This window comes from Oncorhynchus mykiss, chromosome 27 (genome assembly GCF_057628025.1).
Source record: "Oncorhynchus mykiss isolate SJ-2025 chromosome 27, ASM5762802v1, whole genome shotgun sequence".
Classification (NCBI taxonomy): Eukaryota; Metazoa; Chordata; class Actinopteri; order Salmoniformes; family Salmonidae; genus Oncorhynchus; species Oncorhynchus mykiss.
In genome coordinates this window covers 43,547,498-43,617,901 of record NC_143048.1, presented here as the reverse complement: position 1 = coordinate 43,617,901, position 70,404 = coordinate 43,547,498, and the positions used below count along the sequence as shown (strand labels likewise).

Below are 70,404 nucleotides of genomic sequence, written 5' to 3'. Positions count from 1 at the left end.
AGTAGTGGTAGTAGTTGTGATAGTAGTAGTGGTAGTAGTAGTGATAGCAGTGGTGATAGTAGTAGTGGTAGTAGTAGTGGTAGTAGAGGTTATAGTAGTGGTAACAGTAGTAGTGATAGTAGTAGTGATAGTAGTGGTGACAGTTGTAGTGGTAGTAGTAGTGGTGACAGTAGTGGTGATAGTAGTGGTGACAGTAGTAGTGATAGTAGTAGTGATAGTAGTGGTGACAGTTGTAGTGGTAGTAGTAGTGATAGTAGTAGTGATAGTAGTGGTGACAGTTGTAGTGGTAGTAGTAGTGGTGACAGTAGTGGTGATAGTAGTGGTGACAGTAGTAGTGATAGTAGTAGTGATAGTAGTAGTGTTAGTAGAGGTTATAGAAAAGGTAGTAGAGGTGATAGTAGTAGTGACAGTAGTAGTGGTGATAGTAGTAGTGGTGACAGTAGTAGTGGTAGTAGTGGTGACAGTAGTAGTGGTGATAGTAGTAGTGGTGACAGTAGTAGTGGTAGTAGTAGTGACAGTAGTGGTGACAGTAGTAGTGACAGTAGTAGTGATAGTAGTGGTGACAGTAGTAGTGATAGTAGTAGTGATAGTAGTGGTGACAGTAGTGGTGACAGTAGTAGTGATAGTAGTGGTGCTAGTAGTGGTGACAGTAGTGGTGATAGTAGTGGTGACAGTAGTGGTGATAGTAGTGGTGACAGTAGTGGTGACAGTAGTAGTGATAGTAGTGGTGACAGTAGTAGTGGTAGTAGTAGTGACAGTAGTGGTGACAGTAGTGGTGATAGTAGTGGTGATAGTAGTGGTGACAGTAGTAATGGTTGTAGTAGTGGTAGTAGAAGTGACAGTAGTGGTGACAGTAGTGGTGACAGTAGTGGTGATAGTAGTGGTGATAGTAGTGGTGACAGTAGTAGTGGTAGTAGAAGTGACAGTAGTGGTGACAGTAGTGGTGACAGTAGTGGTGATAGTAGTGGTGATAGTAGTGGTGACAGTAGTGGTGATAGTAGTGGTGACAGTAGTGGTGACAGTAGTGGTGACAGTAGTGGTGACAGTAGTGGTGATAGTAGTGGTGATAGTAGTGGTGACAGTAGTAGTGATATTAGTAGTGACAGTAGTAGTTACAGTAGTGGTGACAGTAGTGGTGACAGTAGTGGTGATAGTAGTGGTGATAGTAGTGTAACAGTAGTAGTGATAGTAGTAGTGACAGTAGTAGTTACAGTAGTGGTGATAGTAGTGGTGATAGTAGTGGTGATAGTAGTGGTTATAGTAGTGGTGATAGTAGTGGTGATAGTAGTGGTGATAGTAGTGGTGATAGTAGTGGTGATAGTAGTGGTGGTAGTAGTAGTTAAGGTAGTAGTGGTAGTAGAGGTTATAGTAGTGGTGGTAGTAGTGGTGAAGGTAGTGGTGGTAGTAGTGGTGGTAGTAGTGGTGGTAGTAGTGGTGGTAGTAGTGGTGGTGGTAGTAGTGGTGGTAGTAGTGGTGGTAGTAGTGGTGGTAGTAGTGGTGATAGTAGTGAAGGTAGTAGTGGTAGTAGAGGTTGTAGTAGTGGTGGTAGTAGTGGTGATAGTAGTGGTGATAGTAGTGGTGGTAGTAGTGGTGGTAGTAGTGGTGGTAGTAGTGGTGATAGTAGTGGTGGTAGTAGTGGTGATACTAGTGGTGATAGTAGTGGTGATACTAGTGGTGATAGTAGTAGTGAAGGTAGTAGTGGTAGTAGTGGTGGTAGTAGTGGTGGTAGTAGTGGTGGTAGTAGTGGTGGTAGTAGTGGTGGTAGTAGTGGTGATAGTAGTGAAGGTAGTAGTGGTAGTAGTGGTGGTAGTAGTGGTGGTAGTAGTGGTGATAGTAGTGGTGATAGTTTGGTGGTAGTAGTGGTGGTAGTAGTGGTGATAGTAGTGGTGGTAGTAGTGGTGATACTAGTGGTGATAGTAGTGGTGATACTAGTGGTGATAGTAGTAGTGAAGGTAGTAGTGGTAGTAGTGGTGGTAGTAGTAGTGGTTGTAGAGGTTATAGTAGTGGTGATAGTAGTGGTGATACTAGTGGTGGTAGTAGTGGTGATAGTAGTGGTGTAGTAGTGGTGGTAGTAGTGGTGATAGTAGTGGTGGTAGTAGTGGTGATACTAGTGGTGATAGTAGTGGTGATAGTAGTGTTGATAGTAGTAGTGAAGGTAGTAGTGGTAGTAGTGGTGGTAGTAGTGGTGGTAGTAGTGGTGATAGTAGTGGTGGTAGTAGTAGTAGTGGTAGTAGTGGTGGTAGTAGTGGTGGTAGTAGTAGTAGTAGTAGTGGTGGTAGTAGTAGTAGTAGTAGTAGTAGTGGTAGTAGTAGTGGTGGTAGTAGTGGTGATAGTAGTAGTAGTAGTAGTAGTAGTGGTAGTAGTAGTAGTAGTGGTGGTAGTAGTAGTGGTGGTAGTAGTGGTGGTAGTAGTGGTGGTAGTAGTGGTGGTAGTAGTGGTGATAGTAGTGGTGGTAGTTGTAGTAGTGGTAGTAGTAGTAGTAGTGGTGGTAGTGGTAGTAGTAGTGGTAGTAGTAGTAGTAGTAGTAGTGGTGGTAGTGGAGTAGTGGTGGTAGTAGTGGTGGTAGTAGTAGTGGTGGTGGTAGTAGTGGTGATACTAGTGGTGATAGTAGTGGTGATACTGTGGTGATAGTAGTAGTGAAGGTAGTAGTGGTAGTAGTGGTGGTAGTAGTAGTGGTTGTAGAGGTTATAGTAGTGGTGATAGTAGTGGTGATACTAGTGGTGGTAGTAGTGGTGATAGTAGTGGTGGTAGTAGTGGTGGTAGTAGTGGTGATAGTAGTGGTGGTAGTAGTGGTGATAGTAGTGGTGATACTAGTGGTGATAGTAGTAGTGAAGGTAGTAGTGGTAGTAGTGGTGGTAGTAGTAGTGGTTGTAGAGGTTATGTAGTGTGTAGTAGTGGTGGTAGTAGTGGTGATAGTAGTGGGGTAGTAGTGGTGGTAGTAGTGGTGATAGTAGTGGTGGTAGTAGTGTGATATAGTGGTGATAGTAGTGGTGATAGTAGTGTGATGTAGTAGTGAGGTAGTAGTGGTAGTAGTGGTGGTAGTAGTGGTGGTAGTAGTGGTAGTAGTAGTGTGGTGGTAGTGTGGTGGTGGTAGTAGTAGTGGTAGTAGTGTGTGGTGTGTGGTAGTGTGTAGTGTGTGTGGTGGTGGTAGTGTGTGTGTAGTAGTAGTAGTAGTAGTTAGTGGTAGTAGTAGTAGTAGTGGTGGTAGTAGTAGTGGTGGTAGTAGTGGTGGTAGTAGTGGTGGTAGTAGTGGTGATAGTGGTGGTAGTTGTAGTGTGGTAGTGTAGTGTAGTGGTGGTAGTGGTAGTAGTAGTGGTAGTAGTAGTAGTAGTAGTAGTGGTGGTAGTGTGTGGTGGTAGTAGTGGGGTGTGTGGTGGTAGTAGTATTGGTGGTAGTAGTAGTGGTGGTAGTAGTGGTGGTGGTAGTAGTAGTGATAGTAGTGGTGGTAGTAGTGGTGGTAGTAGTAGGGGTGATATTAGTGGTAGTAGTAGTGGTGGTAGTAGTGGTAGTAGTGGTGATAGTAGTAGTGATAGTAGTGGTGGTAGTAGTAGTGGTGGTAGTAGTGTTAGTAGTGGTGATAGTAGTAGTGATAGTAGTGGTGGTAGTAGTAGTGGTGGTAGTAGTAGTGTGTAGTAGTGATAGTAGTGGTGGTAGTAGTGGTCGTAGTGGTAGTAGTGGTAGTAGTAGTAGTGGTAGTAGTAGTGGTGGTAGTAGTGAAGGTAGTAGTGGTAGTAGTGGTAGTAGTGGTAGTAGTAGTAGTGGTAGTAGTAGTGGTGATAGTAGTAGTGAAGGTAGTAGTGGTAGTAGTGGTAGTAGTGGTAGTAGTAGTAGTGGTAGTAGTAGTGGTGGTAGTAGTGAAGGTAGTAGTGGTAGTAGTGGTAGTAGTGGTAGTAGTAGTAGTGGTAGTAGTAGTGGTGATAGTAGTAGTGAAGGTAGTAGTGGTAGTAGTGGTAGTAGTGGTAGTAGTGGTAGTAGTAGTAGTGGTGATAGTAGTGGTGAAGGTAGTAGTGGTAGTAGTGGTAGTAGTGGTAGTAGTAGTGGTGGTAGTAGTGGTAGTAGTAATAGTGGTAGTAGTAGTGGTGGTAGTAGTGAAGGTAGTAGTGGTAGTAGTGGTAGTAGTGGTAGTAGTGGTAGTAGTAGTAGTGGTGATAGTAGTGGTGAAGGTAGTAGTGGTAGTAGTGGTAGTAGTGGTGGTAGTAGTGGTGGTAGTAGTGGTGATAGTAGTAGTGGTAGTAGTAGTGGTGGTAGTAGTGAAGGTAGTAGTGGTAGTAGTGGTAGTAGTGGTAGTAGTAGTAGTGGTAGTAGTAGTGGTGATAGTAGTGGTGGTAGTGGTAGTAGTAGTGATAGTATAGGTTATGGTAGTGGTAGTAGTAGTAGTGGTGATAGTAGTGGTGAAGGTAGTAGTGGTGATATAGTGGTGATAGTAGTGGTGATAGTAGTGTTGATAGTAGTAGTGAAGGTAGTAGTGGTAGTAGTGGTGGTAGTAGTGGTGGTAGTAGTGGTGATAGTAGTGGTGGTAGTAGTAGTAGTGGTAGTAGTGGTGGTAGTAGTGGTGGTAGTAGTAGTAGTAGTAGTGGTGGTAGTAGTAGTAGTAGTAGTGGTAGTAGTAGTGGTGGTAGTAGTGGTGATAGTAGTAGTAGTAGTAGTAGTAGTAGTAGGGTAGTAGTAGTGGTGGTGGTAGTAGTAGTGGTGGTAGTAGTGGTGGTAGTAGTGGTGGTAGTAGTGGTGGTAGTAGTGGTGATGTAGTGGTGGTAGTTGTAGTGTGGTAGTAGTAGTAGTAGTGGTGGTAGTGTAGTAGTGGTAGTAGTAGTAGTAGTAGTAGTGGTGGTAGTAGTGTGGTGGTAGTAGTGGTGGTAGTAGTGGTGGTAGTAGTAGTGGTGGTAGTAGTAGTGGTGGTAGTAGTGGTGATACTAGTGGTGATAGTAGTGGTGATACTAGTGGTGATAGTAGTAGTGAAGGTAGTAGTGGTAGTAGTGGTGGTAGTAGTAGTGGTTGTAGAGGTTATGTAGTGGTGATAGTAGTGGTGATACTAGTGGTGGTAGTAGTGGTGATAGTAGTGGTGGTAGTAGTGGTGGTGTAGTGGTGATAGTAGTGGTGGTAGTAGTGGTGATGTAGTGGTGATACTAGTGTGATAGTAGTAGTGAAGGTAGTAGTGGTAGTAGTGGTGGTAGTAGTAGTGGTTGTAGAGGTTATAGTAGTGGTGATAGTGTGGTGATACTAGTGGTGGTAGTAGTGGTGATAGTAGTGGTGGTAGTAGTGGTGGTAGTAGTGGTGATAGTAGTGGTGGTAGTAGTGGTGATACTAGTGTGATAGTAGTGGTGATAGTAGTGTTGATAGTAGTAGTGAAGGTAGTAGTGGTAGTAGTGGTGGTAGTAGTGGTGGTAGTAGTGGTGATAGTAGTGGTGGTAGTAGTAGTAGTGGTAGTAGTGGTGGTAGTAGTGGTGGTAGTAGTAGTAGTAGTAGTGGTGGTAGTAGTAGTAGTAGTAGTAGTAGTGGTAGTAGTAGTGGTGGTAGTAGTGGTGATAGTAGTAGTAGTAGTAGTAGTAGTGGTAGTAGTAGTAGTAGTGGTGGTAGTAGTAGTGGTGGTAGTAGTGGTGGTAGTAGTGGTGGTAGTAGTGGTGATAGTGGTGGTAGTTGTAGTAGTGGTAGTAGTAGTAGTAGTGGTGGTAGTGGTAGTAGTAGTGGTAGTAGTAGTAGTAGTAGTAGTGGTGGTAGTAGTAGTGGTGGTAGTAGTGGTGGTAGTAGTAGTGGTGGTAGTAGTAGTGGTGGTAGTAGTGGTGGTGGTAGTAGTAGTGATAGTAGTGGTGGTAGTAGTGGTGGTAGTAGTAGGGTGATAGTAGTGGTAGTAGTAGTGGTGGTAGTAGTGGTAGTAGTGGTGATAGTAGTAGTGATAGTAGTGGTGGTAGTAGTAGTGGTGGTAGTAGTGGTAGTAGTGGTGATAGTAGTAGTGATAGTAGTGGTGGTAGTAGTAGTGGTGGTAGTAGTAGTGATAGTAGTAGTGATAGTAGTGGTGGTAGTAGTGGTCGTAGTGGTAGTAGTGGTAGTAGTAGTAGTGGTAGTAGTAGTGGTGGTAGTAGTGAAGGTAGTAGTGGTAGTAGTGGTAGTAGTGGTAGTAGTAGTAGTGGTAGTAGTAGTGGTGATAGTAGTAGTGAAGGTAGTAGTGGTAGTAGTGGTAGTAGTGGTAGTAGTAGTAGTGGTAGTAGTAGTGGTGGTAGTAGTGAAGGTAGTAGTGGTAGTAGTGGTAGTAGTGGTAGTAGTAGTAGTGGTAGTAGTAGTGGTGATAGTAGTAGTGAAGGTAGTAGTGGTAGTAGTGGTAGTAGTGGTAGTAGTGGTAGTAGTAGTAGTGGTGATAGTAGTGGTGAAGGTAGTAGTGGTAGTAGTGGTAGTAGTGGTAGTAGTAGTGGTGGTAGTAGTGGTAGTAGTAATAGTGGTAGTAGTAGTGGTGGTAGTAGTGAAGGTAGTAGTGGTAGTAGTGGTAGTAGTGGTAGTAGTGGTAGTAGTAGTAGTGGTGATAGTAGTGGTGAAGGTAGTAGTGGTAGTAGTGGTAGTAGTGGTGGTAGTAGTGGTGGTAGTAGTGGTGATAGTAGTAGTGGTAGTAGTAGTGGTGGTAGTAGTGAAGGTAGTAGTGGTAGTAGTGGTAGTAGTGGTAGTAGTAGTAGTGGTAGTAGTAGTGGTGATAGTAGTGGTGGTAGTGGTAGTAGTAGTGATAGTATAGGTTATGGTAGTGGTAGTAGTAGTAGTGGTGATAGTAGTGGTGAAGGTAGTAGTGGTAGTAGTGGTAGTAGTGGTGGTAGTAGTGGTGATAGTAGTGGTGATAGTAGTGGTGGTAGTAGTGGTGATAGTAGTGGTAGTAGTAGTAGTGGTGGTAGTAGTGGTAGTAGTAGTAGTGAAGGTAGTAGTGGTAGTAGTAGTAGTGGTGGTAGTAGTGGTAGTAGTAGTAGTGAAGGTAGTAGTGGTAGTAGTGGTAGTAGTGGTAGTAGTAGTAGTGGTAGTAGTAGTGGTGATAGTAGTGGTGGTAGTGGTAGTAGTAGTGATAGTATAGGTTATAGTAGTGGTAGTAGTTGTAGTAGAGGTTATAGTAGTGGTAGTAGTGGTAGTAGTAGTAGTGGTGATAGTAGTAGTGAAGGTAGTAGTGGTAGTAGTGGTAGTAGTGGTGGTAGTAGTGGTGGTAGTAGTGGTGATAGTAGTAGTGGTAGTAGTAGTGGTGGTAGTAGTGAAGGTAGTAGTGGTAGTAGTGGTAGTAGTGGTAGTATTAGTAGTGGTAGTAGTAGTGGTGATAGTAGTGGTGGTAGTGGTAGTAGTAGTGATAGTATAGGTTATAGTAGTGGTAGTAGTAGTAGTGGTGATAGTAGTGGTGAAGGTAGTAGTGGTAGTAGTGGTAGTAGTGGTGGTAGTAGTGGTGATAGTAGTGGTGATAGTAGTGGTGGTAGTAGTGGTGATAGTAGTGGTAGTAGTAGTAGTGGTGGTAGTAGTGGTAGTAGTAGTAGTGAAGGTAGTAGTGGTAGTAGTAGTAGTGGTGGTAGTAGTGGTAGTAGTAGTAGTGAAGGTAGTAGTGGTAGTAGTGGTAGTAGTGGTAGTAGTAGTAGTGGTAGTAGTAGTGGTGATAGTAGTGGTGGTAGTGTTAGTAGTAGTGATAGTATAGGTTATAGTAGTGGTAGTAGTTGTAGTAGAGGTTATAGTAGTGGTAGTAGTGGTAGTAGTAGTAGTGGTGATAGTAGTAGTGAAGGTAGTAGTGGTAGTAGTGGTAGTAGTGGTGGTAGTAGTGGTGATAGTAGTGGTGATAGTAGTGGTGGTAGTAGTGGTGATAGTAGTGGTAGTAGTAGTAGTGGTGGTAGTAGTTGTAGTAGTAGTAGTGAAGGTAGTAGTGGTAGTAGAGGTTATAGTAGTGGTGGTAGTAGTAGTAGTAGTGGTAGTAGTGGTAGTAGTGGTAGTAGTGGTAGTAATGGTAGTAGTAGTGGTAGTAGTAGTGAAGGTAGTAGTGGTAGTAGTTGTAGTAGTAGTGAAGGTAGTAGTAGTGAAGGTAGTAGTAGTAGTAGTAGAGGTTATAGTAGTGGTGACAGTAGTAGTGGTGGTAGTAGTAGTGAAGGTAGTAGTGGTAGTAGAGGTTATAGTAGTGGTGGTAGTAGTGACATTAGTAGTGGTAGTAGTGGTGATAGTAGTGGTGGTAGTAGTAGTGGTAGTAGTGGTGGTAGTAGTGACAGTAGTAGTGGTAGTAGTGGTGATAGTAGTGGTGGTAGTAGTAGTGGTAGTAGTGGTGGTAGTAGTGACAGTAGTAGTGGTAGTAGTGGTGATAGTAGTGGTGGTAGTAGTAGTGGTAGTAGTGGTGGTAGTAGTGGTGATAGTAGTGGTGGTAGTAGTAGTGAAGGTAGTAGTGGTAGTAGAGGTTATAGTAGTGGTGGTAGTAGAGGTAGTAGTAATAGTGGTAGTAGTAGTGGTGGTAGTAGTGAAGGTAGTAGTGGTAGTAGTGGTAGTAGTGGTAGTAGTGGTAGTAGTAGTAGTGGTGATAGTTGTGGTGAAGGTAGTAGTGGTAGTAGTGGTAGTAGTGGTGGTAGTAGTGGTGGTAGTAGTGGTGATAGTAGTAGTGGTAGTAGTAGTGGTGGTAGTAGTGAAGGTAGTAGTGGTAGTAGTGGTAGTAGTGGTAGTAGTAGTAGTGGTAGTAGTAGTGGTGATAGTAGTGGTGTTAGTGGTAGTAGTAGTGATAGTATAGGTTATAGTAGTGGTAGTAGTAGTAGTGGTGATAGTAGTGGTGAAGGTAGTAGTGGTAGTAGTGGTAGTAGTGGTGGTAGTAGTGGTGATAGTAGTGGTGATAGTAGTGGTGGTAGTAGTGGTGATAGTAGTGGTAGTAGTAGTAGTGGTGGTAGTAGTGGTAGTAGTAGTAGTGAAGGTAGTAGTGGTAGTAGTAGTAGTGGTGGTAGTAGTGGTAGTAGTAGTAGTGAAGGTAGTAGTGGTAGTAGTGGTAGTAGTGGTAGTAGTAGTAGTGGTAGTAGTAGTGGTGATAGTAGTGGTGGTAGTGGTAGTAGTAGTGATAGTATAGGTTATAGTAGTGGTAGTAGTTGTAGTAGAGGTTATAGTAGTGGTAGTAGTGGTAGTAGTAGTAGTGGTGATAGTAGTAGTGAAGGTAGTAGTGGTAGTAGTGGTAGTAGTGGTGGTAGTAGTGGTGGTAGTAGTGGTGATAGTAGTAGTGGTAGTAGTAGTGGTGGTAGTAGTGAAGGTAGTAGTGGTAGTAGTGGTAGTAGTGGTAGTAGTAGTAGTGGTAGTAGTAGTGGTGATAGTAGTGGTGGTAGTGGTAGTAGTAGTGATAGTATAGGTTATAGTAGTGGTAGTAGTAGTAGTGGTGATAGTAGTGGTGAAGGTAGTAGTGGTAGTAGTGGTAGTAGTGGTGGTAGTAGTGGTGATAGTAGTGGTGGTAGTAGTGGTGATAGTAGTGGTAGTAGTAGTAGTGGTGGTAGTAGTGGTAGTAGTAGTAGTGAAGGTAGTAGTGGTAGTAGTAGTAGTGGTGGTAGTAGTGGTAGTAGTAGTAGTGAAGGTAGTAGTGGTAGTAGTGGTAGTAGTGGTAGTAGTAGTAGTGGTAGTAGTAGTGGTGATAGTAGTGGTGGTAGTGTTAGTAGTAGTGATAGTATAGGTTATAGTAGTGGTAGTAGTTGTAGTAGAGGTTATAGTAGTGGTAGTAGTGGTAGTAGTAGTAGTGGTGATAGTAGTAGTGAAGGTAGTAGTGGTAGTAGTGGTAGTAGTGGTGGTAGTAGTGGTGATAGTAGTGGTGATAGTAGTGGTGGTAGTAGTGGTGATAGTAGTGGTAGTAGTAGTAGTGGTGGTAGTAGTTGTAGTAGTAGTAGTGAAGGTAGTAGTGGTAGTAGAGGTTATAGTAGTGGTGGTAGTAGTAGTAGTAGTGGTAGTAGTGGTAGTAGTGGTAGTAGTGGTAGTAATGGTAGTAGTAGTGGTAGTAGTAGTGAAGGTAGTAGTGGTAGTAGTGGTAGTAGTAGTGAAGGTAGTAGTAGTGAAGGTAGTAGTAGTAGTGGTAGTAGAGGTTATAGTAGTGGTGACAGTAGTAGTGGTGGTAGTAGTAGTGAAGGTAGTAGTGGTAGTAGAGGTTATAGTAGTGGTGGTAGTAGTGACATTAGTAGTGGCAGTAGTGGTGATAGTAGTGGTGGTAGTAGTAGTGGTAGTAGTGGTGGTAGTAGTGACAGTAGTAGTGGTAGTAGTGGTGATAGTAGTGGTGGTAGTAGTAGTGGTAGTAGTGGTGGTAGTAGTGACAGTAGTAGTGGTAGTAGTGGTGATAGTAGTGGTGGTAGTAGTAGTGGTAGTAGTGGTGGTAGTAGTGGTGATAGTAGTGGTGATAGTAGTGGTGATAGTAGTGGTGGTAGTAGTAGTGAAGGTAGTAGTGGTAGTAGAGGTTATAGTAGTGGTGGTAGTAGAGGTTATAGTAGTGGTGGTAGTAGTGGTAGTAGAGGTTATAGTAGTGGTGGTAGTAGTGGTAGTAGAGGTTATAGTAGTGAAGGTAGTAGTGGTGAAGGTAGTAGTAGTGAAGGTAGTAGTGGTAGTAGAGGTTGTAGTAGCAGTAGCAGCCATACATGTCCAATTCTAAATTGGTGCAGCATGCTGTCTTGCTTCCATTGGATAATATAATTTTAGAAAGGATGGACTATCAATGGATCGCAGGATTTTTTCATTCCCTGCTAAAGTGATTACTCTGTTACACAATCTGGGACTGGGCAGCTCTTTATGAATGAACCACAAAATACTTTCTGCTGGCCGTTTGAAGGACAACTCTTTCTCTCTGCATATCGGATCAATTTCTCTAAATTCAACTGTGTCACTCTCTCTGGGGTGGACTTCTCTGGGACCGCACACACGCACGCACGCACGCACGCACGCACGCACGCACGCACGCACACGCACACACACACACACACACACACACACACACACACACACACACACACACACACACACACACACACAGGACATGAGTTCATCGCCGTATTTCCCAGCGCGATCCGCGCTGTTCCGTAAGGAGGCCAATGGAGTGACGTACCGTGTCCCTGCCCTGCTCTACCTGTCCCTGTCCAACTCCTTCCTGGCCTTTTGTGAGGAGAGACTCAGCCCCTCAGACGCCCAGGCTCACCTGCTGGTCATGCGCAAGGGCACATTCTACAGGAACTATGTAGAGGTCAGTACAGGTCACAGATTTAGGTTAGGACACAAGGGCACATTCTACAGGAACTATGTAGAGGTCAGTACAGGTCACAGATTTAGGTTAGGACACAAGGGCACATTCTACAGGAACTATGTAGAGGTCAGTACAGGTCACAGATTTAGAATAGGTCAAAGTCATTACAGGTGTCCTAATACTTAATATTAACATCTACCCTCCCTCCCTGTCTCTACCCTCCCTCCCTGTCTCTACCCTCCTACCCTCCCTCCCTGTCTCTACCCTCCCTCCCTGTCTCTACCCTCCCTCCCTGTCTCTACCCTCCTACCCTCCCTCCCTGTCTCTACCCTCCCTCCCTGTCTCTACCCTCCCTCCCTGTCTCTACCCTCCTACCCTCCCTCCCTGTCTCTACCCTCCCTCCCTATCTCTACCCTCCTACCCTCCCTCCCTGTCTCTACCCTCCCTCCCTGTCTCTACCCTTCCTCCCTGTCTGTACCCTCCTACCCTCCCTCCCTGTCTCTACCCTCCCTCCCTGTCTGTACCCTCCTACCCTCCCTCCCTGTCTCTACCCTCCTACCCTCCCTGTCTCTACCCTCCCTCCCTATCTCTACCCTCCCTCCCTGTCTCTACCCTCCCTCCCTGTCTGTACCCTCCTACCCTCCCTCCCTGTCTCTACCCTCCCTCCCTGTCTCTACCCTCCCTCCCTGTCTGTACCCTCCTACCCTCCCTCCCTGTCTCTATCCTCCCTCCCTGTCTCTACCCTCCCTCCCTCCCTCCCTGCTCCCTCCCTGTCTCTACCCTCCCTCCCTGTCTGTACCCTCCTACCCTCCCTCCCTGTCTCTACCCTCCCTCCCTGTCTCTACCCTCCCTCCCTGTCTGTACCCTCCTACCCTCCCTCCCTGTCTTTATCCTCCCTCCCTGTCTCTACCCTCCCTCCCTCCCTCCCTCCCTCCCTCCCTCCCTCCCTCCCTCCCTCCCTCCCTCCCTCCCTCCCTCCCTCCCTTCCTCCCTGTCTGTACACTCCTACCCTCCCTCCCTGCTCCCTCCCTGTCTCTATCCTCACTCCCTGTCTCTACCCTCCCTCCCTGTCTCGACTCTCCCTGTCTGTACCCTCCTACCCTCCCTCCCTGTCTCTACCCTCCTTGTCTGTACCCTCCCACCCTCCCTCCCTGTCTCTACCCTCCCTCCTTGTCTGTACCCTCCTACCCTCCCTCCCTCCCTGTCTCTACCCTCCCTCCCTGTCTCTACCCTCCCTCCCTGTCTGTACCCTCCTACCCTCCCTCCCTGTCTGTACCCTCCTACCCTCCCTCCCTGTCTCTACCCTCCTACCCTCCCTGTCTCTACCCTCCCTCCCTATCTCTACCCTCCCTCCCTGTCTCTACCCTCCCTCCCTGTCTGTACCCTCCTACCCTCCCTCCCTGTCTCTACCCTCCCTCCCTGTCTCTACCCTCCCTCCCTGTCTGTACCCTCCTACCCTCCCTCCCTGTCTCTATCCTCCCTCCCTGTCTCTACCCTCCCTGTCTCTATCCTCCCTCCCTCCCTCCCTGCTCCCTCCCTGTCTCTACCCTCCCTCCCTGTCTGTACCCTCCTACCCTCCCTCCCTGTCTCTACCCTCCCTCCCTGTCTCTACCCTCCCTCCCTGTCTGTACCCTCCTACCCTCCCTCCCTGTCTTTATCCTCCCTCCCTGTCTCTACCCTCCCTCCCTCCCTCCCTCCCTCCCTCCCTCCCTCCCTCCCTCCCTCCCTCCCTGTCTGTACACTCCTACCCTCCCTCCCTGCTCCCTCCCTGTCTCAATCCTCACTCCCTGTCTCTACCCTCCCTCCCTGTCTCGACTCTCCCTGTCTGTACCCTCCTACCCTCCCTCCCTGTCTGTACCCTCCCTCCCCGTCTCTACCCTCCTTGTCTGTACCCTCCCACCCTCCCTCCCTGTCTCTACCCTCCCTCCTTGTCTGTACCCTCCTACCCTCCCTCCCTCCCTGTCTCTACCCTCCCTCCCTGTCTCTACCCTCCCTCCCTGTCTGTACCCTCCTACCCTCCCTCCCTCCCTGTCTCTACCCTCCCTCCCTGTCTCTACCCTCCCTCCCTGTCTCTACCCTCCCCGCCTCTACCCTCCCTCCCTGTCTGTACCCTCCTAACCTCCCTCCCTGTCTCTACCCTCCCTCCCTGTCTCTACCCTCCCTCCCTGTCTCTACCCTCCATTACTGTCTCTACCCTCCTACCCTCCCTCCCTGTCTCTACCCTCCCTCCCTGTCTCTACCCTTCCTCCCTGTCTCTACCCTCCTACCCTCCCTCCCTGTCTCTACCCTCCCTCCCTGTCTGTACCCTCCTACCCTCCCTCCCTGTCTCTACCCTCCTACCCTCCCTGTCTCTACCCTCCCTCCCTGTCTCTATTCTCCCTCCCTGTCTCTACCCTCCTTACCTGTTTCTACCCTCCCTAACTGTCTCTACCCTCCATCCCTGTCTCTACCCTCCCTCCCTGTCTCTATCCTCCCTCCCTGTCTCTACCCTCCTTACCTGTTCCTACCCTCATACTCGGTCTCTACCCTCCCTCCCTGTCTCTACCCTCCTACCCTCCCTCCCTGTTCCCTCCCTGTTTCTACCCTCCCTAACTGTTTCTACCCTCCATCCCTGTCTCTACCCTCCCTCCCTGTCTCTATCCTCCCTCCCTGTCTCTATCCTCCCTCCCTGTCTCTACCCTCCTACTCTGTCTCTACCCTCATACTCGGTCTCTACCCTCCTACTCTGTCTCTACCCTTCCTCCCTGTCTCTACCCTCTATCGCTGTCTGTACCCTCCTACCCTCTATCGCTGTCTCTACCCTCCTTCCCTCCATCCCTGTCTCTACCCTCCTACCCTCCATCCCTGTCTCTACCCTCCTACCCTCCATCCCTGTCTCTACCCTCCTACCCTCCCTCCCTGTCTCCACCCCCCCAACTCCCTCCCGGTCTCTACCCCCCCCAACTCCCTCCCGGTCTCTACCCCCCCCCCCCCCCCCCAACTCGCTCCCTGTCTCTACCCTTCCTTCCTCAGTGGGAGGACATGAGTGTTCTGGGTACGGCTCAGTTGGCGGGCCACCGGTCGATGAACCCGTGTCCTCTGTATGACGAGTTCACAGGCACCCTCTTCCTGTTCTTCATCGCTGTGCTGGGCCACACCTCCGAGTCCTACCAGCTGGTGACGGGTAAGAATGTAACGCGCCTCTGCTTCATCTCCAGTAACGACCAGGGCAACACCTGGAGCCCTGCCACTGACCTCACCAAGAGGGTCATAGGAGACACCATCAAAGGTGAGACACGGTCACAGCAGGTAGGTTGATCTCACGAGGTTATGAAGTTCTATGTTTTATGGTGAAGTACGTGTTTATTTCACATGGTGTCATATCTCTCTGTTTGTGGTTTGTGGTTCTGGTTGTGTTTCCCCTCCTCAGACTGGGCAACCTTCGCCCTGGGCCCGGGACACGGCATCCAGCTCAAGTCAGGCCGTCTGCTGGTGCCAGCGTACGCCTACCACATCGACTGCAAGGAGTGCTTTGGCCAGTTGTGCCTGACCACACCCCACGCTTTCTGTTTCCATAGCGACACCCACGGGCGGACGTGGCGTTTTGGGGAGGCGGTGCCAGGGCCAGAGAGCGTGGAGTGCCAGATGGTGTCTGTGGATCAGGAGGATGGCACCAACGTGCTGTACTGTAACGCCCGGAGCCCTCTGGGCTGCAGGGTCCAGGCCCTCAGTCTGGATGATGGAGCTGTCTTCCAGGATGGACAGCTGGTGCAGCGGCTCACAGAGCCACGTAATGGCTGCCACGGTAGCGTAGTGGGGTTCCCTGCCCCCCTACACCTCAACCTCCGCCCTCGGCCACCCACCCACGCCAGACACTGGACATCCTTCGAGGCTAAGACTGGTGACTCCTCCCCACCCACCGGCCCTCCCCCTCCCAGCTCCCCACAGAATTTCCTTACACCCACCTGGGTGGTGTACTCCCACCCGACGTGGACCAACGTGAGGAAGGACCTGGGGGTGTACCTCAGCCTGTTCCCCCGTGACCCGGACAGCTGGTCTGGCCCGTGGGTGATCTACGAGGGCCCCAGTGCCTACTCTGACCTGGCCTACCTGGAGCTGCCGTCAGCTGGGGCCCCGTCGGCCGTGGCCTTCGCCTGTCTGTTTGAGTGCGGCACCAGCACAGCTTATGATGAGATCTCCTTCAGCATCTTCACCCTCTACGAGCTCATTGACAACCTGCCACGCAACACAAAGTCAGGCAGCGACACACAGCTACTCAGCAACACACAGCCACCCAGCAACACACAGTCACCCAGCAACACACAGCCACCCAGCAACACACAGCCACCCAGCAACACACAGCCACCCAGCAACACACAGTCACCCAGCAACACACAGCCACCCAGCAACACACAGAGCTTCCACAACACAACACAACGCAAGCAAGAGAGACCAGAGGCGAGGAAGAGGAGGACGAGGAATATATGTGGTCTTTGCAATGTTTCCTAACTGCTAATTAACCGTTAATCCTAGTGTTTTCTGCTCGTTTCCTTCTGAAGCTCATGAAAAAAGTGTACAACAGAGTCATATTTAAATGCGGTCCACAGAGTTCTGACGTTTTACGTCTGCTGATGAATTTGTTTTGTCTGATATCTAGTCCATCCACGCCTAGTAACCCTCGACTTAATGCACATACTGTGTGTTTACATGTAGTGGTTGTGTCACGATAATGCAGAAACATTGCTGTAGTAGCCACGATTTATTGAATATTAGCCAGGGGCAGCCTACAGATGTAGGATCTTAATTTGAGCCAGTTTGCTCCTGCTGCAAAAGGAAATGTGAATTATTACGTGTATTATAATGAATGGACATTTTTGTAAGGGTTGATACATTTTTCATATAGGGAAAATCAAGTCTGAAATTACTAAGTGGGAATGACAAACTAAATAATCATTTTTAAACCTAAAATGCACTGCACGTTTTAAATGTCGTGCATTGCAGGAAAGTTATCCTGCAGAAGGGTGATCAAATGAAGAGCCTACATCTGTATAACTTGAAATGCATTTTCTGCTGGATTGTTGTAATCGACCAAGAACACCACTAGATGCTCACAAACATAACTTTGAATCATCCTTTATTAAACCAACCATCCTTTATTAAACCAACCATTCTTTATTAAACCAACCATCCTTTATTAAACCAACCATTCTTTATTAAACCAACCATTCTTTATTAAACCAACCATCCTTTATTAAACAAACCATCCTTTATTAAACCAACCATTCTTTATTAAACCAACCATTCTTTATTAAACCAACCATTCTTTATTAAACCAACCATATTTTATTAAACAAACCATCCTTTATTAAACCAACCATTCTTTATTAAACCAACCATTCTTTATTAAACCAACCATTCTTTATTAAACAAACCATCCTTTATTAAACCAACCATTCTTTATTAAACCAACCATTCTTTATTAATCCAACCATTCTTTATTAAACCAACCATTCTTTATTAAACCAACCATTCTTTATTAAACCAACCATCCTTTATTAAACAAACCATCCTTTATTAAACCAACCATTCTTTATTAAACCAACCATTCTTTATTAAACCAACCATTCTTTATTAAACAAACCATCCTTTATTAAACCAACCATTCTTTATTAAACCAACCATTCTTTATTAATCCAACCATTCTTTATTAAACCAACCATTCTTTATTAAACCAACCATCCTTTATTAAACCAACAATCCTTTATTAAACCAACCATTCTTTATTAAACCAACCATTCTTTATTAAACCAACCATATTTTATTACACCAACCATCCTTTATTAAACCAACCATTCTTTTTTAAACCAACCATCCTTTATTAAACCAACCATTCTTTATTAAACCAACCATTCTTTATTAAACCAACCATCCTTTATTAAACAAACCATCCTTTATTAAACCAACCATATTTTATTACACCAACCATCCTTTATTAAACCAACCATTCTTTTTTAAACCAACCATCCTTTATTAAACCAACCATTCTTTATTAAACCAACCATTCTTTATTAAACCAACCATATTTTATTACACCAACCATCCTTTATTAAACCAACCATTCTTTTTTAAACCAACCATTCTTTATTAAACCAACCATTCTTTATTAAACCAACCATTCTTTATTAAACAAACCATCCTTTATTAAACCAACCATTCTTTATTAAACCAACCATTCTTTATTAGACCAACCATTCTTTATTAAACCAACCATTCTTCCTCTGCAGTATTTGTGTACTGATTGGTACACTACATGAGCAAAAGTATGTGGACACCTGCTTGTTGAACATCTCATTCCAAAATCATGGCCATTAAAATGGAGTTGGTCTCCCCTTTGCTGTCATAACAGCCTCCACTCTTCTGGGAAGGCTTTCCACTAGATGTTGTAACATTGCTGCGGTGCCTTGCTTCCATACAGCCACAAGAGCATTAGTGAGGTTGGGCACTGATGTTGGGCGATTAGGCCTGGCTCGCAGTCAACGTTCCAATTCATCCCAAAGGTGTTCGATGGGGTTGAGGTCAGGGTTCCGTGCAGGCCAAGTTCTTCCACACCGATCTCGACAAACCATTTCTATATGGACCTCCCTTTGTGCACGGGGACATTGTCATGCTGAAACAGAAAATAGCTTTCCCAAAATTGTTGCCACAAAGTTGGAAGCACAGAATCGTCTAGAATGTCATTGTATGCTGTAGCATTAAGCTTTCCCTTCACTGGAACTAAGGGGCCTAGCCCGAACCATGAAAAACAGCCCCAGATCATTATTCCTTCTCCACCAAACTTTACAGTTGGCACTATGTATTTGGGCAGGTTGCCTTCTGCTGGCATCCGCCAAACCCAGGTTCGTCCGTCGGACTGCCAGATGGTGAAGCGTGATTCATCACACCAGAGAAGGAATTTCCACTGCTTTAAGAGTCCAACTGTGGCGAGCTTCACATCACTCCAGCCGACACTAGGCAATGCGCATGGTGATCTTAGGCTTTTGTGCGGCTGCTCGGCCATGGAAACCCATTTCATGAAGCTCCTGAAGAACAGTTATTGTGCTGACGTTGCTTCCAGGGCCAGTTTGGAACTCGGTAGTGGGTGTTGCAACCGAGGACAGATGATTTTTATGTGCTTCAGCACTCTGCGGTCACGTTCTGTGAGCTTGTGTGGCCTACCATTTCGCAGCTGAGCCGTTGTTGCTCCTAGACGTTTCCACTTCACAATAACAGCATTTACAGTAGACCGGGGCAGCTCTAGCAGGGCAGAAACTTGACGAACTGATTTGTTGGAAAGGTGGCGTCCTATGACGGTGCCACGTTGAAAATCACCGAGCTCTTCAGTAAGGCCATCCCACTGCCAATGTTTGTCTATGGAGAATGCATGGCTGTCAGCAACGGGTGTGGCTGAAATAGCTTAATCTATTAATTTGAAGGGCTGTCCACATATTTTTGTACATGTAGTGTATTTGCATGAGATGTCTGAGAAACTGTGCTTTTGTCTTGCTTTCCAACAACATGTAAAGACTGCATCACCCTATACTACACACACAAACAACATACCATTTCGTAAGCGTGTATGTTACATCGTCACACTCACATTATCTAAAAGCACTCAGTCAAGTTGTTTTCCTTTCTGGTGAAATTAAGAAGAAGGAAAGTAATTTTTGGAGAAGATTAGGAAAAGGGAAGTGAGAGCTGACAGTAAATTACGCTGAGAAAAAAAAGACAGGATGACTTTGCGATCATTAGAGACCGACACATTAGCCTGGGTTGACTCTTGTGTCTGGTGATGATATTTAGAAAGCCCTGGTGCAGTTATCTGATGTCACACCAGCCATTTTGTTTCTAAATACTCGTCACACACAATGGGCTATCACAGAGGTCATGTGGGAACACTGCTGTTTATATAGCCTATTAGACCTGCAACACTGTCTTAGTAACAGAGCCACTTATCCAGAAATGATTTGATGGCTTTACTCTGGTCACAACCTGTCCAGGGGTTAACATCTTGCCGAAATATATTTACAATTTAATAGAGCTGGGAAAAAAAAACATGTCCGTTGTGCTTCTAGGCCGAACTGACATCCAACATTCTGTTATGTACTATCTGAGACATCTCCAGCTGAGTGGAGGTTGCCGTGGGCGACTCCAAACCGCCCTGGGGGAGGGGCTTGCGTTTGAGTGTGGCAGTCAATCTTTTCCGGAACACCCTGCACAGGAACACATAGATCAGCGGGTCCAGACACACGTTTGTGGCAGACAGCCAGAGAGTGGTCTCCTTGGCAACGTAGAGTGCGTTTTGCGCCCGACAGTGGTTGTCTATGTTTCGGGTCTGGGTGAGAGTGTAGGGCACCCTGGCGAAATGAAAAGGGGCGAAACAAACGAAAAACACCCCCACCACCACAAAGACTTTGGCCTTGGTCCTGCGGCTGGCCGCTTTGGAACCACTACGCGAGGCTTTGTAAGACTCGTAGACTTTCCGACTGATGAAGGTGTAACACAGCAGCATCAGAGCCAGTGTTCCCCAAAACACCACCTGGGAAGAGGAGGAGAAAACCCCGTAAGGCATCAAACGTCATCATCAGAAAAGCTAAAGCAACATTTTTCATCACAAATAGGTGCTAAGTCCAGGCACTCGTGTGCTTTTGAAAGTTAAAAAGCTTTTAATGTGTTTGGCTAAGTCATTATTCAAATACATTATTATCGCTTACCGGCCAACGCCTTCATCAGGGTGTCAACATGTAATCAGTATAAATGCAACAATTTCAATGATTTTACTGATATCATGTAAGGAAATCAGTCAATTGAAATAAGTAAATTTTCCCTAATCTATGGATTTCACATGACTGGGCAGGGGCACAACCTGGGAGGGCATAGGCCCACCCACTTGGGAGCCAGGCCGACCTATTGAGAAGCCAGGCCTAGCCAACCAGAATGAGTTTTTCCCCACAAAAGGGCTTTATTACAGACATAAATACTCCTCAGTTTCTTCAGCTGTCCGGTTGGCTGGTCTCAGATAATCCCGTAGGTGAAGACGCCAGATGTGGAGGTCCTGGGCTGAGCTTTAGCCTGAGAATTAAATGTTAATTTCTCTACCATAAGCCGCCTCCACCATCCAACTGGCCTCACTACCCCAGACCAGATGTAACCATGCCAGCCCAAGACTTCCACATCCGTCTTCTTCACCTGCGGGATCGTCTGAGACAAGCCACTAGCTGATGAAACTGTGGGTTTGTACAACCCGAAGAATTTCTGCACAAACTGTAAGATAACGGTCTCAGGGAAGCTCATCTGTATTCTCGTCGTCCTCACCAGGGACTTGACTTGACTGCAGTTTAGGGTAGTAACTGACTTCAGTGGGAAAATGCTCCCCGTTGATGTCCACTGACACGCTGGAGAAGTGTGCTCTTCATGGAGGAATCCCGGTTTCAACTGTACCGGGCAGATGGCAGACAGCGTGTATGGCGTTGTGTGGGCGAGCGGTTTGCTGATGTCAACATTGTGAAGAGAGTGCCTAATGGTGGCGGTGTGGATATGGTATGGGCAGGCGTAAGCTACGGACAATGAACACAAATGCAATTTATTGATGGCAATTTGAATGCACAGAAATACGGTGACGAGATCCTGAGGCCCATTGTTGTGCCATTCATCCGTCGCCATCACCTCATGTTTCAGCATGATAATGCAAGGCCCCATGTGACAAGGATCTGTACACAATTCCTGGAAGCTGAAAAGGTCTGTTCTTCCATGGCCTGCATACTCACCAGACATGTCACCCATTGAGCATGTTTGGGATGCTCTGGATCGACATGTACAACAGCGTGTTCCAATTCCCTGCAATATCCAGCAACTTCGCACAGCCTTTGCAGAAGAGTGGAACAACATTCCACAGGCCACAATCAACAAACAGCCTGATCAACTCTCTGCGAAGGAGATGTGTCACACTGCATGAGGCAAGTGGTGGTCACATCAGATACTGATGCCCCTACTGTATTTTTTTAAGGTATCTGTGACCAACTGATGCATATCTGTATTCTCAGTCATGTGAAATCCATAGATTAGAGCCTAATGAATTTATATAAATTGACTGATTTCTTATATGAACTGGAACTCAGTACAATCTTAGAAATGGTTGCATGTTGTGTACAAGAATATTGCCCATACTTGGCAGAAGTAGTTGAAGCCCTCGTGCCACAGCATGCCGGCCTGACCCTTTAGAGAGGTACACTTCAGCCGGCCACCAGAGAACAGCGGTGTGCGGTCACTCAGAATGGCATTGGGCAGAGCCAGAGAAACCATCACAGCCCAGACGGCCGCACTCAAGGCCTGTCCCACCCCGACCCTCTGGAGGGCGCACTTCCCAAAGGGCCTGACTATCTTGAGGTAGCGGTCCAGGCTGATGAGCCCCAGGAGCAGGATGCTGATGTACATGGTGGTGTAGAAGAGGACGGCGGAGTAGCGGCAGTAGAACGCACGCAGACGCCAGGAGCCCACGTCGGCGTCCGCGAGGACCTTCAACGGAATGGACAGGGTCATCAGCAGGTCTGCCACCACCTGTTGACGGACAGGCCATCACGTCAGTCATGTTGTTAAACTATTATTGACAGTCAGACAACTAAATTGATTTATCACAGAAAATAAATGCTGGTTCCCTTACTACGTTCTTCAGGTAGACCACGAAGGTGGTGGTGCTACGGATGTTGAAGAAGATCCATGCAGCCAGGCAGTTGAGTACCAGCGCAAACAGGAAGAGGGCGCTGTAGAGACAGGGGAAGACCACCGCCGTCACGCTGGTGTCACGCACACACTTCAGGGACAGGTTTGATTGGCTGCCGTTCATCCTCACGCCCAGAAGTACTTTAGAGAGAGAGAGAGAGAGAGAGAGAGAGAGAGAGAGAGAGAGAGAGAGAGAGAGAGAGAGAGATTCAGTGTAATATGCAGCACAATTAGAATGCACTTTTTCATAAGACCCTTCACAATGTATGTTTAAAAATGTATTTAATATTTATTTGGACATAATAAATAAATCAAGTAGGTTAGTGCTCTGTACAGAGCGGTTCAATTTATGCCGTTGATAGACAGTACATTTACTGTGTCAGTCGTTTCTTACAATCTCCTGTCTGTCTGTCTGTCCGTCCGTCCGTCCGTCCGTCTGTCTCTGTATCCGCTTGGCCTTCCGCTTTACATAAGAAGTCTAAACAGCTTAGAATCACATTCAGTGCAGTAACAGGTGCTATGGCAACCGAGGCACATTTTCAAAGTTGGATCCATTCAGGGGTCTATAGGCTGATACTCAGAAGACATGTATCCCTTTAAAAATATGTTTCTACAACTTGATGAGAGATTTGAGCCAAATTCCTGAAAATACACTTGATGTCCCTTCATGAATCTGTATTCATTCAGTTTGATTTGGACAGCTCACGAAGAATGTGCTGTGAAGTAGGCCATTAAACGAAAAACTACATTGAAATGCTTGAATGTATACTCTTCCCTGTGACATAAAAAAATATTCAATTGTTATGCAGAATGGTTATACACTGTCAAACATAATCATAAATTACATTAAATGCATAAATTAAAATGTCCTTACCCTCCTTTGATTGAAGTTTCAATGTTGAAGATGTGAAATTCACAGGGAACACTCAATATGAAGAGAAAAACTCAGCAAACGTCACTCAATATGGACAAGTGAAATATCCAATTCAGCTGTTTTTTTCCTTACAATCTTTCCAAGACTTAACAATTTCTCTTTATTTTCAAGGGTCACATTGGCTTTCACACCGACCAACAAACCGGTCCATTTCAGCGTACTGTATGCACGTGTAATGGTATTTTCTGTAGGAGGTCTCTGGGTCTCTACGTAGAGCTTGTGTGTGGCTGTCTCGTCACAATCCCAATGACTTTGCCAATGAGTGACTTTGCCTGTGTGAATGAGCCTGTACCTCCTCTCTTCCTGTTTAATTGTCCACTGAGAGGTTAGTATGGCATGGTGCCAGTCTCCCAGTGCCAGTGTGCGTCAGTTTCACTAGTTGGTGAACGAGCGGCGAACGCAGCAGGCAGGACACACTTCCTGACTGTGATCTTAAAGAGGCCCCCCAGGGCCACACCCCATTCACTCTCCCTGGCCTAGTCCTCCCACCCATTTCTCTTTCCTATGTTCAAAGCCCTGTCTTAATGATGCCAAACCAGAGCAAAGCGGCAGTGTAGTGACAAGCATGCAGAAATCATTCATCTCTGCTGATTGATTACTGTCTTCAACTGTGTATCTGTGGGGCCTTCTTATCTCCTGACAGGTTTTGATTGAATAGGGCCCAGAGTCCTCAGCACCCTGTCTACTACGCTGCATTGTATTGTGCATGGTAGTGTGCATGGTAGTGGTGTGCATGGTAGTGTGCAGCGTAGTGTGCATGGTAGTGTGCATGGTAGTGTGCATGGTAGTGGTGTGCATGGTAGTGGTGTGCATGGTAGTGGTGTACATGGTAGTGTGCATGAAAGTGTGCATGGTAGTGGTGTGCATGGTAGTGGTGTGCATGGTAGTGGTGTACATGGTAGTGTGCATGAAAGTGTGCATGGTAGTGGTGTGCATGGTAGTGGTGTGCATGGTAGTGGTGTACATGGTAGTGTGCATGAAAGTGTGCATGGTAGTGGTGTGCATGGTAGTGGTGTGCATGGTAGTGGTGTACATGGTAGTGTGCATGAAAGTGTGCATGGTAGTGGTGTGCATGGTAGTGGTGTACATGGTAGTGTGCAGGAAAGTGTGCATGGTAGTGGTGTGCATGGTAGTGGTGTGCATGGTAGTGGTGTACATGGTAGTGTGCATGGAAGTGTGCATGGTAGTGGTGTGCATGGTAGTGGTGTGCATGGTAGTGGTGTGCATGGTAGTGGTGTACATGGTAGTGTGCATGGAAGTGTGCATGGTAGTGGTGTGCATGGTAGTGGTGTGCATGGTAGTGGTGTGCATGGTAGTGTGCATGGTGGTATTGTGCATGGTAGTGTGCATGGTAGTGTGCATGGTGGTATTGTGCATGGTAGTGTGCATGGTGGTGTGCATGGTGGTATTGTGCATGGTAGTGGTGTGCATGGTAGTCTGTGCATGGTGGTGGTAGTGGTGTGCATGGTAGTGTGCATGGTAGTTGTGTGCATGGTAGTGTGCATGGTAGTGGTGTGCATGGTAGTGTGCAGGGTAGTGTGCATGGTAGTGTACATGGTAGTGTGCATGGTGGTATTGTGCATGGTATTGTGCATGGTAGTGTGCATGGTAGTGGTATGCATGGCAGTGTGCATGGTAGTGTGCATGGTTATGTGCTTGGTGGTATTGTGCATGGTATTGTGCATGGTAGTGTGCATGGTGGTATTGTGCATGGTAGTGTGCATGGTAGTGTGCATGGTGGTGTGCATGGTGGTATTGTGCATGATAGTGTGCATGGTAGTCTGTGCATGGTCGTGGTAGTGGTGTGCATGGTAGTGTGCATGGTAGTGGTGTGCATGGTGGTATTGTGCATGGTAGTGTGCATGGTAGTGGTGTGCATGGTAGTGTGCAGCGTAGTGTGCATGGTAGTGTGCATGGTAGTGTGCATGGTGGTATTGTGCATGGTATTGTGCATGGTAGTGTGCATGGTAGTGGTGTGCATGGCAGTGTGCATGGTAGTGTGCATGGTTATGTGCATGGTGGTATTGTGCATGGTAGTGTGCATGGTAGTCGTGTGCATGGTGGTGATGTGCATGGTAGTGTGCATGGTGGTGATGTGCATGGTAGTGTGCATGGCAGTGTGCATGGTAGTGGTGTGCATGGTGGTGATGTGCATGGTAGTGTGCATGGTAGTGGTGTGCATGGTGGTGATGTGCATGGTAGTGGTGTGCATGGTAGTGGTGTGCATGGTGGTGATGTGCATGGTAGTGTGCATGGTGGTGTGCATGGTGGTGATGTGCATGGTAGTGTGCATGGCAGTGTGCATGGTAGTGGTGTGCATGGTGGTGATGTGCATGGTAGTGTGCATGGTAATGGTGTGCATGGCGGTGATGTGCATGGTAGTGTGCATGGTAGTGGTGTGCATGGTAGTGTGAGTTGTAGCGTGCATGGCAACATGCACGCAATGCAGAGTCGGAGTAAGCATGCAGCAGGCAGGATATCTCAATGCCCTTGTTGTCCTCTATTATAATTTGTTTGTTGTTTGTGTGTTATAGTGCTTCTGTGTTTCTTTGACTTGGAGGGTTTGTTCTGTTGTGTAATCTCTAAAACCCACCATAACTCTGTGTAACATGCAACTGAAACATGAGGCTGAGAGTTTAAGGGCTGATATCTTTAGTGGAAAAAGTACCCAATTGTCATACTTTAGTAAAAGTAAAGATACCTTAATAGAAAATTACTCAAGAATGCGTGAAAGTCACCCAGTAAAATATTACTTGAGTAAAAGTCTAAAAGTATTTTTAAATATACTTAAGTATCAAAAGTAAAAAGTATAAATCATTTCAAATTCCTTATATTAAGCAAACCAGACGGCACAAGTTTTTATGTTTTTTAAATTCACGAATAGCCACTGGTAAACTTAGACATCATTTACAAACAAAGTATTTGTGTTTAAGTGACTACGCCAGATCAGAGGCAGTAGGGATGACCAGGGATGTTCTTTTGATAAGTGCGTGAACTGGACCATTTTCCTGTCTTGCTAAGCATTCAAAATGTAATGAGTACTTTTGGTTGTCAGGGAAAATGTAAGGAGTAAAAAGTACATTATTTTCTTTTGGAGTAAAAGTTGTAAAATATATAAATAGTAAAGTAAAGTGCCCAAAAACTACTTAACTAGTACTTTAAAGTTTTACATTTTTATTTTTTTTACTTAAGGACTTCATACCACTGCTATGAGAAATGGGAAATGTGCTTGCAGAAGCTTGCGTTTTTTCCACCACTGTCACTTTATTTTGCTACACAGTTTAGTTATCAAATATCTGACTTCCTGTGTAATAGTTTTTTTAATTTTAAAGAAGGCCAGAATGTGTAATGGAACCAGCAGTGAGTGACACACTTCTTCCCTTCGAAATATCCAACAACTGTTACAAACCACGCAAAACCATAATGAGAATAGTTTCTCTACCACTGAGGAACCTGTATGAAATTAAAGTCCAACTGACACACTTCTATTATGGTCTTTCATTGAAGTTTAAAGGTTATTTACAGAAGTGCTTGAAAAGGTCAGTTGTGTGTGTTGTATATGAAATACCATTTACTATCACTACTATTATCATTGTTTTGATGGACTCATTCTTAGGTTGGTCACGCCCTGATCTGTTTCACCTGTCTTTGTGATTGTCTCCTCCCACCCCCAGGTGTCTCCTTTTTTCCCCATTAGTCCCCGGTGTATTTATCCCTGTGTTTCCTGTCTCTGTGCCAGTTTGTCTTGTTCTCCTAGCTCCTATTTTTTTTTCCCAAGTCTCTGTTTTTTCCAAACCCTCCTGGTTTTGACCCTTGCCTGCCCTAACACCATCTCCACCTGCCTGTCTTGACCTCGAGCCTGCCTATCCCCTGGTACTGTTTGGACTCTGACCTGGTTTATGAACTCTCGCCTGTCCCCGACCTGTCTTTTGCCTCCCCCCTTTTGGTTTAAATATCGGAGCTCAACCATCTGCCTCCTGTGTCTGCATTTGAGTCTCGCCTTGTGCCCTTATAATAATCACCCACTCAAAAACACAGTCAAAAGTTTGTTGAATTTTCAACGTGTTACTACTATGCTTTCAACTATCTAAAAGCACAACAAAGTTCAAATGGGAATACAATGTCAGATATTTTGTATTTATACATCAACTCAATGTGTTATCACTGTGTTTCATCTAATAGCATAACCCAATAACCTGGATTGCAGTTGAGAATGAGATGACATTAAAGTACATGGTGTGATGTGATCAACGCTGTTCAATATTCTACACAGATTATTACAGCGATTGGGAAGATCTTCACAGACCTGCGACCTTTGCACACTATCTTGAAACATGCATTCCCCCGAGGGTAATGACTCCGAAAGCTAATTGGAGTCAGGAGTCAGCTAACCTGGAGTCCAATCAATGAGACGAGATTGGAGATGTTGGTTAGAGCTGCCCTGCCCTATAAAAAACACTCTCAAAATTTGAGTTCGCTATTCACAAGAAGCATTGCCTGATGTGAACCATGCCTCGAACAAAAGAGATCTCAGAAGACCTAATTGTTGACTTGCATAAAGCTGGAAAGGGTTACAAAAGTATCTCTAAAAGCCTTGATGTTCATTAGTCCACGGTAAGACAAATTGTCAATCAATGGAGACAGTTCAGCACTGTTGCTACTCTCCCTAGGAGTGGCCGTCCTGCAAAGATGACTGCCAGAGCACAGCACAGAATACTCAATGAGGTTAAGAAGAGTGTCAGCTAAAGACTTACCGAACATGCTAACATCTCTGTTGACGAGCCTACAATACGTGAAACACTAAACAAGAATGATGTTCATGGGAGGACACTACGGAAGAAGCCACTGCTGTCCAAAAGTGCTGTTGGCAAAACAATTTAACTACAATTGAGTTGTTTGGAAGGAACACACAACACTATGTGTGGAGAAAAAAAGGCACAGCACACCAACATCAAAACCTCTTCCCAACTGTAAAGTATGGTGGAGGGAGCATTGTGGTTTGGGGCTGCTTTGCTGCCTCAAGTCCTGGACAGCTTGCTATCATCGACGGGGAAATGAATTCCCAAGTCTATAAATACATTTTTCAGGAGAATGTAAGGCTATCTGTCCGCCAATTGAAGCTCAAAAGAAGTTGGGTGATGCAACAGGACAACGAACAAAAACAGAAGTAAAGCAGCAGTAGTATTTGGAGAGGGCATGGCGTGCCATGCCAAATTTCTTCAGCCGCCTCAGGAAGTAGAGATGCTGTTGCTCCCTCTTTACAAGAGTGGTGTTGTTAGTCCATGACGGGTCCTCGGTGATGTGGACGCTGAGGAACTTAAAACTTGAGACTCTCTACTGTAGTCCCGTTGATGTGGATCAGGGCATGTTCCTTCCTCTGCTTCCTGAAGTCATCAATCAACTACTTTGTTTTGCTGACGTTGAGGGTAAGGTTGTTGTCATGACACCACAATGCCAGTTCACTTACCCCCTCCCTATAGGCTGACTTGTTATCGTCGGTTATCAGGCCTACAACTGTAGTGTCGTCAGCAAACTGGTGGAGTTGGTGTCGTGCAAAGCAACATTGTCATGGGTGAACAGGGAGTACAGCAGAGGACAGAGGACACACCCCTGGGGGGACCCTACGGGAGTACAGCAGAGGGCTGAGGACACACCCCTGGGGGAACCCCGTGTTAAGAGTCAGTGGGGAGGAGGTGTTTTTGCCAATCCTCACAGCCTGTGATGGTCTGCCCGTCAGGAAGTCCAGGATCCATTTGCAGAGGGTGGTGTCCAGACCCATGGCTCTGAGCTTGGTGTCGAGCTTGGAGGGAACAATTGTGTTGAATGCTGAACAATAGTCAATGAACATCATTCTCACATAGGTGTTCCTCTTGTCCAGAGGTTTTACGGCTGTGTGAATAGCGATGGAAATGACGTTTTCCATGGATCTTTTAGACAGTAGAAAAATTATGTGCCCAGTATGCTGGCCTTGATGTGGGCCATGATCAGCCTCTCTAAGCACTTCATGACCGCCCTGCGCCAGCAGCATACCACCCTGCATCCCACTGCTTGCTTGCTTCTGAAGCTAACTTGGTTTGGTCCTGGTTGGTCCCTAGATGGGAGACCAGATGCTGTTGAAAGTGGTGTTGGAGGACCAGTTGGAGGCAACCATTCCTCTGGTCCCTCAAATAAATATCCCAATACCCCAGGGCAATGATTGAGGACGTTGCCCTGTGTAGGGTGCCATCTTTCAGATGGGATGTTAAACAGGTGTCCTGCCACTCTGTGGTCACTAAAGATCCCATGGCACTTATTGTAAGAGTAGGGGTGTTAACCCCGGTATCCTGGCTAAATTCCGAATCTGGCCCTCATATTGTCATGGTCAACTAATCATCCAGAAGGCAAGGTCAGTACAGGTGCATCAAAGCTGGGACCGAGAGACTGAAAAACAGCTTCTATCTCAAGGCCATCAGACTGTTAAACAGCCACCACTAACATTGAGTGGCTGCTGCCAACACACTGACTCAACTCCAGCCACTTTAATAATGGGAATTGATGTAAAATATATCACTAGCCACTTTAAACAATGCTACTTAATATAATGTTTACATACCCTACATTATTCATCTCATATGTCTACGTATATACTGTACTCTATATCATCTACTGCATCTTTATGTAAGACATGCCACTTTAAACTATGCCACTTTGTTTACATACTCATCTCATATGTATTTACTGTACTCGATACCATCTACTGCATCTTGCCTATGCCGCTCTGTACCATCACTCATTCATATATATTTATGTACATATTTTTTATCCCTTTACACTTATGTGTATAAGGTAGTAGTTTTGGAATTGTTAGCTAGATTACTCGTTGGTTATTACTGCATTGTCGGAACTAGAAGCACGAGCATTTCGCTACACTCGCATTAACATCTGCTAACCATGTGCATGTGACAAATAACATTTGATTTGATTTGATCCCCAGCTTCCAATTGGCTCATTCACCCGCCCTCCTTTCCCCTGTAACTCTTCCCCAGGTCATTGCTGTAAATTAAAATGTGTTCTCAGTCAACTTACCTGGTAAAATAAGTGTTAAGTACATTTAAAAAAGGACTGAGGTGAGGGCAACAGCACCATATTCATTTGGGCATGTCACCTTGTTTGTCTTGGGCACTGGGACAATGGTGATCTATTTAAAGCAGATTGGGACTACAACCTGGGACAGGGACAGGTTGAATATATCTGAGAAGACATCTGCCAGTTGGTCAGCACACACACTGAGGACGTGGCCCGGGGGACGTCATCTGGGATGGCGACTTTGTGATTATTCACTCTTTTGAGAGTTTTCCTCAAGTCAGCCTCAGCGAGGGAAAGCACCTGGTCGTCAAATCCAATGTAAAAATGTTCACGTAGATTCCACATCACAATACGTTGACACATTACGTTAAAACAACATTGATTCAACCAGTTTATACCCAATGGGTGGTTTTACATGCTCTGTGATAACAAGCTAAAGTAACGGTGAAATAACAGCTTGTGTGACCTAATTCATTTTACATTTAGATTTTAGTCATTAATCAGATTGACTTACAGTTAGTGCATCCATCTTAAGGTAGCTAGGTGAGACAACCACACATCACAGTAATCCAACTTGCTCTCCAACAATTATGGGTAGAAACATTTTAACAAGTATAGAACAAAAGAAAACCAATCTAAGACAAAGTTATTTAGTTTTCCTCAGGACATTTTATTCAAATCCCCTATTTAGCCTACAATGTGTTTTTGTCTCAATTAGAGAAATGTCTAATTGGATGATACTCCTCCCTGTCTATGTTGAGCGGTTCTATGTGGTGCCTGATGTCATTTGTGAAGGTGTCCCTTTTCTCTTCAGCATCCCCATAAGTTTCTCTTTGAACTCCCTGCACAGGAAGAAGTAGAGGAGTGGGTCCAGGCAGATGTTGACGGTGGACAGCCACAGGGTCACCTTTTGAGCGATGTTGATGGAGACTTGAGAACAGCCGTTGACATTGTTGGTCTGCTGAATGGTCCGTGGGATCCGCATGATGTGGAATGGAATGAAGCACACAGAGAACACGACCAGAACCAGGAAGACACGGACCTTTGTCTTTTGCTTGCCCTGACTGTTTTCGCTGCCGGAATTTCTGAAGGACTGGAGGACCTTGTTGGTGATGCACATGTAGCAAACTACAACCAGTATGCTTACGGCCCAGAACAAGACATCCATGAACACAACCACCACTGTGTGAAGTCTGACCCCGGCTGGGCTCTTCATGGACATACAGGAGGCATCCGTCTTGTTGCTGGCACCCTGATTGGTCAGGATAATGGTAGGGAGAGCAGTGGCTCCAAACAGCGCCACCCACACAGAGACAGACAGTACCTTACCGAAGACCAGGTTCTGACCCAACAACCTGCCACAGGGCCTGACGATCTTGAAGAAGCGGTCCAGACTGATGAGGCCCAGTAGAGTGATGCTTGTGTACATGCATGTGTAGAAGATGACACCTGAGTAGCGACAGGAGAACAGTCGTAACCCCACAGATGACGTAGGAAGTTTACTGGCCGCCACAATAGGCATGGTCAGGGTCATGAGAAGGTCAGCGGCCAAAAGGTTCTTCAGATACACCATGAAGGTGGAGGTTGAGCTCAGGTGCAGGGAGACCCAGGACGCGACCCCATTCAACATCAAGGCAAGTGGGAACATTGCAAAGTACAGACATGGGATAACCACATCTAGGTCGTGATAATTGAAAGAGCCACAGTCCAGAAGAAACAGGGGGGATGTCAGGTTAGATGTCATTGTAGCATCTGAAAAAAGGGAGAAGAAAAGTTATGGAAATATCTCAGTCTAATCCATTGTTTGCCAAATGAGGAACTTATTCAAGGACTTTCCTAAGTCAATACGAAAACATGCAAAATGAAGACACTGAGGAAAACCTTTGAATCACCTTGCATCATTTAACATGATTTGCATTGCTTTTGTTAGCAATAACAAGCTAGCTAGCTGCCACAGAGTGACCCAGCCCCAAAGCTAGCCCTGAGCCAGGCCCACCTCCTGGCCTACTCTGTGATCACTCGGCTACACAGCCGATGCCTCCCGGACTCTACCCCAACACTGATAGAATCCACTACTCCACCAGATCCTTGTCATAAGCTCTAGACCTTTGCATCGGATCATCGCTGCTAGCTAGCTGCTACAGAGTGGCTATGCTGGCTAACGTCCCTGCCCCAACGCTAGCACCAATTAGCCGCGAGCCAGGCGCATCTCCCGGCTAGAAAACAAAATTACTACAACTACAATACCTCTTTCGCCATCCGGCCTGTACCACCACGACTGGTCCACCGATGTAACTCCATCTGCTGTGCCCTCAACCGGCCAATTCCGGACGTCGGAACAGATGCTCCTACTTACCCCGGCCTGCAAACTTTAAACGCTGTGTCTCCCGCGTGCTAGCGTAGTAACGCTTCCCTGTTCTACCTGTTGCTGTTCACTGGATCCTATGATCACTTGGCTACATAGCTGATACCTGCTGGACTGTTCATTAGTCACAATACTCCATTTTGTTTATTTTTTTGTTTATCTTTCAGCCCCAGCCTAGAACTCAGGCTCTATGTGTAGTTAACTGACCATCTCCGCCCATTCATCACCATTTTACCTGTTGTTGTTGCCTAAGATAATTAGTGGTCGTTGTCTTACCCGTTGTTGTCTTAGCTGGCTCTCCCCATCAACACCTGTGATTGCTTTATGCCTCGCTTTATGTCTCTCTCAAATGTCAATATGCCTTGTACACTGTTGTTTAGAATAGTTATCATTGTTTTAGTTTACTGCGGAGCCCCTAGTCCCACTCAACATGCCTCAGACACCTCCTTTGTCCCACCTCCCACACATGCGGGGACCTCCCCCAGCATAACTAGCACGTCCAGAGATGCAACCTTTCTTATCTGGGACACTGTAAAGTCCATGGAGAATAAGAACACCTCCTCCCAGCTGCCCACTGCACTGAAGATAGGAAACACTGTCACCACTGATAAATCCACCATAATTGAAAATTTCAATAAGCATTTTTCTACTGCTGGCCATGCTTTCCACCTGGCTACTCCTACCCCTGTCAACAGCACTGCACCCCCAACAGCAACTCGCCCAAGCCTTCCCCATTTCTCCTTCTCCCAAATCCATTCAGCTGATGTTCTGAAAGAGCTGCAAAATCTGGACCCCTACAAATCAGCCGGGCTAGACAATCTGGACCCTTTCTTTCTATTACTAGCCTGTTCAACCTCTCTTTCGTGTCGTCTGAGATTCCCAAAGATTGGAAAGCAGCTGCGGTCATCCCCCTCTTCAAAGGGGGGGACACTCTTGACCCAAACTGCTACAGACCTATATCTATCCTACCATGCCTTTCTAAGGTCTTCGAAAGCCAAGTCAACAAACAGATTACCGACCATTTTGAATCTCACCATACCTTCTCTGCTATGCAATCTGGTTTCAGAGCTGGTCATGGGTGCACCTCAGCCACGCTCAAGGTCCTAAACGATATCTTAACCGCCATCGATAAGAAACATTACTGTGCAGCCGTATTCATTGATCTGGCCAAGGCTTTCGACTCTGTCAATCACCACATCCTCATCGGCAGACTCAACAGCCTTGGTTTCTCAAATGATTGCCTCGCCTGGTTCACCAACTACTTCTCTGATAGAGTTCAGTGTGTCAAATCGGAGGGTCTGTTGTCCGGACCTCTGGCAGTCTCTATGGGGGTGCCACAGGGTTCCATTCTTGGACCGACTCTCTTCTCTGTATACATCAATGAGGTCGCTCTTGCTGCTGGTGAGTCTCTGACCCACCTCTACGCAGACGACACCATTCTGTATACTTCCGGCCTTTCTTTGGACACTGTGTTAACAACCCTCCAGGCAAGCTTCAATGCCATACAACTCTCCTTCCGTGGCCTTCAATTGCTCTTAAATACAAGTAAAACTAAATGCATGCTCTTCAACCGATCGCTACCTGCACCTACCCGCCTGTCCAACATCACTACTCTGGACGGCTCTGACTTAGAATACGTGGACAACTACAAATACTTAGGTGTCTGGTTAGACTGTAAACTCTCCTTCCAGACCCATATCAAACATCTCCAATTCAAAGTTAAATCTAGAATTGGCTTCCTATTTCGCAACAAAGCATCCTTCACTCATGCTGCCAAACATACCCTTATAAAACTGACCATCCTACCAATCCTCGACTTTGGCGATGTAATTTACAAAATAGCCTCCAATACCCTACTCAACAAATTGGATGCAGTCTATCACAGTGCAATCCGTTTTGTCACCAAAGCCCCATATACTACCCACCATTGCGACCTGTACGCTCTCGTTGGCTGGCCCTCGCTTCATACTCGTCGCCAAACCCACTGGCTCCATGTCATCTACAAGACCCTGCTAGGTAAAGTCCCCCCTTATCTCAGCTCGCTGGTCACCATAGAATCTCCCACCTGTAGCACACGCTCCAGCAGGTATATCTCTCTAGTCACCCCCAAAACCAATTCTTTCTTTGGCCGCCTCTCTTTCCAGTTCTCTGCTGCCAATGACTGGAACGAACTACAAAAATCTCTGAAACTCGAAACACTTATCTCCCTCACTAGCTTTAAGCACCAACTGTCAGAGCAGCTCACAGATTACTGCACCTGTACATAGCCCACCTATAATTTAGCCCTATCAACTACCTCTTTCCCAACTGTATTTAATTAATTTATTTATTTTGCTCCTCTGCACCCCATTATTTTTATTTCTACTTTGCACATTCTTCCATTGCAAAACTACCATTCCAGTGTTTTACTTGCTATATTGTATTTACCTTGCCACCAAGGCCTTTTTTGCCTTTACCTCCCTTCTCACCTCATTTGCTCACATTGTATATAGACTTGTTTATACTTTATTATTGACTGTATGTTTGTTTTACTCCATGTGTAACTCTGTGTTGTTGTATCTGTCGAACTGCTTTGCTTTATCTTGGCCAGGTCGCAATTGTAAATGAGAACTTGTTCTCAACTTGCCTACCTGGTTAAATAAAGGTAAAATAAAAATAAATAAATAAAATCATCAGCCTGTTCATTATGCCCTGAATCTATTCTACCACGCCCAGAAATCTGCTCCTTTTTTCTCTGTCCCCAACGCACTAGACGACCAGTCTTGATAGCCTTTAGCCGTACCCTCATCCTACTCCTCCTCTGTTCCTCGGGTGACGTGTAGGTTAACCCAGGCCCTGCGTGTCCCCAGGAACTCTCATTTGTTGACTTCCATAACTGAAAAAGCCTTGGTTTCATGCACGTTAACATCAGAAGCCTCCTCCCTAAGTTTGTTTTACTCACTGCTTTAGCACACTCCGCCATCCCTGATGTCCTTGCCGTGTCTGAATCCTGGCTTAGGAAGCCCACCAAGAATTCTGAGATTTCCATACCCAACAGCAACATTTTCCATCAAAAAGGTGGAGGACTTGCAATCTACTCCAGAGATAGCCTGCAAAGTTCTATCATACTTTCCAGGTCTATGCCCAAACAGTTTGAGCTTCTAATTAAAAAATGTATCTCTCCAGAAATAAGTCTCTCACTGTTGCCGCCTGTTATAGACCCCCGTAAGCTCCCAGCAGTGCCCTGGACACCATATGTGAATTGATTGTCCCCCATCTATCTTCAGAGTTCATTCTGTTAGGTGAGCTAAAGTGGGATATGCTTAACACCGTGGCAGTCCTACAATCTAAGATAGATGGCCTCAATCTCACACAAATTATCAAGGAACCCACCAGGTACAACCCTAAATCCGTAAACATGGGCACCCTCATAGATATTATCCTGACCAACTTGCCCTCCAAATACACCTCTTCTGTTTTCAATCAGTATCTCAGTGAGCATCCGCTATGGGTCCGCGGTCAAACGACCACCCCTCATCACTGTCACTAGTCCCTGGGATATGCAACTTTTCATGGAAGTCAGGAACCAATACCGCAGGCACTCAGGAAATCAAAGACTAGCTTTTTTAAACAGAAATTTGCATCCTGTAGCTCTAGCTCCAAAACGTTTTGGGACACTGTAAAGTCCACGGAGAATAAGAGCACCTCCTCCCAGCTGCCCACTGCACTGAGGCTAGGAAACACTGTCACCACCGATAAATCCACGATACTCGAGAATTTCAATAAGTATTTCTCTACGGCTGGCCATGCTTTCCTCCTGGCTACCCCAACCCCGGCCAACAACTCCGCACCCCCCGCAGCTACTTGCCCAAGCCTCCCCAGCTTCTCCTTCACCCAAATCCAGATAGCAGATGTTCTGAAAGAGCTGCAAAACCTGGATCTGTACAAATCAGCTGGGCTAGACAATCTGGACCCTCTCTTTCTAAAATTATCCGCTGCCATTGTTGCAACCCCTATTACCAGTCTGTTCAACCTCTTTCGTATCGTCCGAGATCCCTAAAGATTGGAAAGCTGCCGCGGTGTCACCCCCTCTTAAAAGGGGGTGACACTCTAGACCCAAACTGTTATAGATCTATATCCATCCTGCCCTAACTTTCTAAAGTCTTCGAAAGCAAAGTTAACAAACAGATCACTGACCATTTCGAATCCCTCCTTACCTTCTTCGCTGTGCAATCCGGTTTCCGAGCTGGTCACGGTTGCAGGTACTAAACAATATCATAACCGCCATAGAAAAGACAGTAATGTGCTGCCGTCTTCATCGACCTGGCCAAGGCTTTCGACTCTGTCAATCACCGTATTCTTATCGGCAGACTCAACAGCCTTAGTTTCTCAAATGACTGCCCTGCCTGGTTCACTGACCTCTGGCAGACTCTATGGGGGTACCACAGGGTTCAATTCTCAGGCCGACTCTTTTCTCTGTATATATCAACGTTGTTGCTCTTGCTGCGGGTGATTCCCTGATCCACCTCCACGCAGGCAACACCATTCATTTACATCTGGCCCTTCTTTGGACACTGTTTCAACTCATCTCCAAACAAGCTTCAATGCCATACAACACTCCTTCAGTGGCCTCCAAATGCTCTTAAACGCTAGTAAAACCAAATGCATGCTTTTCAACCGTTCGCTGCCCGCACCCGCCTGCCAGACTAGCATCACTACTCTGGATGGTTCTGACTTAGAATATGTGGACAACTACAATTACCTAGGTGTCTGGCTAGACTGTAAACTCTCCTTCCAGACTTATATTAAACATCTCCAAATCCAAAATTAAATCTAGAATCGGCTTCCTATTTCGCAACAAAGCCTTCCTTACTCACGCCGCCAAACATACCCTACCAATCCTCGACTTTGGTGATGCCACTTACAAAATAGCTTCCAATAGCTTCCAATACTACTCAGCAAACTGGATGCAGTCTATCACAGTGCCATCCATTTTGTCACCAAAGCCCCTTATACCACCCACCACTGCGACCTGTATGTTCTAGTCAGCTGGCCCTCGCTACATATTAGTCGCCAGACCCACTGGCTCCCGATCATCTATAAGTCTATGCTAGATAAAGCTCCGCCTTATCTCAGCTCACTGGTCACGATAACAACACCCACCCATAGCACGCGCTCCAGCATGTACGTATATCTCACTGGTCATCCCCAAAGCCAACACCTCATTTGGCCGCCTTTCCTTCCAGTTCTCTGCTGCCAATGACTGGAACGAATTGCAGAAATCGCTTAAGCTGGAGACTTAAATTTCCCATACTAACTTTAAGCATCAGCTTTCTGAGCAGCTAACCGATCGCTGCAGCTGTACATAGCCCATCTGTAAATAGCCCGCCCAATCTAACTACCTCATCCCTATACTGTTTTTATTTACTTTTCTGCTCTTTTGCACACCAGTATTTCTACTTGCACATCATCATCTGCTCATGATTGCTAAATTGTAATTACTTCGCTAGTATGGTCTATTTATTGCCTTACCTCCTCATGCCATTTGCACACACTGTATATAGACTTTCTTTTTTTTCTATTGTGTTATTGACTGTACGCTTGTTTATTCCATGTGTAACTCTGTGTTGTTGTTTGTGCACTGCTTTGCTTTATTTTGGCCAGGTCACAGTTGTAAATGAGGACTTGTTCTGAACTAGCCTATCTGGTTAAATAAAGGTGAAATAAATAAAAAAAAATTAGCTTATAGACTTGTATCTATATCACTGAACTATTCCCACCTCTATCCCTGTATTTTGTTAGCATTAGCTTATAGACCTGTATGTACATAAAACCTTTTTTTTCTCTGTGAATAGAAATCTCTTGAGACAACAAGAGAAGACAACCCACAAATCTGTGTAAGGCAAAGAATCATGAATGTTTTACAACTCTTCATTACATATTTAGCTACTATAGAATCAATAAACAAATAAATAACCATTTATGAACTATACTTATAAACCCATTATAATTTATTTGAAGTGTACCTTGATCAAGCAATGCATAAAACAGAGCAGGATAAGAAGAGGCAAGTGAACTAACGATGTGCTCACCTACCTGAAGAGAATCAGTGATCAGACGGAACAGTACTGTGGTGTGGAACTCTGCCACAACGCCAGTGTACATGAGACTCACGTCTTGAATTACCCAAGAAGGCTCTACATGTTCAGACAGATGCAAATCCAGGGAAATCCAGGGAAATAGAGTGACACTAAAGCAACAGCGAGAACAGGTTGTAATGTTATTGTGACTCTCTAATGCAATGTATAATTTACCCAACATTATTTTACACAATATAGTCTTGTTTTGACATACTGTAGATTAACCTGACAACCAGAAATATATCTGAAACCTAATAGGACCACTTTATTCATTTTTTTGGTATGTAATTTAAATAGTACATGATATGAAGTATACTTTACTTGTCCATTTACATGGAAATTCATTTTGTGATTTCAACAAACACACATAAACACACCATAGTAATACAATATGGAAAACACCAGAAAGCTAATAGTTAGCCTAATGCGCACACATTCAGTCCCTGCGGCCTACTGTCCAAACATGCATTGGTAGTTTATGCAAACAAAAACATAATCATCACTGCAATCATCTTTACAAACATCATAAAAACAAGATGTATTCTGTCTCTTCTCAATGTAAATATGTGGACTTCAGTAGTACATCACACCCAGTGGATTCATTTTCAATATACTAATATACTTTTTCCACATTTTGTTACGTTAAAACCTTATTCTAAAATTGATTAAATACTTTTTTCCTCTCATCAACCTTCACAATACCCCATAATGACATCACAATATCCCATAATGACTTCACAATACCCCATAATGACTTCACAATACCCCATAATGACTTCACAATAGCCCACAATGACTTCACAATACCTCATAATGACTTAATACTACCCCATAAGGAAATCACAATACCTCATAATGACTTCACAATACCCCATAATGACTTCACAATACCTCATAATGACTTCACAATACCCCATAATGAAATCACAATACCCCACAATGACTTCACAATACCTCATAATGACTTCATAATACCCCATAATGAAATCATAATACCTCATAATGACTTCACAATACTCCATAATGACATCACAATACCCCATAATGACTTCACAATACCCCATAATGACTTCACATTACCTCATAATGACTTCACAACACCCCACAATGACATCACAATACCTCATAATGACTTCACAATACCTCATAATGACTTCACAATACCCCATAATGACATCACAATACCTCATAATGACTTCACAATACCTCATAATGACTTCACAATACCCCATAATGACATCACAATACCTCATAATGACTTCACAATACCCCATAATGACAAAGCAAAAAGAGGTAAAAGAAAAACATGAAATATACATTTACATTTACATGTACGTATTCAGACCCTTTACTCAGAACTTTCTTGAAGCACCTGTGACAGCGATTACAGCCTCGAATCTTCTTGGGTATGACGCTACAAGCTTGGCACACATGTATTTGGGGAGTTTCTCCCATTCTTCTCTGCAGATTCTCTCAAGTTCTGTCAGGTTGGATGGGGAGTGTTGCTGCACAGCTATTTTCAGGTCTCTCCAGAGATGTTAGATCGGGTTCAAGTCGGGGTTCTGGCCGGGCCACTCAAGGACATTCAGAGACTCCTGTGTTGTCTTGAATGTGTGCTTAGGGTTGTTGTCCTGTTGGAAGGTGAACCGTCGCCCCAGTCTGAGGTCCTGAACACTCTGGAGCAGGTTTTCATCAAATATCTCTCTGTACTTTGCTCCATTCATCTTTCCCTCTATCCTGACTAGTCTTCCAGTCCCTGCTGCTCGGAAGATTCTTGGTGGTTCCAAACTTCTTCCACTGTGTTCTTGGGGACCTTCAATGCTGCAGAAATGTTTTGGTACCCTTTCCCAGATCTGTGCCTTGACAAAATCCTGTCTCGGCGCTCTACGGACAATTCCTTTGACCTCATGGCTTGGTTTTTGCTCTGACATGCACAGTCAACTGTGGGACCTTATATAGACAGGTGTGTGCCTTTCCAAATCATGTCCAATCAGTTGAATTTACCACAGGTGGACTCCAATCAAGTTGTAGAAACATCTCAAGGATGATCAATGGAAACAGGTTTCACCTGAGCTCAATTTAGAGTCTCATAGCAAAGGGTCTGAATTGTTATGTAAATAAGGTATGTCTGTTTTTAGCAAACCATCCAAAAATGTGTTTTTGCTTTGTCATTCCTGTTTTTGCTTTGTCATTCCAAATAAATCAAATCAAATCAAAACAAATATTATTTATCACATGCGCCGAATACAACAGGTGTAGACCTTACAGTGACATGTTACTTACAGGCCCTATCCAACAGTGCAGTTCAATAAATAGAGTTAAGGAAACATTTACTAAATAAACTAAAGTAAAAAATATAAAATAAAATAAAAAGTAACACATTAAAATAGCAATAACGAGGCTATATACAGGGGCTTCCGGTATCAAGTCAATATGAGGGGGTAGAGGTTTGTTGAGATAATTTGTACATGTAGGTAGGGGTAAAGTGACTATGCATAGATGATAAACAGCGAGTAGCAGCAGTGTAAAAACAAATGGAGGATGGGCGGTATCAATGTAAATAGTCCTGGTGGCCATTCAGCAGTGTTATGGCTTGGGGGTAGAAGCTGTTAAGGAGCCTTTTTGGACCCAGACTTGGCACTCCGGTACTACTTGCCGTGGGGTAACTGGAGTCTTTTACACATTTTAGGGCCTTCCTCTGACCCCACCTATTATAAAGGTCTTGGATGGCAGGAAGCTTGGTCCCAGTGATGTACTGGGCCGTACTTACTACCCTCTGTAGCGCCTTACGGTCAGATGCCGGGTAGTTGCCATACCAGGCGGTGATGCAACCGGTCAGGATGCTCTCGATGGTGCAGCTGTATAACTTTTTGAGGATCTGAGTACCCAACGCCGAAAAGGCGTTGTAGTACCCTCTTCACGACTGTCTTGGGATGTTTGGACCATGACAGTTTGTTGGTGATGTGGACACCAAGAATCTCGCTCCACTACAACCACACCGATGTTAAATGGGGCCTGTACGGCCCTCCATTATTGGGTATTGTGTGTAGATTTATGAGGGTAAAAATGTAGTTATTCTGTTTTAGAATAAGGCTGTAACGTAGCATTTCTAATATAAAGAGTAGGATAGTACATTACACCTGGTGGATTCCTTTCTAGTATAACTCTTTGGATAGTTTACCCTCCACCAGGTAGCAGTATTATACTCTGTCAAACAGAACATCTTACAACATGAAGTAGATATTTCCAAAGAGTTTTAATTTTCTGTACAGGCACAGGAGTCTCCCTCCTGTGTTGGGGTCTGATCCTCTATTGTGTTGGGTCCTCTCCCAGTGAGCCAGCTACAGGTCCCAGGTGGGAGACGGAGCGTCTTGAACAGGGTGATCCTGAAGGGCTTACAGAGGAAGAAGTAGATGAGAGGGTCCAGACAGACGTTCGTGGCTGACATCCACAAGGTGAACTCCTTAGAGATCTGTAAGGTGACCTTAGTGCAGCTGGTTGTTGAGGTAACCTGAAGCAAGGTGTAGGGGAGCCGTATGGCGTGGTAGGGTCCGAAACACGTCAGGAAAACCACCAGAACCAAAAACACACGCACTTTGGTCTTATGCCTCCCTTCGTCATTGCTGCTTCCTGATTTCCTGTATGATTGAAAAACCTTCCTTGCTATGCACATGTAGCAGAAGCAAATAAGAACACACACCACCCAGAAGATTGCGTTGTTTAATTTGACCACGCCACTGTGGAAATATTGTCCTGCATTGCTCTTCATTGCCATACAGAATAGTTTAGTCTTGTTTGTGGGATCCTGATTGGTCAGGATCATGGTTGGAATGACAGCAGTGGACAACAGCACCACCCAGATGGAAGCAGCCAGCACTTTGCCGAAGACAATGTTCTGACCCAACAACCTGCCACAGGGCCTGACGATCTTGAAGAAGCGGTCCAGACTGATGAGGCCCAACAGAATGATGCTCATGTACATACAGAGGTAAAAAAGAACATCAGAGTAGCGACAGGCAAAGGCCTTCAGAGTCAGTGGAGTGCTGGGCAGGATATTGGCTGCTTTGACAGGGATGGTCAGGGTCATGAGAAGGTCAGCGGCCAGAAGGTTCTTCAGATACACCATGAAGGTGGACTTTGAACGAAGTTGCATGCAGACCCAGACTGCTACCCCATTGATGATGAGGGCCGGGATGAACAACAGGAAGTAGAGACTTGATATAGCCATATTTAAGGTATCTTCATTAAAGCCACAGTCCTTTGGAGGGGAATGTGATGCCATTGTGGCTACTAGTTTTGAGGAATCTGCAAATGAGGTTAGGAAGAAAAATTATTAAAATAATAATTAATTTCTAGATTAAAGGGGAAATCTGCATTGGTACATCAATTTTAGGAATTTTGAATAAATGATATGTAGCTATTGCTTCTTGAAGAATACAATTTAAGAATATAAATGGATCATGTGCTTAGTGTCTTCAAAACATTACCGTCTGGTTTCCCAGAGACAAGTTTAAACCTAGTCCTAGTTGGCATGTTCAATGGATAATGTCTATCTATCAATAAATTAACCCTCAACCTACCATTTTGACCCCAAGAAGAAACTATTGGAAAAGCAACAATCATAGCAAAATATAAACTGATTTCTTATCAAAACATATTTACACATGCAATTAATGTTAACTGAAATAAAATTTGACCAAAATGACCGTTAACCTCAATTCCATATGTTACTAAGCTAACATGTGGAATTGTTTTAAGATGGTCATACCATGGATCATTTAGCTATTTGTTTTTGAATTTTAGGATGCCTTTAGGTATAAAAAAAATATATTGAAAAGTGATTTGATCAAATATTTGGCCTTTACTATTATAGCCCACGCATCGAATTACACATTCAGAAAAGACGCACAAAAGACAGTAAACAAATTTATCATAAGAAATAAGGTTTTGAAGTCGCTGTCCTATATTTTGGAGGTATAAGAAATATCTCCATACTCCCATTCATTTGTATGGGTTACCTTTAGATGAAGGTTTAATATCTATATATATCTCCATACTCCCATTAATTTGTATGGGTTGGCTTCAGATGAAGGTTTAATATCTATATATATCTCCATACTCCCATTCATTTGTATGGGTTACCTTCACATGAAGGTTTAATATCTATATATATATCCATACTTACATTAATTTGTATGGGTTACCTTCAGATGAGTCCCATGACACTTGTGGGGGATATAGAGAAAAAAGGAGAATACCATCGTGTTCAAGAGAGCCTCCTCTTTCCACAGAGGGGTTTGTAGTCCAAAAGGTTTGGACCCTACAGACATAGATGGATATGGTGGATTGAGATGCAGCCCATGCAAAAAAAACAGTCATTTTGCACTAGATCTGATCACTATATTCTGAGGAATTTCAGATTAGTCCCGTGTACCAGGTAGTGCTGAGACTGCGGCTGACCCCCGTAATTAAATACTGTAGTTGCTGACATACTACATCCACCTCTTCCTTTTCTCAGTTCATTCCAGAGAGGAATGGTAAGAGCGCTACGTTAGAGTGTATAAGAGCAGAAGTGTACCGGCTGCTATTCAATAGCTTGGAGCAGCTAGCTAGTTAGCCTCTCTATCAGAAGACTCTATCAGAAGTGTACCAGCTGCTCTTCAATAGCTTGGAGCAGCTAGCTAGTCAGTCTCTCTATCAAAAGACTATATCAGAAGTGTACCGGCTGCTATTCAATAGCTTGGAGCAGCTAGCTAGTCAGTCTCTCTATCAAAAGACTATATCAGAAGTGTACCGGCTGCTATTCAATAGCTTGGAGCAGCTAGCTAGTCAGCCTCTATCAAAAGACTCTATCAGAAGTGTACCGGCTGCTATTCAATAGCTTGGAGCAGTTAGCCTCTCCATCAGGGTGCTCTGCTGTCCCTCCATTCGGTTTTGGCTTGTGCCATCTCCTTTGGGTTCTTTCCTTGTTTGTATTGCTTGTGACAGTGTACCAACCTGGGCGATACCCAGTTTTTTCTATCAGTATTGCAGCGCTGAGGGTTTGTCTTAGTTGTGACAGCGCACCAACCTGGGCGATACTCAGTTTGGTCTACCAGTATTATGGTGCTAGTTTTGTCGACCAAAACCCTCAACTTTTTTTCACAAAGTTGCTGGGTGGCAATAGTTTCTGTTACACTATTTGACAGTACAGAGAGTAACTATCTTAGTTTCCCATGGAAACTCACATCTCATCTCTATTATAGTTTCTCGCTGTGTTTATTGTAGTTCTGTTACACTATTTTACAGTACAAACAGTAACCTATCCTAGTTTTTTTTTAAATGTTTCATTACTTAGATTGACTTCACAAGTGTCAATAGACACGTATGGATTAATTTGCATATTCTATCAAATGAAATGTAGTTTTGTACAGTTTTGAGTTTTGAACAGAATCTTGTCATATTTTTGTGGTAAAAATGACTGCCATGTAGCCCTTTCCTGCTGTCAATGACCAAAAGCACCCTCATGGGTGGAATGTTATTCATATTTTTCATAATTACTCAAAATTATAAAAACAAAAATCTGGTGTTTCTATGTCAAACTGTTTTATTATATTTCAGTCTTCTGTGCAAACTCAAAATGTGATACATCTCAACTCGATATCTGACCTGGTACAGGTGTCTTCTTTTCTTTAAGCCTCATGTGTGTGAGGTGTAGACTTTTGTTTCAAAGTGGATTTGTTTAAGACTACCACGAATCTACAGTAAAATGTTTTAGAGGCAGTACACAATATTTTGAAATATACTTCATTTGTATTAAGAAATAGCCAATTCAATTCACTTCAAAAAGTGATCGTGAGAGTCCAAAATATGGCTTTGTTTTCTTTATGTACTTACCCCACCGACAGCATCTCTGCTAGTGAAACAATGGGAGTGGTAGGGGCTACATTTTCTAAGCCACTTCAAACCAAACGGTATAGCACTCAAAATAGCATGACAAGTTGTCCATATAGAATATTGGAGGTTATACAATGGGTGGGTCTAATCATGGATGCTGATTGGTTAAAACCGCATTCCTGCCGGTGTCCATTCAACAAGTTACCACCGCCTAAATCTATGATGTTGAAATGCCTATTTAATCTGTTCCATCTCACTGCGCAATCCATTGTCTCATCTGCCCAGCCAGGCATTTTATAAACTTGATCTCCACTGTAAAAATAATTTAAAAATGAAAAGCTGGAATGTCTTGAGTCAACAAATATTCAACCGCTTTGTTGTAGAAAACAAGTCACATAATAAGTTGCATGGACCCAAAATCCTAAAGTATTCCTTCAAAAAGTCAGAAAATGTATATACCAAACACAGATTTCCCCTTTAATGTTTTTTAAAATTAAAACATACATTTGACACCACGATGTGGTTCATTTTCATTGTGTGAATTAATAGTTTATTGTTATTGCAAAATACAATTGAAAGCATAAAAGTCTAATGATTGTGATTCATAAAGTTCACAATAAACATTTCTCAAAAAAATTCACAGCTTATTCTTTCTGTGTCAAAGGCAACCTTTTGTCAGATTTGGGATATTTACGAACAATATTATTTAAGAAAAAAATGTCTATGATGTGTTATTATAAATAAATAAGGAAACTCACCGGTGAAGTTGAGAAAAACCATCTTATCATGGAGGAAAGTCACTACGATGTCTTTCGTGTGAGATATGTTACTGCGATGTATTGGGCCTGCGTTTGTTACGTCACCTAATACACTTCCTGAAGATGGGGAAGTGGTAAAATAAGAGCTCACGCACAGGGTTAGTTATCAATATCTTTGGCTTTTTGACCACAACTGAAAAAAAAGCCACCCTTGTTTGTCAAACTTCTTATAATATAACAATATCATGCAATTTAGCAGATGATTTTATCCAAAGTTACTGACAGTCATGCATGCATATATTTTGTGTGTGGGTGACCCAGGAATCAAACCCACAATTTTGGCATTGCAAGAGCCATGTTCTACCACCTGAGCCATATGATGGGACTGATGGAACTGCTGCTGTTAGCATCTGCCCATGCAGATGGTATTTCCCCTACCAGTGACCTGGATTCGGCAGGTTAGGGAGTTTCTGTATGTTTGTTATATTTTCACAGGGAGGTTGGTGTTTTTTTTACATTTTCTATCCTGGAACTAATTATTATTTAAAAGATCAGACGTGTTGATCCCATGTTTCTCTCTCTCATGCACACACACCATTTCTTTCACATGAACTATTGTTTTCACGTTAACTTTCAGCTGTCTTTCGCAGTGTGGTTTTTACTGGTGTTGTTTCACATCTTGCTACTTCCACGGAAAGCCTTCGGCCACTCACAGCTTGTTTTTCTAGGTTCCTCTGTGGTCACTGTACAGCAGTAAGTAGCAGCCTCCCTCCCACCTGCCCTTAGGCCATCTGTTAAAAGGTTGTATACTGTCTGTCTAAACATACAGCACATCTGGCTTTCAATGCATCCGAGAAATCAGGGGATTTTTCCCTCAGTATCATATTGTTTTGTTGAAGAATGGTTAAAGACATGGATCAACGAATGGGAGAGAAAAAAATATTTAGATTTCACAAGTTTATGTAGTACAGGACGTTTTGCTGTCCATTATAGGCATACGTGCTGTGCCATGGTTACACATAATTACATATCTCTTATTTCAGTTCCTGAAGCCTAAAAAAGAACGAGGTCAAAGCAGAATGCCGGTATGGGGAACTAAGCTGTTATGAGACAGACATGGTGATTAGGTGATTTCCTTTGGCATGAGGTTATTTAGAGGGGGTTATGACATTCTACAAAATGTTACAGACTGGTGTTACAGACTGGTGTTACAGACTGGTTTGCATATTATTGTAATTATCACTGGTCTGTGCAGAGTTTCCTACTCTACTCTTTCCATTGCCCAGACAGAGCTACAATCAACACACAGTTGATGTTTCCGTCAGCCTTACAGTAGAGGGCAGTATGATCCTCTGTGAAACATTCATCAGACCACAATACATGGAAGTCCTTCAGAAGAGAGCTTTAGTTCGCTACAGTCAAGCAGAGGAGTCTCCCAGAGGGGTACTGCCTGTGTTGGGGTCCGGCCCTCTCCCAGTGAGCCAGCTACAGGTCCCAGGTGGGAGACGGAGCGTCTTGAACAGGGTGGTCCTGAAGGACTTACAGAGGAAGAAGTAGATGAGAGGGTCCAGGAGGGAGTTGAGGGAGGACAGCCAGAGTGTACTCTCCTTTAATTGGAAGAAGAACAGCTTGAGGTTACAGTCAAACATGCGTCCCCGCGTCTGGCTCATGGTGTACGGCACGCGGGAGAAATGGAACGGCACGAAGCACACAAAGAACACAGCCAGCACCAGGAAGACGTTTGAACTCACAGTCTTTCTCTGGGGCTGGCGCTGTCCTTTACCAGTACCAGCTCTGCTGGCTCCACCAGCACAGTAAGCGTTGGCGCGGGCGTAGGAACTGTACAGCTCTTTGGTGATGAGGGCATAACACACTATCACCGTCACCAGGTTGCCCCAGAAGATGACCTGGCACACGTGGTTGACCACCTCATGCCAATGCAGCCCAGCCGCCGTCTTCAGATCACTGCACTTGAAGTAGACTGAGGTGGGGCTGCGGCTGGTCAGGACCATGTTGGGCAAGGAGAGGGCCAGCAGGGAGCACCAGATAACCCCAGAGAGCAGTTTCCTGTGGGACAGACGAGCCGCGTTGGTCCCCTTGAAGGGCTGGAGGGTCTTCCTGCAGCGGTCGATGCTGATGAGGCCAAAGAAGAGGATGCTGATGTACATGGTGAGATAGAAGAGCACAGAGGAGACACGACAGACGAAGACACGCAGACCCACGGACGCCATGTTGGAGTCAGACAGCACCTACAGCAAAATACATTAATAAAGTCAGTAATTTAATTGCTGTTTTTTCATACTTTTTTCATAGTTATCAATATTATAACTTTTATTAATATTATGATTATTATAATTGTAACTGCACCTTGAAGGGGAAGGTGAGGGTCATGAGGACGTCGGCCACCACAATGTTCTTGAGGTAGATGATGAAGTGGGAGCGGCTGGGGATGCTGAAGAACACCCACACTGCCAGGCCGTTGAGGGACAGGCCCAACAGGAAGAGGAGGGAGTAGAGAACAGGAAACACCACAGTCTTCAGCACGTTGTCACGGGAACAGCTGCTGTTGGTGTGGTTGTGATTGACAGGGGTCCGGGCGAATCCTGTTGTGCTGTCCATATCTAGGGCTGTGACGTATGAAGCAAAATGAAAAAAGGTGAAAGTTGTACAGTACTGTATACTTCCTAATTTCATCCATTACTTACTGTAATGATGACTGGCTTAGAGATAATATAGCTGCCCTCCCATACAAAACAACTTGTTTGGATATTCAGAATACATTATTCAATTGAATTTAAAAAATGATGATGAATACACTCACAAAATGGACTGCAGACGAACTTTGGAACCACGTACAGCCAGGATACATTTTTTTTTTTACAATTAACAAAACTTAACATTTTTAACAATCAAAATTACACAAGTTGTAATATCTTATTCTATTTTGTTTTGGGTGTAAGCCTGTTTGATGTGTCTAAGTGAACCCACCTGAGTAGGCCAGGGGGAGGTTGAGACTGATGGGTCCTGATAGAGGATCCTGGAGGACCGTGACTTCTTCTCTATCTTGGAATGCAGGGGTTTGGGCTCTTCAAGACAGAGAAATGCATGAAAATACCCTTCTCTCTCTCTCTTTAAATCACTGTCAATCTGATCTGACACTAGAGCAAAGTGACAAAATGTGTGGAGATGTTCTCTCTCCTCTCTCTCTCTCTCTCTCTCTCTCTCTCTCTCTCTCCCTTCTGCTTTTGTTTCCGGTCATGCCATTCAGAGGAAAGACAGTCTGGTCCCCCCTAGGATCCTGCAGTCCACAACACCCTCTCATGAATGTTATCCTGTTGCACAATCTGGCCATCAGCTGATGTGTGTGTGTTAATACACAGTACACTGAGTGGACAAAACATTAAGAACACTTGTTGAGTTGCACCCCCCCCCCCTGTTTTTGCCCTCAGAACAGTGTCAATTCGTCGGGGCATGGACTCTACAAGGTATTAAAAGGGTTCCACAGGGATACTGGCCGAAGTTGACTCCAATGCTTCCCACAGTGTCAAGTTAGCTTGATGTCCATTGGGTGGCAGACCATTCTTGTGTCGACACACAGGACATTTTGGAGTGTGAACAACCCAGCAGCATTGCAGTTCTTGACACAAACCTGTGTGCCTGGCACCTACTACCATACTCCGTTCAAAGGCACTTCAATATTTTGTCTTGCCCATTCACCCTTTCTCTGAATGGCACACATATACAATCCATGTCTCAATTGTCTCAAGGCTTAAAAATCCTTCTTTAACCCGTCTCCTCCACTTCATCTACACTGATTGAAGTGGATTTAACAAGTGACATCAATAAGAGATCATAGCTTTCACCTGGATTCACCTGCTCAGCCTATGTCATGAAAAGAGCAGGTGTTCTTAATGTTTTGTATATTCAGTGTATAGTGAGCTACTTTTGACCAGAACCCAATCGCATATGTCATAGACAATGCTGTGATAGTACAGTATATCTGTTTAGTCATGGACAATGCTGTGATGGTACAGTATATCTGTTTAGTCATGGACAATGCTGTGATAGTACAGTATATCTGTTTACTATGGACAATGCTGTGATAGTACAGTATATCTGTTTAGTCATGGACAATGCTGTGATAGTACAGTATATCTGTTTAGTCATGGACAATGCTGTGATAGTACAGTATATCTGTTTAGTCATGGACAATGCTGTGATGGTACAGTATATCTGTTTAGTCATGGACAATGCTGTGATAGTACAGTATATCTGTTTAGTCATGGACAATGCTGTGATAGTACAGTATATCTGTTTAGTCATGGACAATGCTGTGATAGTACAGTATATCTGTTTAGTCATGGACAATGCTGTGATGGTACAGTATATCTGTTTAGTCATGGACAATGCTGTGATAGTACAGTATATCTGTTTAGTCATGGACAATGCTGTGATGGTACAGTATATCTGTTTAGTCATGGACAATGCTGTGATAGTACAGTATATCTGTTTAGTCATGGACAATGCTGTGATGGTACAGTATATCTGTTTAGTCATGGACAATGCTGTGATAGTACAGTATATCTGTTTACTATGGACAATGCTGTGATAGTACAGTATATCTGTTTACTATGGACAATGCTGTGATAGTACAGTATATCTGTTTACTATGGACAATGCTGTGATAGTACAGTATATCTGTTTAGTCATGGACAATGCTGTGATAGTACAGTATATCTGTTTAGTCATGGACAATGCTGTGATAGTACAGTATATCTGTTTAGTCATGGACAATGCTGTGATAGTACAGTATATCTGTTTACTATGGACAATGCTGTGATAGTACAGTATATCTGTTTACTATGGACAATGCTGTGATAGTACAGTATATCTGTTTACTATGGACAATGCTGTGATAGTACAGTATATCTGTTTAGTCATAGACAATGCTGTGATAGTACAGTATATCTGTTTACTATGGACAATGCTGTGATAGTACAGTATATCTGTTTAGTCATGGACAATGCTGTGATAGTACAGTATATCTGTTTACTATGGACAATGCTGTGATAGTACAGTATATCTGTTTACTATGGACAATGCTGTGATAGTACAGTATATCTGTTTACTATGGACAATGCTGTGATAGTACAGTATATCTGTTTACTATGGACAATGCTGTGATAGTACAGTATATCTGTTTAGTCATGGACAATGCTGTGATAGTACAGTATATCTGTTTAGTCATGGACAATGCTGTGATGGTACAGTATATCTGTTTAGTCATGGACAATGCTGTGATAGTACAGTATATCTGTTTACTATGGACAATGCTGTGATAGTACAGTATATCTGTTTACTATGGACAATGCTGTGATAGTACAGTATATCTGTTTACTATGGACAATGCTGTGATAGTACAGTATATCTGTTTACTATGGACAATGCTGTGATAGTACAGTATATCTGTTTAGTCATGGACAATGCTGTGATAGTACAGTATATCTGTTTACTATGGACAATGCTGTGATGGTACAGTATATCTGTTTAGTCATGGACAATGCTGTGATAGTACAGTATATCTGTTTAGTCATGGACAATGCTGTGATAGTACAGTATATCTGTTTAGTCATGGAGAATGCTGTGATAGTACAGTATATCTGTTTAGTCATGGACAATGCTGTGATAGTACAGTATATCTGTTTACTATGGACAATGCTGTGATGGTACAGTATATCTGTTTAGTCATGGACAATGCTGTGATAGTACAGTATATCTGTTTACTATGGACAATGCTGTGATAGTACAGTATATCTGTTTAGTCATGGACAATGCTGTGATAGTACAGTATATCTGTTTAGTCATGGACAATGCTGTGATAGTACAGTATATCTGTTTACTATGGACAATGCTGTGATAGTACAGTATATCTGTTTACTATGGACAATGCTGTGATAGTACAGTATATCTGTTTAGTCATGGACAATGCTGTGATAGTACAGTATATCTGTTTACTATGGACAATGCTGTGATAGTACAGTATATCTGTTTACTATGGACAATGCTGTGATAGGACAGTATATCTGTTTAGTCATGGACAATGCTGTGATAGTACAGCATATCTGTTTACTATGGACAATGCTGTGATAGTACAGTATATCTGTTTACTATGGACAATGCTGTGATAGTACAGTATATCTGTTTAGTCATGGACAATGCTGTGATAGTACAGTATATCTGTTTAGTCATGGACAATGCTGTGATAGTACAGTATATCTGTTTACTATGGACAATGCTGTGATGGTACAGTATATCTGTTTAGTCATGGACAATGCTGTGATAGTACAATATATTTGTTTACTATGGACAATGCTGTGATAGTACAGTATATCTGTTTACTATGGACAATGCTGTGATAGTACAGTATATCTGTTTAGTCATGGACAATGCTGTGATAGTACAGTATATCTGTTTACTATGGACAATGCTGTGATGGTACAGTATATCTGTTTAGTCATGGACAATGCTGTGATAGTACAGTATATCTGTTTAGTCATGGACAATGCTGTGATAGTACAGTATATCTGTTTACTATGGACAATGCTGTGATGGTACAGTATATCTGTTTAGTCATGGACAATGCTGTGATAGTACAGTATATCTGTTTAGTCATGGACAATGCTGTGATAGTACAGTATATCTGTTTACTATGGACAATGCTGTGATAGTACAGTATATCTGTTTAGTCATGGACAATGCTGTGATAGTACAGTATATCTGTTTAGTCATGGACAATGCTGTGATAGTACAGTATATCTGTTTACTATGGACAATGCTGTGATGGTACAGTATATCTGTTTAGTCATGGACAATGCTGTGATAGTACAGTATATCTGTTTACTATGGACAATGCTGTGATAGCACAGTATACAGCGTGCAGCCTACTGTAGGTCACCATATTTGTGTTTTCATGCTGAGCATATGCCGGTGTGTGTGTGTGTGTGTTTTAGTATGCCGAATACGATGGGTGGTTTTGGTTATCATATTTAACATTTTGTTTGTTTTGTTTATTCAACAAGTTATTTCCATTTGAAGCATTTATCAGCACCGTTCCGGAACAACAGTCTCTGAATAAAAAACACATGGAAAACTGACCCTTTAATGAGACAGACTGGTTTCCTTTCAGGACACTTCAATGACTTAAGAGGAGCTTTGTGACATCACTGTCCCACTGTCCTCACAATCTGTATGTTCTCTTCACTCTTCAATCTATGACATCATAGAATTGGCCCAGACCATAGAAATAATACGCACCTCCTGCTGTCATAAAACGTCTCCCTGTACAGAAACCCAGCATAAAAACCGTAAACAGCAAGCAATGCAGAAGAACAATGGCTAGGAAAAACTCCCTAGAAAGGCAGGAACATAGGAAGAAACCTAGAGAAGGAACCAGGTTCTGAGGGATGCCCAGTCCTCTTCTGTCTGTGCCGGGTGGAGATTATAAGGGCACAAGGCCATTAAGTCCAGACCGTTCTTCAAGATGTTCAAACACTCATAGATGACCAGCAGGGTCAAATCATAATAAGAGCAGTTGTGGAGGGTGCAACAGGTGAGAGAGAGAGAATTAGATCAAATCAAATTGTATTGGTCACATACACATATTTAGCAGATATTATTGCGGGTTTAGCGAAATGCTTGTGTTCCTATCTCCAACAGTGCAGAATTATAGGGAGCATATTGTTATATTATTATAGGCAGCCTACCGATATAAAATCACACAGGACACCAGATAAGACAGGAGAATTACACCAGATAGGACAGACTTACCCAACCCGAAAGGTTTCTGGATCGAATCCCCGAGCTGACAAGGTAAAAATCTGTCGTTCTGCCCCTGAACAAGGCAGTTGATCCACTGTTCCACCGGTAGGCCGTCATTGTAAATAATAGTTATTTTTCTTATCTGACTTGCCTAGTTAAATAAAGGTTAAATAAAAAACAACTTTACAAAATGTAACGGTACATCAACTGGTGAAAGCTTGCTAAGTTTATTTACTTCTGAAATGTAACAAAACATGTCCACACAAACAACTGCTGTTAGATAATAATAATAATAGCCACCTCATATCTCTATCTGACAGATGACTAGAGGCTAGAGCTGACCTGGCTGTGGTAGCTACTCACTAGTGTAGCTTATTCATTCGCCTCAGTCCAAATGGGATGAAATATTAGCTAACGTTACATGTCAGTTACAGTAATAGCTCAGCATTGGCGAATAAACACTAGTTTCTTCTTCTTCTGTTACTTTGAACAGCAGTTACCTTGCCAGCTACATCAGTCAATTAAAGAGTAGCCCGTTTCTGTTCCTTCCACAACTTGGTGAAAGAGCGTAACACTGAACTTTGCCCAACTTTGCCCAACTCTCCCGCGCCGGTCCAGCCAGCCTTCCAGAAGCTTTGCCTTCACACAGCCTGTCAGTCCACTCTGTGGTGTCTGTGTGGTCCTAAATCCAGTCGGATAAACACTGCGAACAGCCTACCGACTACTCGGAGGCGTCCGCATGGTCCTAAAGCACATTATTGCCCTGTTTGTATCCCATTCCAATGATAAAACTGGAGTGGGGACAAAAATACAATTTCAGAATGTGGGAGGGACATGTCCCCCCCATCCCCAGTGGACATGTCCCCCCCATCCCCAGTGGACATGTCCCCCCCATCCCCAGTGGACATGTCCCCCCCAACCCCAGTGGACATGTCCCCCCCATCCCCAGTGAAAGTTGTGCCCTTGTTTACATACCTTTATATGTAGGGTTTGTATGCAGTAAGATTTGTGAACATATATATTTGAGGTTTGTATAAGGTTTATTTTGGATTGGAATAAAAAATAAATCAAAAAATCGCAGCACGAAGTGTCTTCGGAAGGTATTCAAACCACTTGACATTCAAATCAAATCAAATTGTATTGGTCACTTACACGTGATTAGTAAATGTTATTGGTCACTTACACGTGATCAGTAAATGTTATTGCGGGTGTAGTGAAATGCTTGTGCTTCTAGCTCCGACAGTGCAAGTAATATCTAACAAGTAATATCTAACAAGTTACACAAATTACACACGAATCTAAGTAGGAATGAATTAAGAATATGTACATATAGAGGAGCGATGTCAAAGCGGAACGGACCAAAATCATCTCATTCCAGAATCATGGGCATTAATATGGAGTTGGTCCCCACATTGCTGTTATAACAGCCTCCACTCTTCTGGGAAGGCTTCCCACTAGATGTTGGAACATTGCTGCTATAACAGCCTCCACTCTTCTGGGAAGTCTTTCCACTAGATGTTGGAAAATTGCTGCGGTGCCTTGCTTCCATTCAGCCACAAGAGCATTAGTGAGGTCGGGCACTGATGTTGGGCAATTAGGCCTGGCTCGAAGTCTGCGTTCCAATTCATCCCTAAGGTGTTCGAGCTCAGGGCTCTGTGCAGGCCAGTCAAGTTCTTCCACACCGATCTCGACAAACCATTTCTGTGTGGTCCCTGCAGCAATGTTCCAACATCTAGTGGAAAGCCTTCAAAGAAGAGTGGAGGCTGTTATAACAGCAAAGTGGGGACCAACTCCATATAAATGCCCATGATTCTGGAATGAGATGTTTGGCGAGCAGGTGTCCACATACTTTTGGCCATGTTGTGTATATAATAGAACAGCAGCGTTGACTGTGTGTGTGTGTGGTGTGTGTGTATGTGAATTTGTGTGTGTGTGTGTGTATGTGAGTTTGTGTGGGTGTTTATGGATATTTGCCGTCTCTTCTGCTTCCCATGAATGTCCCAGTGATATATAGGTATCAGGTGTGGTGATCAGTTCTGACTGGTGCCTTTCAGGAGAAAGAGGAGAGAAGAGAGAAAAGAGAAGAGAGAAGAGAAACAGAGAGGAAGTGAGAGTGTTCTCCTCTGATCGGAGAGAGAGAGGATGTGAGTGTTCTCTCACAGCTGAGGATAATACCCGGTTTGTGTCTGCATGCTAGTTGACCCCTGCCCCTTTAGGGCACGCACGCACGCACGCACACACACGCACACACGCACACACACACGCACGCGCACACGCACACACACAAACACACACACACACACACACGGCGCTTTGTTCAAACAGCCTGGCGAGGGGAGAGACAGGATGAAATAAAGGAATTCAACACCAACCCTGTTTTTTTTCACGTTCAAACCCTCACAACCTCCCCCCCTCTCCTTTCCCCAATCTCTGCTGTAGGAGCACTCTTCACTCGCTTAATCTGCCCCTCCTCCAACCCCCATGACTACACTTCAGCTCTCTAATTGATTCAGCAGCCCAGCTTAAGGCTCATAATCATTCCAAGGCATGGATGAAGCAATAAACAGAGGGGTGGGGATGGATGATGAAAGCCAGGGATTGACCGGAGAGGGAGAGGAAGTGTCCAACTCGGCGGAAAATCTGTCCTCCTCCGGCAGGTGGCGTTTTTTTCATTGTCTCGCCCACCAAGTGAGTTTTTGTATGGAGGTCAATGAGAGTTTCGAATTTGGTCAACAAAAACATGAATGGCATTTTTAGCGCACGTGAGGTTTATTTGTTACAATCGACGTTTCATAATGCTTAAGGGGTTACGAGTGAACTGATAGTAGGACACGTGTAGGACACGTGACATCCTGCCAACTTTGAGGAAAACACTTTATATCGGAGTTGTCTGGAGATGGCCATGCATATTCATGGCATGAGGCTAGTCGCATAACATCTCTCTCCATTGAATACAGGCGGTTGACATTAACAACCCTCATCGAATATTGCAAAAAGGATTACAGTAATAAGATTTATTCACCAATCCAAAGAAAGTATAGGCGGGAGCTAGACAGCCGCTTTGAGGACAACGACTCCCATTGTTACGGCGGAGAGACAGTATCTTGTCAGTATATCCATCATCTCCGGAATGACTGCCTGTCTGGTTTTCTTCTCCGGTCTCTTCCTGGTGTGATGACATCATAATGTCAAAGTGTTCTCTCTGGGCCTGAGGGAGGGGGAGAGAGACCTAACATCAGGAGATGTAATAAGAGAATGAGCAATGACAGAGACGGGGACATGGACCATGGGCATGGAGGATCCTGGGGGTGGAAAAAGCAGTAGATCAACTTTGATCCTTAACCCCTACAGGGGCTGGACCATATCTGTTCGAGAGATGAAGGGGTATTGAAGAATTAGGAGATATTTTATTTAGGGTTCAGTGACCTTTCGGGTGTTCTCTATGTTTGTTCGTGTGTGTGTGTGTGTGTGTGTGTGTGTGTGTGTGTGTGTGTGTGTGTGTGTTTGTGTGTGTGTGTGTGTGTGTGTGTGTGTGTGTGTGTGTGTGTGTGTGTGTGTGTGTGTGCGTGTGCGTGCGTGTGTGTGCGTGTGTGTGTGTGTTTAGAATGGCAGCCTGTCAGGCTAGCTCCTGAACACACACCCTGAACGTGCAGGCTGCTCTATGTTTTGAAAGTGTAAGGTTACTACAGCTACTGATGTTGGCAGCCTGTTCAGTCAGATCAGGCATAGCTTTTCCACATGGCTCCGACACTTGCAAAACAGAAGCTTTAAAAAAGGCACTGGAAGAGTCCATGGAAAAACAATTTCAGGCCTACATCATGTTGTGGGTGTTTTGGTAAGGGGGTTGAGGGCCACTAACTAACCTGGGCCACTAACACCAGCAGCATATAAACTAACCTGACACCATCAGGGTATAAACTAACCTGACACCATCAGGATATAAACTAACCTGACACCATCAGGATGTAAACTAACCTGGCACCATCAGGATGTAAACTAACCTGACACCATCAGGATATAAACTAACCTGACACCAACAGGGTATAAACTAACCTGACACCATCAGGATGTAAACTAACCTGACACCATCAGGATGTAAAATAACCTGACACCAACAAGATATAAACTAACCTGACACCATCAGGATATAAACTAACCTGACACCAACAGGATATAAACTAACCTGACACCATCAGGGTATAAACTAACCTGACATGTCGTGGAAATTTCCTTAATTACCAAATGATGAGAGAGCAAATCACACACCAGTCAGAGTTATGCTTAATTTTCACCTTTAATTATAATTAAGCTTTTGCAATAGCATTTTGACTTTCAACAGTTCAGTATCTCTAATGAAAAGTTGAGAGTGGTCAACATAATGGCAACTGTGATCCTTTATAGCAAAGATCCACCCCCCCTAGTTGACATGACAAACCACAGGTCTTAGGAACTTACACAAAGAAATACTTTACTTCAGAGAGGAATATCCCCTAGCCAGACAGAGTTGGCTATGAATTATCGTTCAGTTTGGTCTCCTAAACAAAGCTCTTATCTCGTCCTTGGTACAAAATGGTACCAAGACATTACCCCCACCCTATGATATACATCAAATTGTCATTTTAGATACCCTATCCTAAATACAACCAATTCTGGACAAGCTCACGGAGAGGAAAGTGAGCCTTTAGGGGCAACGAGAGAGGGAACATAGAATGGTTCCAGACTCTGCCATCCTCCTCTCCCCGATGGGAAAAGTAGGGAGTGACTGGCACACAGACACAGTGGAGCCAAAAGATAATTGGTTCCCCATCAATCATCCCTTCACATGGTTCAAAAGATATGTTTACACATGATGACACCTTGACCTCTCCCCTTTCTGCGGCCCAAGCAACTTAGTCTTGACAGAGAACAGATAATTGCAAATGGTTACCATTATAGTACAACAAAATACATTCTTATGAGAAATAACTCATAAGCATATCATGAAAATAAAACATCTTATCTATGTTACCCAACTAATTCTGATTAATCCCCAACAGACACCATCAGGGTATAAACTAACCGGACACCAGCAGGGTATAAACTAACCTGACACCATCAAGGTATAAACTAACCTGACACCATCAGGGTGTATACGCGTGGGCCCACACACACACCTCTCAGGTTTAACTGGCTGCTGGACTTTCCTCTCCACCAATAAATTATGTTTTTGATTCCGTTCTGAGCTTTGTTTTTTTGCACACACACAAAGGAAGTCCATGGCATTTACTGAACAAAAGTTATGAGGAACGTTATCACTCATTTAATAGGTCTGGCACCACCATCCGCCCTCTGACCAACAAAACATTTTACATCACTTATGCAGCTTATGTTTTAAAGATTTTCCAGGAGTGATCCAGGTAGTCAGACCTTTTCCCACCGAAACACGGTTCTGCTCCATTTGAGGATATATAATTCTACTAATTACATAACACTTGAAATAAACTCTGGCTCTGATGAAATGTTGGGTCCACAGAACTGTCTGGACGGCCAGGAATGTTTGACTGAGCTGGGTATCTTGTACAGTGGTTCATGCTTTAAAAGTTGCGTCACAATGCGGCAGATCTTGCGGTCTGCTGCAGCATTCTGTGGCACACTAGATGTCAGCCATTTTTTCTGTTAATGTGAGTTATTGCTAGTTTGACCATCAGAGGGCATCTTTGAGAAGCATTTGATAATTTTCCATATTGCAGGCTCGCGGGAGACCGGGGTTCAATTCCCCAACGGGGAGGAAGGAGTGGGCTGTCCTTGTAAATAAGTTAGTTCTTAACTGATTCCATTTGTGTTATTTCATAGTTGTGATGTCATTTTAACTTTTTTTTATTCTTACTTATTCCAAGACACATTTTCAATGATGTATGAAACTGGAGTTGTTCTTCATCAAACTGTTAATACATGCACAATGAAGCAGGCTAATAGATTTAACATTTCACTTTTAATTCCAATGCTTTCAAGATACAACAGGTATGTATATTCTTTTGTATGCATATTGCATATATCCCATCACCTAACCCTAACCTAATGAACAACCACAATACCAGTCTGGTGTTAATCTTTCTGTGCTGTATTGGTGTATCCTCAAAATGACATCTGCTGCTTTAGATTGAACGGTCATATCTCAGCTATTGTTTTCATATCTACAAAAAAATATACTATTTTATTTACTTTCAGAGTGCAAGCTGATCAACTGGTCAAAAATGTAGATATTGCCAGATGTTCACTGTCCGAGGAACAGGCCGTGGAAGCTTTATTCCTGGAGAACGTGTCCATAACCAGAGGTAATTAAACTCCTCTGTGTTCTTTTTCTCTCTTCCTCTCTGTCTTGTTGTACATGGAACCTGTCTCACATGCACAGTTTGGAGGAAGAAGGATACCTTGACCTGTCTAATTCTATCCACCTCTTCTGTTTGGGATATGTGTTCCTATCTCGTCAGCGGGCAGATCTGCAGCATTTCACAGAGAGTTGGAATAATCACCCTTAAAGTACAGAGGCAAACCTGACAACTCAGCAGCTGTTGTCTTACCACTACACAACTGATTCAAATGATCAAGTCATCATCAAGCAAGTGGTATTTATGTCTAATAATGACATTATCTTCTATTGTTTGTCCTCATGTGTCGGTTTTTTGTAAGGTACAGGCTACAATGTGGGGATCTCATGACTGGTAATAACTACAATACATGTACGTATATAGGACTTGCATCCTTGGCACAATAAAGTTATTATATTCAAAATCAAATCAAATCAAATGTATTTGTCACATACACATGGTTAGCAGATGTTAATGCGAGTGTAGTGAAATGCTTGTGCTTCTAGTTCCTGACAATGCAGTAATAACCAACGAGTAATCTAACCTAACAATTCCAAAACTACTACCTTATACACACACGTGTAAAGGGATAAGAATATGTACATAAGGATATATGAATGAGTGATGGTACAGTGGCTAGTGATACATGTATTACATAAAGATGCAGTAGATGATAGAGTACAGTATATACATATACATATGAGATGAATAATGTAGGGTATGTAAACATTATATTAAGTAGCATTGTTTAAAGTGGCTAGTGATATATTTTACATCAATTCCCATTATTAAAGTGAGCTGGAGTTGAGTCAGTGTGTTGGCAGCAGCCACTCAATGTTAGTGGTGGCTGTTTAACAGTCTGATGGCCTTGAGATAGAAGCTGTTTTTCAGTCTCTCGGTCCCAGCTTTGACGCACCTGTACTGACCTCGCCTTCTGGATGATAGCGGGGTGAACAGGCAGTGGCTCGGGTGGTTGTTGTCGATGATCTTTATGGCCTTCCTGTGTCATCGGGTGGTGTAGGTGTCCTGGAGGGCAGGTAGTTTGCCCCCGGTGACACGTTGTGCAGGCCTCACTACCCTCTGGAGACCCTTACGGTTGTGGGCGGAGCAGTTGCCCGACAGGATGCTCTTGATTGTGCATCTGTAGAAGTTTGTGAGTGTTTTTGGTGACAAGCCAAATTTCTTCAGCCTCCTGAGGTTGAAGAGGCGCTAATGCGCCTTCTTCACGATGCTGTCTCTGTGGGTGGACCAATTCAGTTTGTCTGTGATGTGTACGCCGAGGAACTTAAAACTTACTACCCTCTCCACTGCTGTACCTTCGATGTGGATAGGGGGGTGTTCCCTCTGCTGTTTCCTGAAGTCCACAATCATCTCCTTAGTTTTGTTGACGTTGAGTGTGAGGTTATTTTTCTGACACCACACTCCGAGGGCCCTCACCTCCTCCCTGTAGGCCGTCTCGTCGTTGTTGGTAATCAAGCCTACCACTGTAGTTTCGTCCGCAAACTTGATGATTGAGTTGGAGGCGTGCGTGGCCACGCAGTCGTGGGTGAACAGGGAGTACAGGAGAGGGCTCAGAACGCACCCTTGTGGGGCCCCAGTGTTGAGGATCAGCGGGGTGGAGATGTTGTTACCTACCCTCACCACCTGGGGGCGGCACGTCAGGATGTCCAGTACCCAGTTGCACAGGGCGGGGTCGAGACCCAGGGTACTATAGTGTTAAATGCTGAGCTGTAGTCGATGAACAGCATTCTCACATAGGTATTCCTCTTGTCCAGATGGGTTAGGGCAGTGTGCAGTGTGGTTGAGATTGCATCGTCTGTGGACCTATTTGGGCGGTAAGCAAATTGGAGTGGGTCTAGGGTGCCAGGTGTCAGGTAGGGTGGAGGTGATATGGTCCTTGACTAGTCTCTCAAAGCACTTCATGATGACGGAAGTGAGTGCTACGGGGCGGTAGTCGTTTAGCTCAGTTACCTTAGCTTTCTTGGGAACAGGAACAATGGTGGCCCTCTTGAAGCATGTGGGAACAGCAGACTGGGATAAGGATTGATTGAATATGTCCGTAAACACACCAGCCAGCTGGTCTGCGCATGCTCTGAGGGCGCGGCTGGGGATGCCGTCTGGGCCTGCAGCCTTGCTACTATTCTACTCAATCCATAGGCTTCATTAATGCCATTCAGACTTGAAGTTGATACAACAACTATGATAGCTGAGGTATGAATATTAGTTCAGAACCTAACGGTTTATGGTCCATACACAGATCGGCTACATACATATCAGTATTTTTATCCCCCAATACACAATAAGAAAGTACATAGTTAGATAGCTATGTTACTTCTGCTGCATTGCATGGTAAGGCAAGCTTACACAATTGTATATTTGCAGTAAATGCTAGCTAGATTCTTTACATCCACTGTTTCCATAGACAACAGCCTGGTTTGCTGGTTTTCTCAGGAGTCCCTAAAACAGTAAACAACATGAATTACAATGTCATACTGTACTCATGTCACAACACCAGCTAGCTAGCTGGCTAATGTGAGCTAATCAGTTAACTTGCTAAATCACGATTTTTTTAAATTAACTTTATGACCAAAAAATATGCACAATCATTTGTCTCTACATTAACTAACACATTCCTCTCAATTGTACATTTTTAGCTTAACTCGTAATGACGTTATAATTACTTACATTTGCTTCCTCCGTAATGTTTTGTCAGCCATCTTTGTTGAAGAAAGTCCCCAGGGACGGGTGGCTCGCATCAAATTCGTCATTGGAACCACTCGACATGATTGGTCATATAAAAACCTCGGCACCCAAATGCATAGTGAGTGCTCTAACTCCCCCTTGTGGTGGTCTGGAGCAATGAAGCCGTGACGCTGGGTAAACTTGCAACCTTTAAAGGAGGAACTACCGTACAGGTAGGTTGGGGTCCTGCTGGTTACATTTTTTTGTGGTTGCTTTGAAAAACAAGTCAACAGAGGATTCTTTTGATGTTCACCGTACCCCAGATATGGCTGCATCTTCCTCCCCTTGTCCTTCAGAGCGATGTTATCTATAGATGGCTCTTGCTGTTCCTTGTCCTTCAGAGCGAGGCTATCTTTAGATGTCTGTGCTGTTCCTTGTCCTTCAGAGCGAGGCTATCTTTAGATGTCTGTGCTGTTCCTTGTCCTTCAGAGCGATGCTATCTTTAGATGTCTGTGCTGTTCCTTGTCCTTCAGAGCGATGCTATCTTTAGACAGCTGTGCTGTTCCTTGTCCTTCAGAGCGATGCTATCTTTAGACAGCTGTGCTGTTCCTTGTCCTTCAGAGCGAGGCTACTACGCCAATGAACCGCCATTTTGACCTTACTACGCCAATGAACCGCCATTTTGACCTTACTACGCCAATGAACCACCATTTGGACCTTACTACGCCAATGAACCGCCATTTTGACCTTACTACGCCAATGAACCACCATTTGGACCTTACTACGCCAATGAACCGCCATTTTGACCTTACTACGCCAATGAACCACCATTTTGACCTTACTACGCCAATGAACAGCCATTTTGACCTTACTACGCCAATGAACTGCCATTTTGACCTTACTACCCCAATGAACCACCATTTTGACCTTACTACGCCAATGAACCGCCATTTTTCCTCTGTTCCAGAAGGTGTAGTTTAATACTCTCCTCTGTCAGAAGGTGTAGTTTAGTACTCTCCCCTGTGTCAGAAGGTGTAGTCTCTGTGTCAGAAGGTGTAGTTTAATATCCTCTGTGTCAGAAGGTGTAGTTTAATATCCTCTGTGTCAGAAGGTGTAGTTTAATACTCTCCTCTGTGTCAGAAGGTGTAGTTTAATACCCTCCTCTGTCAGAAGGTGTAGTTTAATACTCCCCTCTGTTCCAGAAGGTGTAGTTTAATATCCTCCTCTGTTCCAGAAGGTGTAGTTTAATATCCTCCTCTGTTCCAGAAGGTGTAGTTTAATATCCTCTGTGTCAGAAGGTGTAGTTTAATACTCTCCTCTGTCAGAAGGTGTAGTTTAATACCCTCCTCTGTCAGAAGGTGTAGTTGAATATCCTGTGTGTCAGAAGGTGTAGTTTAATATCCTCTGTGCCAGAAGGTGTAGTTTAATACCCTCCTCTGTGTCAGAAGGTGTAGTTTAATACCCTCCTCTGTGTCAGAAGGTGTAGTTTAATACTCTCCTTTGTGTCAGGAGGTGTAGTTTAATATCCTCTGTGTCAGGCGGTGTAGTTTATTATCCTCTGTGTCAGAAGGTGTAGTTTAATACTCTCCTTTGTGTCAGGAGGTGTAGTTTAATATCCTCTGTGTCAGGCGGTGTAGTTTATTATCCTCTGTGCCAGAAAGGGGAAATGTAGTAGACATTTTGCCAGGGGCCACAGCTTGTTTACATTTCAAGGAAACAGTTTCATATTCACAGGGCTTTGACTGTCACAGAAGATGGACAAAGGTACAAATCACTTCCCATGAATGTGAAATTTGTTTGGATAGGACTTGTTTTGATAACACATGTGTTTTTAGAGTACTGCATATAACATGACATAGGGTAGGTTATATTGACGAGTGTCCCCTACTTAGACAACCAGCCAGCCTTAGGAATAATATTTCACACTATGATAGTGTTACACCCCGCATTCCATAAACATTGACATAAAACCCCAGGTCACAGACAGAGCAGTGTAGTGACTGCCAGAATTAGCCTGCTCTTTACAAGCCTGTGTAAAGACCAGTTACATTGATCTAAAGCACAGTCGGGATATGAGACAGCTCACCGCCAGTCAGACCCTGGAGTATTATCTTTGTTGAGCTTTTATAAATCATATGGCCACAAATGTAACAGTTTGAGTCGACCAAACAGTATAACAATGAAGACTCAATATATACCTGTATAGCCTGTACAGTAATTCAGAAGTCAATAACTGTGTTTGAAAACCCATACTAACATAATGTATACTACATACCTAATGAGTATATACTACATCAAATCGAATCACATGTGATTGGTCACATAAACATGGTTAGCAGATGTTATTGGTCACATACACATGGTTATCAGATGTGATTGGTCACATACACATGGTTAGCAGATGTTATTGGTCACATACACATGGTTATCAGATGTGATTGGTCACATACACATGGTTATCAGATGTGATTGGTCACATACACATGGTTAGCAGATGTTATTGGTCACATACACATGGTTATCAGATGTGATTGGTCACATACACATGGTTATCACATGTTATTGGTCACATACACATGGTTATCAGATGTGATTGGTCACATACACATGGTTATCAGATGTGATTGGTCACATACACATGGTTATCAGATGTTATTGGTCACATAAACATGGTTAGCAGATGTTATTGGTCACATACACATGGTTAGCAGATGTTATTGGTCACATACACATGGTTATCAGATGTTATTGGTCACATACAAAGGATCTGCTTGTGCTGGTAAGTTGAAGTCTCTCTGATATCCAATAGTTCTTCCCAGCTGTATTGTGGTTAGTGTGGTTAGTGTGGTTAGTATGGGTAGTGTGGTTAGTGTGGTTAGTGTGGTTAGTGTGGGTAGTGTGGTTAGTGTGGTTAGTGTAGTTAGTGTAGTTAGTGTAGTTCGTATGGGTAGTGTGGTTAGTGTGGTTAGTGTAGTTAGTGTGGTTAGTGTGGTTAGTGTAGTTAGTGTGGGTAGTGTGGTTGGTGTAGTTTGTGTGGGTAGTGTGGTTAGTGTGGGTAGTGTGGTTAGTATGGTTAGTGTGGGTAGTGTGGTTAGTATGGGTAGTGTGGTTAGTGTGGTTAGTGTGATTAGTATGGTTGTGTGGGTAGTGTGGTTAGTGTGGTTAGTGTGGTTAGTATGGTCAGTGTGGGTAGTGTGGTTAGTGTGGGTAGTGTGGTTAGAGTGGTTAGTGTGGGTAGTGTGGTTAATGTGGGTAGTGTGGTTAGTGTGGTTAGTGTGGTTAATGTGGTTAGTGTGGTTAGTATGGGTAGTGTGGGTAGTGTGGTTAGTGTGGGTAGTGTGGTTAATGTGGTTAGTGTGGTTAGTGTGGGTAGTTTGGTTAGTATGGTCGTGTGGGTAGTGTGGTTAGTGTGGTTAGTGTGGTTAGTATGGTTAATGTGGTTAGTGTGGTTAGTGTGGGTAGTGTGGTTAGTGTGGTTAGTGTGGGTAGTGTGGGTAGTGTGGTTAATGTGGGTAGTGTGGTTAGTGTGGTTAATGTGGTTAGTGTAGTTCGTATGGGTAGTGTGGTTAGTGTGGGTAGTGTGGTTAGTGTGGTTAGTGTGGTTAATGTGGTTAGTGTGGTTAGTGTGGGTAGTGTAGTTCGTATGGGTAGTGTGGTTAGTGTGGGTAGTGTGGTTAATGTGGTTAGTGTGGTTAGTGTGGTTAATGTGGTTAGTGTGGTTAATGTGGTTAGTGTGGTTAATGTGGTTGGTGTGGTTAGTGTGGTTAGTGTGGTTAATGTGGTTAGTGTGGTTAATGTGGTTGGTGTGGTTAGTGGGGGTAGTATGAGTAGTGTGGTTAGTATGGGTAGTATGAGTAGTGTGGTTAGTATGGGTAGTATGAGTAGTGTGGTTAGTGTGGTTAATGTGGTTGGTGTGGTTAGTGGGGGTAGTGTGGTTAATGTGGTTAGTATTGGAACACAGCTAATATCTCTATGTGGTCCTGTTTAGGGAGTTTTAAATCAACCGTCACGAGTAAACCGTTAGTCTGACGTTATTAAGCGTTGGTACTGTTATGGAACCTCCAGGAATCGTAAATGGCTTTGACAATATGTTTCAAACCAGTAGCAAGTGTTAGTCATTATCATGACATCACTGAGGCCACATGGTCTCTGAAGTCTGTCCCACAGAGATGACCTCATAGCGCTCGGCAACAGAACAATTTCACTATGACATCACAGTTAAAACAGACATTCTTAATAGTCGTTGTAAGGGGGGGGGGGGGGGGGGGGTCTTTCATTACTATACCATCACATCCATCACTGACGTACTGGAGTACACATATATCTTTGTGACAGTTATAATGACTAAAACAGGGAGGGATCCTTTCATTAGTGTCTAGTGTACAAATATCATGCTTCTGTCCTGTGACTCTGCATGTCCAGGTCTCTGTCCTTTGACTCTGCATGTCCAGGTCTCTGTCCTGTGACTCTGCATGTCCAGGTCTCTGTCCTGTGACTCTGCATGTCCAGGTCTCTGTCCTGTGACTCTGCATGTCCAGGTCTCTGTCCTGTGACTCTGCATGTCCAGGTCTCTGTCCTGTGACTCTGCATGTCCAGGTCTCTGTCCTGTGACTCTGCATGTACAGATCTCTGTCCTGTGACTCTGCATGTCCAGGTCTCTGTCCTGTGACTCTGCATGTCCAGGTCTCTGTCCTGTGACTCTGCATGTCCAGATCTCTGTCCTGTGACTCTGCATGTCCAGGTCTCTGTCCTGTGACTCTGCATGTCCAGGTCTCTGTCCTGTGACTCTGCATGTCCAGATCTCTGTCCTGTGACTCTGCATGTCCAGATCTCTGTCCTGTGACTCTGCATGTCCAGGTCTCTGTCCTGTGACTCTGCATGTCCAGATCTCTGTCCTGTGACTCTGCATGTCCAGGTCTCTGTCCTGTGACTCTGCATGTCCAGGTCTCTGTCCTGTGACTCTGCATGTCCAGGTCTCTGTCCTGTGACTCTGCATGTCCAGGTCTCTGTCCTGTGACTCTGCATGTCCAGATCTCTGTCCTGTGACTCTGTCCAGGTCTCTGTCCTGTAACTCTGCATGTCCAGATCTCTGTCCTGTGACTCTGCATGTCCAGGTCTCTGTCCTGTGACTCTGCATGTCCAGGTCTCTGTCCTGTGACTCTGCATGTCCAGATCTCTGTCCTGTGACTCTGTCCAGGTCTCTGTCCTGTAACTCTGCATGTCCAGATCTCTGTCCTGTGACTCTGCATGTCCAGATCTCTGTCCTGTGACTCTGCATGTCCAGGTCTCTGTCCTGTGACTCTGCATGTCCAGATCTCTGTCCTGTGACTCTGCATGTCCAGGTCTCTGTCCTGTGACTCTGCATGTCCAGATCTCTGTCCTGTGACTCTGTTCAGGTCTCTGTCCTGTGACTCTGCATGTCCAGGTCTCTGTCCTGTGACTCTGCATGTCCAGGTCTCTGCCCTGTGACTCTGCATGTCCAGGTCTCTGTCCTGTGACTCTGCATGTCCAGGTCTCTGTCCTGTGACTCTGCATGTCCAGATCTCTGTCCTGTGACTCTGCATGTCCAGGTCTCTGTACTGTGACTCTGCATGTCCAGGTCTCTGTCCTGTGACTCTGCATGTCCAGATCTCTGTCCTGTGACTCTGCATGTCCAGATCTCTGTCCTGTGACTCTGCATGTCCAGATCTCTGTCCTGTGACTCTGCATGTCCAGGTCTCTGTCCTGTGACTCTGCATGTCCAGATCTCTGTCCTGTGACTCTGCATGTCCAGGTCTCTGTCCTGTGACTCTGCATGTCCAGGTCTCTGTCCTGTGACTCTGCATGTCCAGGTCTCTGTCCTGTGACTCTGCATGTCCAGGTCTCTGTCCTGTGACTCTGCATGTCCAGATCTCTGTCCTGTGACTCTGTCCAGGTCTCTGTCCTGTAACTCTGCATGTCCAGATCTCTGTCCTGTGACTCTGCATGTCCAGGTCTCTGTCCTGTGACTCTGCATGTCCAGATCTCTGTCCTGTGACTCTGCATGTCCAGGTCTCTGCCCTGTGACTCTGCATGTCCAGGTCTCTGTCCTGTGACTCTGCATGTCCAGATCTCTGTCCTGTGACTCTGTCCAGGTCTCTGTCCTGTAACTCTGCATGTCCAGATCTCTGTCCTGTGACTCTGCATGTCCAGATCTCTGTCCTGTGACTCTGCATGTCCAGGTCTCTGTCCTGTGACTCTGCATGTCCAGGTCTCTGTCCTGTGACTCTGCATGTCCAGGTCTCTGTCCTGTGACTCTGCATGTCCAGGTCTCTGTCCTGTGACTCTGCATGTCCAGGTCTCTGTCCTGTGACTCTGCATGTCCAGGTCTCTTGTCCTGTGACTCTGCATGTCCAGGTCTCTGTCCTGTGACTCTGTGAACAGAAAACACCACCATGTTTGTGAGAGTCTCGTTTTTTAATAGAGGAGTCATTTTAGGAGTCATATTAGTTTGTAGCCCAAACTGTTCAGAAGCTACATATGTTTTTGTGAGAAGACTGATTTTCGGGATGTCTCCCGGGTGTCTCCAGGATGTTCTTTGGATGTTCCTCGGAGGTCTCCCGGATGTCTCCCGGTCTGACAAACACCATTGTGGCTCGGCCACTTTCCATCACTGATGCAGATGGCCGACATCTACGGATGCGGTGGATTGAGACACAGCTCATGATAAATGTAAATTGAAAGTGTGGAAAAAAGTGTTGACAGTGCTGAATAAAATCTTAAACGTAAACTCACTTATAAAAAACAGCAGCTCCTTGCTGTATTTATTGACAGTCTCTCTAGTCACGGTTTTTAAAGTTTCGAAATCTCACACAGTGGAGTCGACTATCAACTTCCCTGTGGTCTCCTGGAAGCTGCAGAGTGCAGAAAATGGGATCTGATTTGCCAGCGGTAGGCCTACAGGTGCACTTGATATTCTCTCCGTGCCCCGCTAAGGTAGGCGGAGTTTGTACCTTTTGACACATGAAATGGTTAAAAATGGGAACACTTCGACTACAGAGGACGAGGGGCAGCTCAATCAAGTGCCCCTACCACAAACAACGTGAAACTAATAAAACAAGGAAGACAGCTCTTCTGTCCCATAGAGTCTCTATAGAGACAGGGAGACAGCTCTTCTGTCCCATAGAGTCTCTATAGAGACAGGGAGACATCTCTTCTGTCCCATAGAGTCTCTATAGAGACAGGAAGACAGCTCTTCTGTCCCATAGAGTCTCTATAGAGACAGGAAGACAGCTCTTCTGTCCCATAGAGTCTCTATAGAGACAGGAAGACAGCTCTTCTGTCCCACAGAGTCTCTATAGAGACAGCAAGACAGCTCTTCTGTCCCATAGTCTCTATAGAGACAGGGAGACAGCTCTTCTGTCCCATAGAGTCTCTATAGAGACAAGAAGACAGCTCTTCTGTCCCATAGAGTCTCTATAGAGACAGGGAGACAGCTCTTCTGTCGCATAGAGTCTCTATAGAGACAGGAATACAGCTATTCTGTCCCATAGAGTCTCTATAGAGACAGCTCTTCTGTCC

General features: G+C 44.4%; 4 protein-coding genes and 1 pseudogene across 6 annotated transcripts; 1 reads left to right on the top strand and 4 right to left on the bottom strand.

The window, feature by feature from the left end:
- Window positions 1-10,712: 10,712 nt before the first annotated feature.
- neu4 (sialidase 4) lies at window positions 10,713-16,326 on the top strand. The gene is made up of 3 exons (XM_036965653.2): window positions 10,713-11,167; window positions 14,180-14,435; window positions 14,577-16,326. The coding sequence occupies exons 1-3, from the start codon at window positions 10,724-10,726 to the stop codon at window positions 15,653-15,655; spliced, it is 1,779 nt and encodes a 592-aa protein (XP_036821548.2). The 5' UTR covers window positions 10,713-10,723; the 3' UTR covers window positions 15,656-16,326.
- A 1,017-nt stretch (window positions 16,327-17,343) lies between these two features.
- Window positions 17,344-23,245, bottom strand: LOC110508059 (P2Y purinoceptor 13). 2 transcript variants are annotated; one of them, XM_090224078.1, is made up of 5 exons: window positions 22,776-23,243; window positions 22,296-22,364; window positions 21,843-22,042; window positions 21,350-21,739; window positions 17,344-19,721 (listed from the first exon to the last, which is right to left on the bottom strand). In XM_090224078.1, exons 3-5 carry the CDS (start codon window positions 22,023-22,025, stop codon window positions 19,254-19,256), a joined length of 1,041 nt encoding a protein of 346 aa, XP_090080204.1. In that variant the 5' UTR covers window positions 22,026-22,042; window positions 22,296-22,364; window positions 22,776-23,243; the 3' UTR covers window positions 17,344-19,253. The 2 variants fall into 2 exon arrangements, with proteins under 2 accessions (XP_090080204.1, XP_021444183.2); XM_021588508.3 differs by lacking the exon at window positions 22,296-22,364 and having other exon boundaries at window positions 22,776-23,245.
- A 7,033-nt stretch (window positions 23,246-30,278) lies between these two features.
- Window positions 30,279-31,651, bottom strand: LOC110507283 (P2Y purinoceptor 13 pseudogene; annotated as a pseudogene). The gene has a single exon (XR_016492544.1). The product of XR_016492544.1 is annotated as a P2Y purinoceptor 13 pseudogene (transcript).
- Window positions 31,652-38,627: 6,976 nt separating this feature from the next.
- On the bottom strand, window positions 38,628-46,130 carry LOC110508061 (P2Y purinoceptor 14). The gene is made up of 2 exons (XM_090224077.1): window positions 46,019-46,130; window positions 38,628-42,689 (listed from the first exon to the last, which is right to left on the bottom strand). The coding sequence occupies exons 1-2, from the start codon at window positions 46,038-46,040 to the stop codon at window positions 41,641-41,643; spliced, it is 1,071 nt and encodes a 356-aa protein (XP_090080203.1). The 5' UTR covers window positions 46,041-46,130; the 3' UTR covers window positions 38,628-41,640.
- LOC110508060 (P2Y purinoceptor 12) lies at window positions 45,788-49,255 on the bottom strand. The gene is made up of 3 exons (XM_021588510.3): window positions 49,007-49,255; window positions 48,386-48,645; window positions 45,788-48,267 (listed from the first exon to the last, which is right to left on the bottom strand). The coding sequence occupies exons 2-3, from the start codon at window positions 48,635-48,637 to the stop codon at window positions 47,437-47,439; spliced, it is 1,083 nt and encodes a 360-aa protein (XP_021444185.2). The 5' UTR covers window positions 48,638-48,645; window positions 49,007-49,255; the 3' UTR covers window positions 45,788-47,436.
- Between the last annotated feature and the right edge of the window lie 21,149 nt (window positions 49,256-70,404).

Bases quoted from the DNA above. Each gene is read 5' to 3' on its own strand.
- LOC110508060 (XM_021588510.3), bottom strand. From the start codon at position 48,637: ATGGACAGCACAACAGGATTCGCCCGGACCCCTGTCAATCACAACCAC. The intron at 48,268-48,385 runs GTGCAGTTACAA...ATTTTGCTGTAG, and splicing joins CCCTCACCTTCCCCTTCAAG to GTGCTGTCTGACTCCAACAT.
- LOC110508061 (XM_090224077.1), bottom strand. From the start codon at position 46,040: ATGGTTTTTCTCAACTTCACCG. The intron at 42,690-46,018 runs GTGAGTTTCCTT...CCTCATTTGCAG, and splicing joins GGTTTTTCTCAACTTCACCG to ATTCCTCAAAACTAGTAGCC.
- LOC110508059 (XM_021588508.3), bottom strand. From the start codon at position 22,025: ATGAACGGCAGCCAATCAAACCTGTCCCTGAAGTGTGTGCGTGACACC. The intron at 21,740-21,842 runs GTAAGGGAACCA...GTCCGTCAACAG, and splicing joins TGGTCTACCTGAAGAACGTA to GTGGTGGCAGACCTGCTGAT. The intron at 19,722-21,349 runs GTATGGGCAATA...TCCTCTTCCCAG, and splicing joins GCTTCAACTACTTCTGCCAA to GTGGTGTTTTGGGGAACACT.
- neu4 (XM_036965653.2), top strand. From the start codon at position 10,724: ATGAACCACAAAATACTTTCTGCTGGCCGTTTGAAGGACAACTCTTTC. The intron at 11,168-14,179 runs GTCAGTACAGGT...TTCCTTCCTCAG, and splicing joins TCTACAGGAACTATGTAGAG to TGGGAGGACATGAGTGTTCT. The intron at 14,436-14,576 runs GTGAGACACGGT...TCCCCTCCTCAG, and splicing joins CATAGGAGACACCATCAAAG to ACTGGGCAACCTTCGCCCTG.